Here is a 72,089-nt window from a genome sequence, read left to right as displayed (position 1 = left end):
GCATGTGTTACTTTGTGCTCGTGTGCCCATTCGTTGAATTTGAAATTAAAGAAGGGTCAATTTCCAGTAATTTCGGAGCATGGCTTTCACCATGAAAACTGCAAGCATGCCCATGCATAAGAGCTACACAACAGTTCATGACCTGTTTTTGCTAAAAGTAAAAAAAAAAAAAACGTTGTGTTTGGCTCATTATTCATATTATGCAATTGTGGAGCAAACTGAGAGAGCAAAAAGGTATGCGGGTATCTAGAGATCACCAAAAAGTTGTTGAAGGTGCTAAGATCATTGGCTTGCCAAGTGAAGACTTTGATAAACTATGAAAGCTAAGTATGTTGGCTTAGATAGATTCTATTCTATTTGAGCATGTATTAATGGTTTTCATGAATTTATTTTGTGTTTTGGGAATTATATGTGATTATGAGGTTTTAATAGCAGTCATTTGGTTACCTACTGCTAGATCCAACTATCTCCTAATTTTTGTAATGAAATTGATTGATTAGTAACTACATGTTGATTATCAGTTGTCAAAGAAGATTGCACAAGGGGATGCATAATTTTATAACCAATAAAAATTATTTCTATTAGAGTAGCAGTTACATCAAGGTGGTTAACAATTGTGTTTCATTTGTTTTAGGTGGGTGGATTGATCCTAGATGCATTACTAGTGCTAACCATGAGAAAATTCTTAGGCCACATAAAGTTTGAAGAAAACTTTGTTGAAATGCTTAAAAAAACTTTTTGAGGGCTCTCATTTTAATGCTAAAAACTATTGATGCAGAAATATTCACCAATGTAAATACGTAATTATTTAGATATATTACATGAGAGATGTTTTTGGAGTGTCATGGAGGTTGTCCTTTTAATTAGGAAAAGAATAAAATAATAAAGGGAAAAGATATAAAGAGTGGTTTGGTTGACAGAGCAAAACTTAGGTCATTATATACTTTTTTTACAACATGTTCACAAAGAACAATTAGAAAAAAGGACTGAGAGTTCTTTTGAGAGAACTTCAAGAGTTGTGCTTTGTGTGAGCTTAAGGAAAGGCTAATGAGACAATAAAAAAACTCTAAGAAAAGCTTAATGATATTGAAAGATTAGTAATGCTCCCAAAGATTAATCCATCTTTCTGTTTTGTTATTTAGTTTAAATACTTGGAATGGATGTTATCGCCACTTAGAGGCTTATGGTGCCTGGAGATGTCATTAGACATGTATGTTTATTCAATTGAAATAGTACATATATTATTGGGATCATTACATGTAACAAGAGGTTAAACGTAGCACCTCTACTTTTCATTAAATACAAAACATGTTTTTTGGTTAGCTCATTCACTTTGCATTTAATGTACTATTGAAACAATACTTCTCTTTTTCATTATATATGACACAACTAGTTTAGCCAATAAGATGATATTTATACTCTATTTACCTACTCCCACAATTTGGATACTTTGCTTGTAAGTGGATGTCAGGTCATACTCGATTAGTTTAAGCATTTTCTTACTTATAAAGTTTGTCCTTGCATTAAGCAAATACATTTATTTAGATGATGTGAGTAATCTACAAGTTCCTAGTATGGATTATCTACACTAAGTATTAAGTCATTAATACATTCGTTAAGCAAAGCATTAAGTCATCCATGCGCTATGCACACATTAAGAAGTTGTCATTTAGTCACCAGTGTTATCAGAGATAGGCCTAAAGACTTATTCCCACCCAAGATATAATGAAATCCCAAACTCTTATTCTCTAATTTTGAAAAACCTAAACACTCACCTATAAGCTAAAATTTGTTAAAATTTTCAGTTAAGATTAAATGTAAAATCATCATTTAACAATAATATTTAAAAAAATAAAAGTTTATATAATTTTCCCTTCTTAATTTGAAAAACAAATAATTTCCCTCTAAAATTAAGTTTTGAAAAGTGATATTTTTCCCGTACCTAGGGTTTCAAATTTTTCTTGTGAATTCCAACGAACAATGATTGATGTCTCTCCCTTCTAGTGTCGTCTATCTCTCTGGCATTTTCCCTTCGATCAATGATGTTTGGATATAACAGAATCCTAATAAAATCCTGATGAAGAGTTAAAACTCTTCGTCTAGATCATCATCATCCAAACGAGGATGGCTCCTTGTCTGGACCACCATCGTTGTCTAGACAAAGCTGATTTGTTTGGACGACAAAGATCTAGATGAAGAGTTTTAGCTTTTCATCTAAATTTTGTTTGAATCCTATTGAATCTAGACATCGTTGGTCAGAGGGAAAGCACTGGAGGGAGACACGATATCGAGAGGGAGAGAAATTGACCATCATTATTTGAAAATTCGCCGATGAAATCTGAAACCATAGTTAAGAAGAAAATGTCAATTTTCAAAACTTAATTTTCAGAAAAAAATTGTTAGTTTTTCAAATCAAGGGGGTAAAATGATATAAACTTTTATTTTTTTAAATATTATTGTTAAATGATGATTTTACCCTTTAACTAAAAATTTTAATAAATTTTAGTTTATAGATAGATGTTTGGGTTTTTGAAAATTGGAGGGTAGGAGCTTGGATTTTCACTATATCTTGGGTGGGAATAAGTGTTTTGGCCTTGGAGATACAATAATCAAAGGGAGTAAATTCTATCCACATAGCACCTCTCATATATTCTAATTTCATATCTTTTGTCCATTCCCTACATGTTTGTACATACATACTTACTTAAACCTATAAACGTTCAAATGATTTTTAAAATCTAGATCAAATTTCTTATTGTCAGAAAACAACTAAAAGATATAAAAAAAAATTATCATTTCTTTTTTGAAAAGGTCTATTGATCAAAAAATTATAAACATCAAGATCTCAGCAACTTTCCCATATATGTAAACACAGCATCATACCAAAGTGTAAAGTTGTTTCATTACCAGTGTCCTTATAACATGTTCTCTTTTTCTGCCCTTATCTCCCACAAAATGGCATCAATTTCTCTCTTAGCTTTCACTTACTCAAGCCTTATTATTCATTTCACGCCATATCAGGTCTCAGCTTGGGGACATTATGATCTGACACAAGGGTTTGTCTCCCTTCCATTAAATAGTTCAAATTTGGTTATACAGAAGCCCTATAATGTGCCAGTTGATCAACGATCCAGCTTCAAAAATGGCTACTACAAGCTGTGGGTGTTCTCCACAGACAAGCCGCTCTCTCTCACTAGCAGAACTAATCCACGAACTGAGATCCGAGTAACCGTGAGCAAGAAAAAATATTATCCTTCATAGCTAATCGGGATGCAATATTTAAATTAAATAATCTTCAAATATATTTTACCTGACGTTTACATTGTCCTTGAATTAGTTTTTGTACTCATTATTTATTTATTTTTTCGTTGGGTTTTTTTTTTTAATTTTTATAAATTAAAATAGGTTATATCAGTACTATCATCTGCACTAGAATTAATATTGGAATACAATTTTGAATGAAAAAGTTTGTCTTTTAGTATTTTATATTAATAATAAGTAATTTATTATTGTCAATAAATGAGGTTTGCATGCAGAAGCCACAAATTGATCATAAATATACATCTTAGAAGAGGGTTTCTATTAATTTTCAGGGGTACGATTATTCTTCTGGTGTATGGCAATTCGAAGCTTATGGCTACATCCCAAATGGAACATCAGGCGTTTGTATTATGCAAGTATTTGGAGCCAGCCAGCACGCCACTACCCTAATGCTTAGGGTTTATAATGGCTCGCTCTCATATTATAGAGGAGCAGTCATAGTCCGGAACATCTACAGCAGGTGGTTCAAGTTAAATGTAATTCATGATGTGGATAAATCCAAGGTCAAGGTTTTCATTAATGGAATTCTCACTAATGCTTAGGGTTTATAATGGCTCGCTCTCATATTATAGAGGAGCAGTCATAGTCCGGAACATCTACAGCAGGTGGTTCAAGTTAAATGTAATTCATGATGTGGATAAATCCAAGGTCAAGGTTTTCATTAATGGAATTCTCAAGTATGTGGCTCCTGGTCGTGGAGGAACCTCTCACTACTTCAAATGTGGAGTTTATGCTCAAGATGATGCTTCTTACCATATGGAATCCCGTTGGAAGAACATCAAGATTCTAAAAAAGTGTGATTGATTTGGCCTATTAATACATATTATGGTTGGTTTGTGAGAATAAACTGATGCAGTATATATTTATCTATCTAATGATATAATATGACCTGTGTCTTTCTTTCCCACAAGCTTTCATATATTTTTTAAAAAGTAAGTATCTTTAACATTGATAAATAATTTTATTGAGACCATCTAATTCAAAGAAATGAAAATTTTATAAAATTTTGTCCTTTAATTATTATAGACACCAACTAATGGGAATCCAAATTACAAAAACATGAGGCGGTCAGTACTTGAAAGTTCCCGATGATTTGGCTATTGATCGGTCTCCTTATTATTTTAGTGTATTTAGAGCTCTAATTTGCTCATATTCCAACTCTTTGAAATTCAGATTAATTATGTGTCGTTGACCTTTGTTTTTAAACTATTTATATACTCAATAAATTTCTCTAGTATATCATTGTCAATATATTTACTTAAAGAAAAGTCCAACTAAGTTGAAGGCTGAAGATTTTGGTTTCAAAAATAAAATTTTCACTGATTGAAAATCAATATTTATACAGATGATGGTTACAACAATATAACTAATCTTATCACTCACGTATTTGAATATACAACAAGATTTTGAATTAAAATAACAATCTTAATCTTTTTATTCTTATTACACACCCTCAAGTTAAGGGAATTTTGAAGAAATCCTCAACTTGTCCCGCAGCAAAACAAACCGTTGCTTTGGTAATGGCTTGGTGAGCACATTTGCAATTTGATCATTGGCTGATAAATGTGCAACATGAAGCTCTTTGTTAGCAACCTTATCCCAAACAAAATGAACATCCATCTCTAAATGTTTCATCCTAGTATGAAAAACTGATTTGCACTTAAGTATGTGGACCCCAAGTTATCACACCACAACAATGGACAGGAAATCGGATAGCCAATCTCAGTTAATAAATTTTGAACAGAACTTCAATTGTGGCAGCTGCCAAAGCCCGATATTTGGCCTCCATGGAAGACCGTGAAACTGCCCTTTGCTTGTTGCTTTTCCATGACACAAGATTATTACCGAGATAAAAAATATAGCCTGTAGTAGATTTCATGTCATCAAGACTCCCTGCCCAGTCTGAATCCAAATAAGTCGTGAGTTGCAAGGACATTGAATGGTAAACAACAAACCACGAGAAAGAGTGTCTTTAAGATAACATCAAATCGTTTTACTGCTACCCAATGAGTATTATGCTTTGCATGCATAAATTGACTAGCCTTATTCACTGTGAAGGAAATATCTGGTTGTGTAAGATACAAATATTGCAGCCCTCCAACAATACTACGATACAAAGTTGATTGTTCCACTGGTTTCCCACTTGAGAAAGATAACGAATCATTGGTAGTTGATGGTGTTGCAACGCTATTGGCTTCATGTAGTATTTACTTAAAAAGAAAAGTCCAAGTTTAAGGTGATTGTTAAATTAAGAACATGGATTGAATCAGTGACATGTAGAACCAAAATTTGCGAGTATCTGCTAATATTTTGCTTTAATAATAAGATCCCGATATTTTCACATTATTAGAATTTTCCCTTTTCACAATGAAACCTTCCCTTGTATGTAGTGATGGAACGTTTTTTTTTTAAAACAAAAAACCCTGACATGAGTTAGGTTATATTTTTAAGATTGAATTAATTATACTAAACAGCTAAAACTTTGAATCTAGTGATCAGACTCATAATAAGTCAAACTTAAACACTCATGTCAGGGTTGACACCAGATTGTTGGTGTATGGGTGTCAAACCTAAACACTTTTAACATTTGTCATTCAAACTATCTCATGAGGGTTGACACCAGAACGGGTTGTATATTCCAATGTCAACAGTGCATGGAGGGGTATCAAAGCTAATGACTATAAATTTTTTTGTAAGCATTACTTCTAAGCAGTTATTTATTTATTTCCGCAAGCTTTGAAGATACAAAGGAATCCATAGCCATAGCCGGAGAACAAGAATCCATAGCCATGACAGAGAACAAACACATACATGACAGAGAACAAGAATCCATAGCCAGAACACAGAAATATAAAATGGAGAAATGTATAGTGTGTTAATGAGACCAAAATCGATGATGACAAAATAACATCTAGGACATCTATGACTTTTACAAGTTAATTTTCTTCTTTCTTAATTTCTTAATATATCCTGAACGTCCCTCTCAATCATGATATATATCTTAGTACAGTCAAATGAATAATACAAAAAGAGTAGTTATGTATGAGTCTATTGCTTTTACAAGTTAATTTTCTTTTTTCAGCAAAATAAAACAAAGAACATTAATATAGCCAAATGAATCATACAAAAAGAGTAGTTATGTATGAGTCTAACAGTTAAGTTATAAACTTTTGAAAGCTATAATTTATCGCCGACCTTATAAAATATTTGTTTCAAGACTTTGGGTCCTTGTTTCTTATGTCATTCGAGTTTAATTAAACCGTATATATATATTTTCAAATAATCCTATAATGTATAATATTTTAATTTTAGTCATTTCTTTCGGCGTATTTTTTACCCATATATTTGAATCTTTTTACTCAAAATTCTTTGGATAAACAGGACAATATTACTATCGTTAAGAACCATTTTGTTGATGAATAGGCATATGAAGATGAAGGGATAGATGAAGAGTTTAACTAGCGTAAACAAAGAGTTGTGGAGTATTAGATACAATCCTCTACAACTTCAACACACAACCCTATTGGTACGATAAATGATAGGGCTTTTCATTTGGGGAAGAAAAACGTAATTGGGGTTGGGTGGCTCGTTGTTTTGATTGAAAATAAGACAACATTGTCTTAAAACTTTAATAAGGGTAAAATAATTACATTGAATGTAGGATTGCTCTTTATTTTAATTGAAAAAATAACATTTCTTCCTAAAAAAACGATAAGTGTAAAATAGCCACAATATTAAAATTAACTTGATAATCTTTTATACTTAATAATAAAATATCATTTAGATTATTTCTTATATTACTTATCAAATTACTTTTAAGAAAACGAAATTTAACATTCATATGTTTACACATGACACTAAGAAAGGAATATAACAAAAGTTTATATCATTTTGGCCAATGTTAATCCTCCATACAAAATTATAAATTTATTAATAAAATAAATAAGTAGCATATATCCATATGCATCTTTTCGCATATGCCACTGTTTCCATAATTAACCTCCCATCAGCAAAGAAATTAGAAGAGAGAACCCTTATGGGTGCGTTCGATCACATTGTTCTTGCAAACTTGGTTTTTCTTCTGATACAATGGGTGAGAGGTTGGGTAGTGGATCCAATAACTGGTCCTTTTCAACTTCCTCTAAATACCTCCAACTTTCACATCCAGAATCCTTATGACTTGCCCGTTTGGGAACGGTACAACTTTGTTGATGGAATTCACAAGCTATGGGTTTACTCCACAGACAATTTCTTGTCCAAAAATAGCCCCACCAAACCTCGTACTGAGGTTATGATAAAAGTAAATAATCTTCACATCTCAATTCTCCACCATTAATTTACTTTCTTGGAATACTTTCTTCATCGGTTGTTTTCCATGTTATATATTTATATATTTGCACAAAATCCTCTAGCCAGTATCATGTAAAATATTAGGATGTTTTGATTAGAGAATGACTCTTTATTTACATTACTATTTTGGTACTCTATCTGAAATTTTCTTCTCAGGGATACAATTATTCATCAAATGTGTGGCAATTTGAGGGATATGGGTATGTGCCTAGTGGAACATCTGGTGTGAGCATAATGCAAGTGTTTGGAGCAAGCCCTCCTCATGCCAGCACTCTGCAGCTTAGAATTTACAGTGGCTCACTCATCTGCTATACAAGTGCAGTTCTGGTTCCGAATATATATAACAAACGGTTCAGGGTAAATGTGATTCATGATGTTGAATTATCAAGAATCAAGATTTAAATCGATGGAAAGTTCAGGTACGAAGCACCTGGCCGTGGGGGAACCTTTCACTACTTCAAATTTGGGGTTTATGCCCAGACGAATGACTCATACTATATGGAATCTCGCTGGAAAGGCATCAAAGTTTTTAAAAAATGTAACTGATTTTATCCTATAGTTTCCGAAATTATGGTTTGTCAAATGAAAAGAATGAGTACTAATTTGTATATTAATAATGAATGTTATTATGTAATTAGCAATCAGCAAAAATTAAGACTTTGAAAGTAGTTATGACATGGAGTACACTGATTTGCAATTTGTGTTAAAATAAATTCTCGTTAGGATACATATATAAAATTAATAGGAAGAATGACTACAAACCAATCATAAAATTTCGAAAAAGAGAATAAGATTATAACCGTGAATCATCAATTCTTTACATTAGGAGGTGGTAAGTCATGCTCAAAAAAGGCTTAGCTTCTTCGTATGATGATTGTCTGGCAAATTTGGCTGGACCAGAAAAACTACCACCTGGTCCTTTGCACTTGTACTCCCCCTAAGACACAGCTTTACAAGATTTTAAATTAGCAAATCATTATGTAAATGTTAATAACTAGAATCACTGTCAATTTACTGTACATGGGAAAAGATTATTGCGTTTCATGTATACTTGTTTTCTTTTTCGCCATGCATGCTATCTGTCCATCCTTTATCATTGATAAGAGTGCCCATGTATGTAACATCCCATTCCAAAACAACCCCTTAACGGTAATTAATTAAATATTTTTTTTTTTTAATAATGATAACCATCAAATATAATTTGATATTTATGAGCAATCATCATATAATACTTATTGGAATACAAAAAGAAATTATGTCAAAATGTTTCAAAATAGAATTCAGTAAATATAAATAAATTGATAGTTCCGGAATGCATAGATTTCATAAAGTAAATTATTGTGAAAATGATCGAAATAGAATTAAAATAACTATAGTCAAAGCGCAGTTCAACGTGCTGATCGACTCGCCTCCCCGCCTGCCCCATTGTTTTTTCTATCTGCAACACCCCAAAACAAATATATAAATTGTAAAACTCAATAGACCTTTTTAAGGAATTTATTATTTCTTATCGATATTCTCAACGGAGTCTCACCGTCACATGCATCTATAACGCACTCCACTGGACACCCATCCCAAGTGCCCTTTTTATGCCATTGTTTTATAGGGAAATCCATCTCAGATGTATTATATGTCTATTTTCATAAAATTTGAACACATATCTCAGGTGTCGCTCTCATTATCATTACATATCAAAGTAATTTCTATATTCAGAATCGAGATATCTCATCAATCGATTCGATTATATATAAACCAGGATATCACATCAACTGGCTCACAATAAAAATGTATAACTATACAAGATTTTAATTCATTAAAGGAGACGTAATTAATAAATATATATATATATATATATATATATATATATATATAGCTGCCAAATTTGTTCATTAAAAAAAAAACGCCTTGCCTTTCTAGAATAAATATACCAGGATGCATGTGAGCTAATTAAATAATAAAAGAAATTAAATAGCCTGCAGCCTCACTTTTAAGAAACCAGTGCCTTGAATCCATCCATGTTAATCTGACAAATTACAGCCATAAACAGTAACTATGCCTAGCATTCTTTTAATAATATATATATATATATATATATATATATATATATATATATATATATATATTTTCTGTAATATAAACTTGGAAGGAAAACTGGAATTTAGGCTTTCAGAGAGGAGAAAGAAAGCGAAATATTGACGCATGGGTTTGAATTTGGAGGAAGCCGTGTGCGTTATACGGCTGGAAGTGCAGTGCAACATGGCAGACCTAACACCACTACCGACGGTAACCAAGTCAAGGCACTGCCAAGCTTATCCCGACTCTCAGATAACAAGCGACACAAATCATTTCCAACACAACATGTATCACCATCATTTATATTGATCACCCAGTGTAGAGAAAATATATAAACACAGCAGGTGAAAGATTTTAATTAAAAATCTAAGAGCAGAAAATGGCAGAAGGTGACCAACATTTTCGTCTTTCTGGAAACCCCTCATATTCTCTTTCGTTGCATGTTTAAGCACTGTTCCCACATCCTCACCACTTAACCAACTCCAACTTACATTTGTAATCATGTTTCTAATCTTATATATATCTGTATATACACATACACGCACCTCACGCATATACAATTACTGTAACTGAACCCCTGAAAATATTCATAAACATATGCAGCAAACACAAACCAGATTTACAGATACTGATGCAAAAGAAAGAAATAATGGAATCTAAAGCCTACCTCTCCTCCGGCGTTCACGTCCGTCTTTACGTGGCAACAGCCTACTCGGTGATTTCCTTCCCCAACCGGCGAACAGAAGATTCTTCTTTCTCTTTTACTGCGCAAGAATAGATGTTGGCAATATGACAAATTCTGTGGTGGAGAAAAAAATTTTTTTTTTTCTTATTGTGTAGAGAAAACCCACGAAAAAAAAAAGTCCAGTCCTCAGGCTTCAGAAACTGCTTCCTTTCTTTATGCCATTTCCCCTCCAAACGCCTTCCAGAAGAATCATGTTCAGCAAGCGTTACTCATCCAAACATAAATTGAATTGAATAAGGATGTTTTACACCACGCTTGGAGGAAACGCTTGCACAATTAGTGTAAACAGAATCTACGTTTCCCATATAAAATCACTTTACTTAAACAAAAAACATATAAATATATATATATTTATTCAAATAATTAATGAAATGACCGAACTGCCCTTTTATTACTTTAAGGATATTACAATGTAAGTGGAAGCAAAAATCACTATAGGACTCTCCTTCCATGCACGTCCATGGTAAATGTCACCAGTGCCAACTGTGGTACAATGAACAAATGTGAATCCACTTTACTCAGTCGCTTTTGCCCTACCATTTGCTGTGATCACTTGTAAGTCCTTAGCAACTAATTTTGTAATGGTATTCTACATCAATATTACACTAGTTAAGAAGCTTTACGTAACATTGTAGTTCTTGATAAATTAAGAAGCAATTAAATAATAATCAAGAAAGTGTTCGAAAGTACCAAGTAAAGGGATTGACCATTTCCAAATATGAAGTCAACTGTGCCTTGTATATAACAATCTCTGAAGAAATGTCTTCTTTTATCATCACACAATGTGCCTTGAAAACCCACAAACTTGCAATTATGAAGCGAATGGAGCAAAAACCAAAAACTGAAACGGGAGAAAAGACTGTAACAGATGGAGAGAACAGAAGGTGAAACATCAAAGAAATATTTAGAAAAATCATTCAAGGAGGCCATTGGCCTAGAGGAGGATTGGCTCCTTCTTATTCTCTTTTTCTATTCCTTCTACAATAAATCAAAACGTTGGTGTATTGAGTGATTCAAATATAAATAAAGCAGTTTGTTTCATGTTTAATTTCTAAATTGCATGAAATTGAGGCTTGGAAACATGATAATATGATTGGTTGATGTCTTTTACATGTCTCCAATTGAAAACTGCATCAAAAGTAGCCCAAAATCGACGTAAACCAAGCCAAAAACTAAGACCCAAGCCATGTTCTTCTTGTCACCATATCACCGGATTCTGACAATATTGGCGGCTATCGTTGGTTCTAGTAAAACGGTTGGCATGAGAGCTGCAAAAGCCCTAAGGTTTCATCGTTGGAATATGATCAATTGAACCGATCGAAAATTAGGGTTCTTTGTGCGAATTTGGGCTACATTTTGGTTAGGAAAACCTGATTGCCCCACTCGTTTGGTCAATGGGTTATCCAAACTCACTGGTCAACGGGTCAACTTGTGGTTAACCTAGTCAAACTTGACTCGGTTAACACCAACCTAGGTCAATTGACTGATCAACTATCAAAGTTTGACTGGTTATTAGTTGATTGATCGTTGACGATCGATCAACATAGGTTAACGTCAACAGTAGGTCTACTAACATGTGGAGGCACGTGAGAGACCTCTCTCGGCATGTGTGGCTCATCCCCGATGCATGAACACATGTGCATTTACTATTTCAGTTCATGGAGGCATGCGTGACATTGTCTTGGGGTGTGAAGGCACATAGGCCATGTTTTAGCATGTGATAGAATGTGAGCTACTATTTTTGGCACATTTGAGAGCGTGAAACCTATTTTCTAGCAAGTGGAAACTGTGTGATGCTCGGATCTACACGTAGAATATATTCTCTGGGTCTTATAATGCATAAAGGCACTTAATACCTCATTTCGACTCTTAAAAACACATATCGGTGTTCCAAAAAACATGTTTCTAATTCATGCAAGTTTGTTAACTAGGGACCATCACATTAAGTATAGGATGTGACCATATGATAATCTAATGGTGCATGTTGAGACTATATATATACAATAAAGATTTAGACTTAAAGATAAGTCGTACTCTTTTAATTGGAAAAAAGGTAATGTATAGTCTAATCATATTCATGTATGACCATTAATCCCGTAATAAATGATCTTGTTTGGGACAAGAATACAAAAAATTTTTAGATTTAGTGGATATATTATAACTTGCTAAAAAGCAACGCTTAGTAATGTACGTGAGAAAATACACCGATTTGATGTTATTCCCAAAATTAATGAAATGTGAGGTATTTGATCTACTGCAAATTTTCATAGAAACTTTATCATGGATAAAGTGACTCTAAGAATGATACGGATTGATAAAATGGTCATAGTCATTATAAGTGATAAATGATGTATTTGTTGTATCACATATTATATATGTTATATGTGAGAATTTTGATATTGGTAGAATTTAGTGAAATTCTAATCTAGAATTAATATTGCCGTAATTGGATTATCATAAGAGTCACTGAGGCAGTTAGACTAGGTATTCATACATACATTGCAGAGTCGAGTTCCATTAGGATTTCATTAAATCTCTTGAGGCAGTTAGACCAGGTTGGTTGAGGTTTTTCTTTTTTTCTTGTCAGATTCATTTATTGGTTTGAATCCTCCTGACAGTGAATTTCATTGAATCCATCTAATATGTTGATTTCGAGAATAGGGAGAATTCCAAAACAAATTGATGAAAAACTTTGGTAGTTTGAAGACTGCTTGAGTAAAAATATCAGGGTAGTATGTGATGATGCCTGGAAATAATTTGATGTTTATGAATTGTGCCAAATCTTCATCCCTGTATGTTTGTTTTGCTTCTTTCTAGTAGGAGGAATTTGAAACAAAATTTTAGACCTTATTGCCACCATCATCTTTTAACTATCAGCCATTTTATTTTTAATTTGATCACGAATGACTTATTTCAGTGCTATCATAACTTCCATTGAGTCCACTTGAATAATATATGCCAGTCAATGCTATGAAATATTAATTTTGAGGATACTTACATGAACATATGGCGGTGAATTATTCGGTTTTATTAGAATAAAAAGGGAGTAGAAGCACTAGACAAAATTTGATGTGATCTATTAATCTAATACAAAATGACACGAAAAAAATAAAGTTAGAGTTATAATTTTCAATACAAAAAGTAGTTTAGGTTGGATTCAGGTTAACACAAAGCTAATTTGAATTGACTCAAATTAACTCAGAAATTTTAAACATAACCTTGCAGAACATCATTATAGTAAAAACTCTTCAATATCTTTTATTTTCTTCATTTGACATAAATAGTTTAAATCCACAAAATCTCTATTTCCTAATTCAAATTAACAAATAAATCAACATTGCATCACTAAACATCAAATCTATATCATCCAAAGACATTCATTTTAATTTAATAACTCTTCTTGACATACTTGTACAAAATTATTTGTATTTTATTTTTTTTATGTGTGTTATAAGTACTACTATTTTGAATTTGTTATGTTTGGTGTGTTATATTCATATACTTATAATGATTTTAATATTTATGATAGTCATATTCATAATATGGATTAAAAATTGAATTTCTTAAATATTTGACAAGTAATTGTTAATTTCGTCGTTATCAATTATATTATTTTAAAGATGAAGTTGCAAAGTTATTTGAGTTTTTATTATGATATTCTATTTTTTATCCTTACAATTGATCATATAAAGAGATAATAAATTAACTATTAATATTAATTTGAAATAAAATAATTTTGTTTTAATAAAATGTTGTTCGTGTCAAAATATTTTTTTTATTATTTTATAACAAATCTTGTTATGCCTCAATATTTGGCAAAGTGTGTTGCTTCGTAATAAATCATATCGTTAGATGTTATATTTTAAGATGGCATTACCTATTACATAGTTTGGGCTAATTTAGATTGAGTTAGGTCAACCCAAAAATATTTTGGTTTTATTTAGAGTAAAAAAATTTTGACATAATTTTATTTCAAATTGGATTAGCATTTTTGATATGAAACTCAAATTGACACAATATGAAAACAATTTGTTGACACGAACTGCTGAGTCTAAGAAGCACCAACTATGAGTACTAGGTGGACATGGATTGCACTAGATTTTCAGTGCCAATGTCTATAACAATTAAACCAAAAGCATGATGTTTCCTGTGTGAATTTTAATGGAAACAGAACGGTAAAAAAGTGATTTTGGCTTTTTAAGAAGAGCACTATATGCATCGTGCGAAAACTAATTTTACTACTTCGGCCAAAGCATGAAATCAACGAGAGCACAGTGACCGAATATGGTTTCCACCAGTTGCTTTCATAGCGAAAAAGAATTTCCAGTCCCATCCAAGTCCACTTTCTCAACACACGCACAAATTATAGCAGTCCAACAAATATGGGTTAATTCCATGCATACCATAAGGAAAAAGAAAAAAATCTAGCGGAACTTAAATTCATCAACCATCATCCATTTATACAATCGATATTGTAGAATCAGTGGTCTCAGCAGCTGCAAGCATATATAGAACCTGGAATACTCCCAATATTGGTAGCTGCAATTATATATAGTTCAGATAGTTGTAGCATGCATCTCCATCGAACGGAATAAAGTTAAAAAGCAAATATTAAACAAATACTAATAAATTGTTGTTTCATCTTGAAATCAACACAAGAATTCTAACCATTCTCCTTCAGCAAAAACAGGTTTATCTTCTGATATTTCCTTAGCTATTGTTCTCTCAAAAATGTTTTGTTTTTTATCTTTCTATTCTCACATTATTTTTCATCACTTGCCATCTCTTCCAAATTCATCCATTTTAGTCTCTCAGGCTTCACCTTCTCAAGTCTGGATTGTTTGGTTCCTTTATGTTGAAACATAATTGATTTGTACTTGAGTTTTTTAGCCCCATTGTACTGTCCTATCTTCTTAAACATCTCAGTTTCAATTGACACAACACCACCAATTGGATCACAAGCCTTTACTCGCTCTTTAGTTTCTCCATCAACTTCACCAACAACTTTCTGTAACACCTCAAGAAAAATTTCACGAACCTTGTCATGTGAAGCGTCATTGCCCTTGAACAATGCCTTCTGATCTTCCAATTTACAAGATTCCCTGGATGGTTTGATCTTGATCTTCAAGATGAATTTCAGAGGATTTTTCCTCCCCTCTTCAAGTTTTCTTGAACCATTCTCACTCTCACAAGCACTTTTCTTAGCGTCTTCAAGTTTTGTAGAATCAATCGCAAACATTAAATCTATGACATTATTTCTTGAAGAGTATTGATGGGGAATGGTTGATTTAATTGATTCAACTGATGACTTTGTTTTCTTGGAAGATTTAATGTATAAAAATTTACCTTTGGTTCTTGAAGAATATTCCTTGATCCTGTTGCTCCATATCTCCAAAAACCACTAAGCCATTGAACAAATCTTTTCTCTTTTATGTTGTCTGAGATGTTGGAGATGCTAATCAATTGCTGTTGACACAAGAAGTTGCCAGTAACAGGAAAATCCTTGAGGCGCTTCAAAGAATCAACACAACGGGAAACCTCTGGTCCATTTTAATGTAGAGTATAACTGTATTCTTACGGTATTTTAGTTTTTTTTTTTTTAATTTCTAGCAAAAATTCATTTTTTAAATATAGAGTGTCTGTGCATTATTTATGTGGACAACAGTCAGTTACATCAGGACATTTATAGACACTCTAGCTTCTTCTGTGCATTACACATTTCCTCTCTCTACGATCATCAAGAACTACAGACGGTGAAGAGAAAAGATGGCGAAATCTCCTGGAAGAAAAGCACCCACAAAAGGCCCTGGAGTCCTCTCTACTTCCCATTTCTCCATAAGGTACTTCTTTTCTTTTTTCTTCTATTAATTATTTTTGGTTCATATTTTTGTTTCCTTTTGGCAGGCGTTTGTGTATTTGTTGTGCATTTGAGATGCGTTAGTATGCATATGCTCTTTAGTTCTTCAATAATTGGAAAGATCAATTTTTTAATGTTTAAAGGTTTCTGCTTTATGAGCTTATAATATTGTTTGGATAAATAAATATCATTTCCCTACCGAACTGCATCTTCAATAACTGAGGCTTCTGCTCTGTGGAGGTGACCACCTTTTGCTAACTGTATATTTTTTGCAGGTTATTTTCGAATCTTTGGTTGTTTCCTGGTGGATTTCTGGTGCGGGTTGCTTGGTCTATCTTATTTTATTCTGCTCCCTCTTTCTAGTGTTTTCTCCCTCTCTGTGATGGCTCCTCTACCGCTACCATGCTTCTTCCCTGGTTTTCTAGGCTCCTGTGGCATCATTCTTCTGCTTCTAGTTTGCTTTGATGGTGGCTGGCTCTCCCTGGCGCTTCTGCTTTCTTCTGCCGCCTTCCTCTCTGGGTTCCTCCATGTAGTGTTTGCTGCATTGGCTGTTCTTGTGGTCTTGCTCCTGTTCTGGGTTGCAGCTCCTGTTTCCTTTCTGTCTCAGCTTTGTACCTCTAATGCGTCTGCTGTTTGTGCTGGATGAGTTTTTTCTTTTGTCTTCCTACTGGATAAGAGTTGTTTGCTTCTCATCTTTCCTGCCAGTGCCTATGCTTATGGTTCTGCTCTGCAATGCTTTCTTGTTGGTGGGCTTTGTTGTGGTCCAGCAAATCACGCTCCCTGAAATGGTTGCTTTCTCTCTCCTGTGTTCTGGTTGCTGTTTTTTTGTTGGGCCGTTGTTGCTTTTATTGTTTTTGCAGGGTGAGAATTTTCTTCACGGTGTAATTATTAATTTTGAGTTGCAAAGTGTGGGTTGATATGAAGTTACTGCACTTTTGATTAGAGAGCCTAATTGACCCTTTTACCCTTTTAGTAATAAAAGGGAACAAACGAGGTCTCCTCTCTATGAAATATATTAACGCATAATTTTAATTGGCACCTCTTCTCCAACGTGTTTTGCAAAGCCTGAGAAGGAAGATTTTACTCTGGGATTGACAATCAATCCTTTCTGCATCAAATCTCTACAACAAAATGGCGTATATTGGTTTGTTTTTGTCCCTAGTCTTCCAATTGCAGTGTTTTATAGCCCAATGTGTTTAAATTTCGTAAATTGGGCAGAAGTTCAGTGTCCTATGATTTTAGTATTGAGTGTTAAATTTTGTTTTTCTGCCTATAAGTGAGTGAATATTTTTTGCGTGAGTGTGGAGAAGTATTTTAGGTGTGGTTTTGTAATTCTTGAACATTAATAAAACTATTATTTTTTAATTACCATTTTTTCTTAACAATAAGCACCAAACTAATTCATAACTTTTCATACCCCAAAATCTTAGGTTAAAATATATTTTATAACTCATATCACATAATGTTATTTGTACTCTTGATACTCCTTGTAACTTGGCTAAATTTTATAATTATATGTTACTTATACTCTTGATAACCCAATTAGAATTCAAAAGTTTGCACAACCAATAAATAATCCAGTTGGACTAAATTTGGTTTTCTAACTAATTTTAGGATTACAAGATAGAAATAAATTAATATAAAGAATAGAAAATTCAGCTAAAAAATTTCTGTACTTTATCTTACGTCCATCTTTACAAAAATTAAGAAGGCAATCTCCATAATCTTGGTCCAGTTAGCTCTTGGAACCTTTTTAGCATCAGCCACGATTACCTCATTGTCTACCATAATGAAATTAATTACAATAAAATAGAAATGAATTCATAGCAATAACCTTTTAAATGAATATATGTAAAAGATTTATTTATAAAACGCAATATCATTTCCATAATTTATAAACAAGACTTTGTATTTCTTGTAATTATTATGTTAACATTTATTTAATATTCAATTAAGTATTCTGAAACAATAATAAAATTGACGGTAGGGTCATATAAAATTACAAATATTATTTAAAATCATTACAGTTTAAAGGCAAGATTAGATTGATCAGTTCCTTTGTATTTGGACTTCTGTATTCATAATCAATTCAAAAAAATTAGCATAAAGAATAGAAAAATAGATAACTGATTACTAAAACTTATTCATCTTTTATCTAATTTTCATTATGCACCACAAGAATTAATGCAAGATGATTTGTAATTTCATTCAATAATATTACTATAATTTACAAGTAAAAATTAATTAAAAAGAAATGGCAGCGACCAGAGAAACTAATGGTTACTTCTTCACTAATCTTTGAAGTGGAACATGGAGAGCTCAGAACAATAAAGATTTGTACACGGAAGGTCATAGAAGACAACTCATCGGATCCAAACGGAGTTTTATGTTTGTCGATAAGAAAAATATTGAAGAAAAGGGAAAGTGGGTGATGTATGAATATCAACTTCATGAGAGCCTATTGATGAAGCAAAAGGGTGATTTGGTGGTCTGTCGAATCTACAAGAAAGTCACCAAAGGAGAAAAGAGTAGAATTACTTCTGGATATTGAAAAAAATAAAAAGTTCTTATACCATTATAATTAGAGTTAACAATTAGAAAAATTGAATACATGTTTTAGGGCAAGGATTTGAGTCTAGTCGAGTTTGAATAAGAACCAATTTGACTTTGAATTTGGCTCAATCAATTGATAAGCAGTGATGTTCAAGATAATAAGTCATCGAAGGAAAAGAAGAATCGACATAAAGAAAAGAGATATTATTGAAGAAGAAAAATTGTCATATTAAAAGGAGCTCTAGTACAACAATGCCATCAAACCTTCGAACTCAATCCTAGTCGTTAAATTGAATCTTCCACTTGGATATAACTCATTCAAGCCAAATATAGATTCGAATTCGAATCAGCATAGCTCAGATTAGCCCTATTTCAAGCTATGAAAATATGAGTGTAGGGTTTTAATGACAACTGACGTTATGTAATAGGAAGGTTTTAGGGTATAAATTTTTAAATAATGTATAATTACCATATTTAAGAAATTCAAAAGCTTGAGTAACTGTTCCATTCTTTGTTTAACATTCTACTAGCTTCATTTTCTTCCTAGTTTGCAACTTTTACGTTATATGTGAGAAATAAAACTATATTTATAAACATATCTATGTAAGTTGATGTGACAATATATAATTATATTATTTAATTATTTACTTTTTCTATCATTTCAAAATCACTCAATTATATATTACTGTATAAGGTTATATAGATAAGTTTATAAAATTTATTTGTGCATATGATAATACTCATGTATTGAGACTTTTAATATAAAAATTGGTTGTTCTTGTGGCATTCATATATATGCCAACATGTTGATTGATCATTAATCCACTAATATTGGAGTAGTTTAATTAGAGATGACAATTTTGGCTCAAGTTTAGAGACCTCGACCCTCCCTCACTCTAACGGGGAGAAGATTCTCTAATAGAAATGAAAAAGAGAAAGGGAAAGGAGATGAGGATAGAGATGAAAAAAATTTTCGTAATCGGGTACAGAGATACATGTATCCCCTCCCTACCTTGGCATGTCCTGTCCCCGCCTCGCCCCCATCCGCATTCTCATTCTCGTCTCCTTATATTAATATATTTACTTAAAATATTAATATATTTTTATAGTTTTAGATTATTTATGTTTTTCAAATTTATTTAGGTATTTATTATGTATATTAAAGTAGTTAATATATGATATTTGTAACATTTAAAATAGTAGGTTAGTTTTGATTTTAGTTAATTTTGTTATTTAATATATTTATATTGTGTTTAGAGAAAATGGAGAACAGATTTTTCTTCACGGAAAAGGAACGAGAATCTTTATCATCCCTATAACAGGAACGAAGATAGGGATTGAGATCTCCTCTCCGCCTCTTCCCATTGCCATCCCTAAGTTTAATTGAGATTTGTCTTCTCATCTCAATAATAGAGTAATGTTATGCGTACACATTTTAAATATACAAAATAAATATACAAATGATATATAATCATGGGAATACAAAATATTTATAATCATATTTAAAATAATTGTGTTTATTTAATTATTAAATATTAAATTTAGATTAAATTCAACCAAAATTGAATTTGACTTGTCGTCTAGTGTCCATCTTCAATTGTCTAAATATTTGATTTGATTGGGTTTGACCTTAGATTGACTAGTTGCTAAGTCGGATTTTAAAACTATTAGGTAGAAGTGGATTTTAATATTTTTATATTCCTACTTCATTTCTTTCTCCTAAAATATTTTGGGAATATTTATGTTCTTAATTTTAAGAGGTATTCAAATTACTCTTAACTTGTTTACGGTGGTGGAGGAAATTAAATATTAACCTTGAAAGAAGAAAAAGTAACACAATCGAACGGCCAAAATACCCCATCTGAAACCTCTTGATTTGACCCAAATACCCAGCCAAATCATCTGGCCATGGGCCCTTCTTCCGTCTGTACAAAACTCTCTCTAGGTTTTTATTTCCCATCGGAAGAAGTGCTCAAATAAAAATCCTCTTTTTTTTTTTTCTTGCCCAAATAAAAATCCGGTCAGGCTTTTTGGCCATGAACTGCTCAAATATTTTTCTGTCTACACGTCTCTTCCGTCGGGTTCGCTCCGCCTCCCTCCAGTTTCCTTTCGTCACAATGCAGAGCCTCTGCTTGCCGTCGTTTTGAGATTGTTTTAACTTGATTTACGTCGTTTTTTCGAAATTTCTCATTTAGTTATTATAGCTTATGTTAACAGCCGTTTGGAGATGACACAAATATATGGGAATAAATGTTAATAATTTATTATAAAGATAAATTAAAATCAATGATTTGTTGATATCTTTATAAAACCTCTTTCTGGTCCTCAATTCAGTTTTTTCATGTCCAAATTGGGTTTGTTTGACATCCACCAAACTCCAACTTGAAGGGGGATATAGAGATTGTTATTTTTTTTATTTCTTTATTCTTTTTTTTATTTTATTATTGAATTGACATTATTCTGTTAGCATAGTTTTGTCGTGTAATTAGTTTTGGCAGCAGGTTGGTTAGATTTTTTTTTGTATATAAACACAACTCTGTTTTTTTTTCTTCTAAGGAAAATATACTGAAATTCTCTCCATTTTTTTCTTCTTTATTTTCTACTGTATTTGCTCAGTTATTATAGCTTATGTTTACAGCCGTTTTGAGCTAGTTTAAAATGACTTTGCGTGTAGTTTTTATCAAATTTTCATGTTTTTATTAACTAACATTTTCCCACCCAAATTGTAACTCTGTTAACAGAAATAGTTTAATAAAATGCATAATTATTATAATACCCTTTTGCATTGACCTTTTATTATTTTATATTTTGATTGATATAAAATTAATTAAATTCCTACCCAATTTATCTTTATATAATATATATTTTTTATATAGTTAATTTAATAAAATATCCTTCATTAATGAAATTAAAAGTAATATAATCTGTATTTTCATATTTTAATTTCCTGTATATTCATGTTGATATAATGACTTAAATATTTGAATTACTAACTACTAATTTAGAAGAATTTCAGGGAAAAAAAAAAACTCAACTTCCTTTGAAACTAATATATTATGTTAATTCTCAATTGCATTGAAAATCCAGAAAAAATAAAAACAAAATTTGTATTAAATCAGAGACTGAAATCTTGTATTGATTATTGATGTTATAATATTTACACAATAATTCTAACAAGAATCTATGAATTCTACAGTAATAGTTTAAGCTATACAATAATTCACAAGCGCTTAACAAAAGCCTTTAAACAATGGTTTCATCTTTACAAAAATTTGCATCCCCTTGTTAGTAAAGCTTTAGCAAAAATTTGCAACCCATATATCCAAAATCTGCAACATACAATATGTCGATAGAAGCTCCTCTTACTACACAATCATAGTCTATTAAACTTGAAAACAAGATCCACCACCAAGAAAAAAGTAAACTTAGCATTCCTAATTGTTCTTATATTTGGATATGTAAGTAGGCAAATGGTGAAGGACAATAAATTTGCAGGAAGTATCGTCTACGATTAGGATTCAAATAATGGTGAGCAAGTTAACTCACTTCCCTAGAAAAATAAAATAGAAAACTGAATCAATTCCAGAGTTAGAACAAATGCACAAACCTGCAAAGCCAGATTCTTATACTTGGAATAAAAAATTCATAAGTCAAACATTAAGAAATTATACTTATACTTGGAATGCAAAATTCATAAGTGAAACATTAAGAAATTCAACAGCAGCTCTTGTCTTACTAGCTCCATGACCTTTGTTTACCATGATAATTTATATAAAAAGGAAATAATGATTAGGAGACTACTTTTGGACTATCATCATTGAAATTTTGATGCATGAAAATTCTTCGGGAATACATATTCACTCAAACTATATCAGTCAATCACAAAAAAATAACAATACCAGCTATGACATTTGCGGGAATATAATATGGCAATGGCAGAAGATTTCCTTCTTCAACATCATACTTCAATAAAGATACCAACCCATACTCATCTACAAGATATCTGAACGTAAATCAGAAGATGCCAACGTTAAAAGCCAAATACAAAGATTTGATCATCATTGTCAAACAAAATTATACAAGAGAAAAACAAAATAAACTATTATAGACGTAACTGGTGGCATAAATAACGAAGAAAGCAGTTATGTTGGACTCCTATTGTAATTTAGATGTCATTTACCTGTGCTCCAAATCCCAAACCTGTCAACACCAAAAAGTTGTTAATGATCCAATCAGATATGTCCACAAGAATGTATATAGAAAGAATATATAAGTGCATTAGGCCAGCTAGAAAATAAAGGCAATAGATTAAGATGCAAATAAGACCTCATATTAGAGTACCTTATAACAAGGAACTTGCAACTTCGAGTATGAAGAATCAGTACCTGGATTTCGTTTTCATTTTATATGCTGACTAAAAAGCCTTGATTTTGTAGGAATTGTTAGAGAAACCAACATAAGCACAAATGCTTATTCCCAAAGGCAACTAGCAACAACAAACATCTTTTAAGACTTTTTTCATTTATACCAATATCAAACATATTAAAAATTTCCTGCTATACCGAATTAAATTAGACGTTCCTTTAATTTGAAAATTTCAGTAACTATTACTCGAAAAAATGGTTTTATTAACCGTGTTTCTACTGCCAATAGACTTTGAACAAGATCAAAAGCTACAATAGGTGTAGCACATAGTATTAGTTGAAATTCAAAATCATATCCGCGGTAATTGAGAAACCCAAACTCTTACCCATTACCTAACTGCCACTAGTGTGATTTTGAATTTTAGCTAAAACTTAGGTGGGAAATATTCCTTTGGCCTTTCTTTTATATAGGATGGATTCTGTGATCAAACAGTGAAAGTCATGGCACAAACAGGTTCAAGAGGACAGGTGACCTATGTCAGAGTAAAGTTTTTGGATGATCAGAACCAGTTTATCGTGAGGAATTAGAAGGGACCTGTTAGAGAAGACGATATCCTCACTCTTCTCGAGTCCGAGAGAGAAGCTAGGAGATTGGGTTGATTTGTCATACCGACTGGCTCTGGTCAAGTTATCTTCCTCGGCAGAGTTTTGGCAACTAAGGTGAAAGTTTTGTTATGCCTATCAAATTTAGAAATGGTTCACTGGAGGGGGCTGCTTCAAGTTGATTCTCGCTCTAAGCTTTAGGCACATTCAAAATTTTAATAGTAGTTTTTTCTTAATGAGGGTTTACAGTTGATTTAATTTTTGCCATTGGACGTTGATGTGTGTGATATTTTCGTGCTTTTAAAATATTTAATTAAATTAGAAGTTTACATTGGCATTTACAGCTTAAACTTGTCCTTGAATGGATATGATAGGCCAATGGACTATTTTCCACCCAAGTTTTAATGTAAAGACAAATACATATTTGTGAAATTTTAAAAATCTAAATATCCACTTATGACAAAATTTTTGTTAAAAATTTCAATTATGATTAAGGGTAAAATCATTATTTACTAAAAAAAATTAAAAAATTGAAGTTTTATCATATTTTACTCCTCAGGTTTAAAAAATAACAATTTTCTCCCACTTAAAGCTTTCAAGTTTTAAAAAGTGGCCATTTTACCCCTCAAATTCCTAGGTTTTCTTTCTCCCCTCATCGGCAACAATGACCTCTGAAAACGCTACGAGAGAGTTAGAGCCATCTCCTGTAGAGTTTTTTCATCTCTGTCAATAAAGAGACGAAGATGTGTCATCTCTTTGTCTCCGTCAACGAAAACTTCTCTTCATTGTCTCCATCAATGCTAAAGACTTCTCCTTGATTCATGTGATAAGTCAATACCATCAATCTTTTGTTGATTCATATGACAAGTTAACACCATCAATCACTATAATCAAACCATAATTCTATCTTTAATCTTTGGCTGAAATCTTGCAAATATTGTATAATATTTTTCATTCAATTATGTATATTTAGTTTATCTTATAAAATTACTTTTCCCTTTCTAGTTTTGGCAATACACATGTATAAATATTTGTACTTTTCAGAAATAAAGCTAAGAATCCATTACATTCATTTTAAGTTTCTTTATCATGAGACATTACCTTACTTGGCATAAGGCGTAGCTGAACCCTGAAGAAATTGGTAGTTTTGTATTGAGTGAGTGAAGGAATAGAGAGAGAGAAACCATAGAACTAAGAGAAATTAAAGGGCAGAGGAATTGAGAGAACGACCATCTGATTTTCATAGATAAACGCAAGGTAGCGCAGTTGAATCAGTAATCTAACGGTAATTCACTATAACTGTGTTTTAATATGGCGCTCTTTCTCTCAACAAACTATGTTTGGATTTGATTTATCTTCTACTTTAATAATACCAGCGGTAACTATAACTATATTTTTAATAATAACATAATTATTAAAAATAAGTCATTTTTAAAAAAATAAAATATATTTGTAAGTTATTTTTTAAAACAATAAAACTATATATGCCTTTTTTCAATATATAAATGGATACATACTTGATGTATATTATTAAGTAATTAAGTGATTTTGAATTAATGATAAAATAATATTCAATCACATGATGATTCATCTGTTAGGTGCCACCATTTGTGGTAACTTACCACTTACTCAGCTGGTAACATGGATTGACTCAGTCTACTTTAGTTGTTTGCTAGTTCCGCATCATAAGCCACACTCAACTGCACTAGCTGGAAGAAAAATGTGGATAGTTGTTGTTTCCGTATAATAAGCCATGAAAGCCATAAAGTGTTAGTGGATAGCTTTGTTTTCCTAATTCTTAGCATTATTTTATTCTCTACAGCAATTGTAAGACTATTATATATAGTCAACAAAATCTGCAATAAAGGATAGTTTTTAAAAGCCAATAACTTCCTCTCTTATTTTCTTCCATCTCCCTTATTAACAATTCTCATATCAGTGGTATCAGAGCCCGGTTTCCACAGGTCTCAGGTTTCTACCATGGATACTCGTGGTAAAACAAATGCAGAATTTCGCAATGAGGTCAACGAAATATTGGCCCGACATGAATCAAGCTTTGATCAGGTTAATACTACCCTGCAAACAGTGTTAACGGAGCTTCAAGCTTTACGAGCCTTGAGAAACTCACACACTAGCCATCCTGAAATCAACCCATTTTTCCAGGGAGAATCTTCACATTCCCCGAATGCTACTCACACTAACACCAGTAATGGCCACCATCACCAAAACCTCAAATTATCCTTTCCAAAGTTTAATGGCGAGGACCCAACTGGATGGGTCTACAAGGCAGAACAATATTTTGATTTCCAAAATATTGTACCTAACCAACAAGTTCAGCTAGCATCTTTCCATCTTGAAGGCATTGCCCTACAATGGCACAGGTGGTTAACGAAATTTCGTGGGCCGCTTACATGGGATGAATTCACCAAGGCGATCATTCACCGTTTTGGTCCAACTGATTATGAAGACCCATCGGAAGCTCTCACTAGACTTAAACAGACCTCAACTGTAGCAGCCTACCAAGAAGTTTTTGAAAAACTTTCCCACCAAGTTGATGACCTTCCTGAAAATGTTCTTATCGGTTGTTTTATTGCGGGGCTTCGAGATGACATTCGTCTCGATGTAAAAATTAAACAGCCTCGCTCCTTGACAGATGCAATTGGAGTTGCTAGGCTGATTGAGGAACGCCATCAATTACAAAAGAAACCAAGCCAACCATTTCGCTCCCAACCAACTTTACTGACTCCAAAGGTCAATCCCAACTCAACAGCTGGCTTACTAGGCCCCCTACCAAATCAGCGTGTGAATTCAAATTCAAATAATCCTCCAACAACATTCCGTCGAATCACCAATCAAGAGGCACGAGAGCGATGAGAAAAGGGGTTATGTTACTATTGTGACGAAAAGTTCATTCCAGGCCATCGTTGCGAACGCCCGCAATTATTCATGATCGAAGACTCACTGTCTCTTGGTTCCGAGGATAATAATACTGCTCGACAAGAGCCAGAGTGTCTAGATGCAATTCCTGAAATTTCCTTTCATGCGATTGTAGGAACCAGTCATCCACAAACAATACACATCTTAGGCAAGCTGAAAAACAAAAATATAACTGTGCTCATAGATGGCGGCAGTACCCATAATTTCATTGATCAAGCCTTAGTCAGCAAATATGGGTTACCTGTGATTCGAGACAAGAAATTCCAAGTTATAGTGGCTAATCGAGAGAAAATAGAATGTGTTGGGCAGTGTCAAGCACTCACCATCACTATCCAAGGTCATTCCCTCACTGCTGACTATTATGTTCTTCCCGTTGCAGCATGTCAATTGGTCTTAGGCGTACAATGGCTTGAGACTCTTGGCCCTATCGAGACAGATTACAAGCAACTGACCATGACCTTCAAAGTTGGAGAGGTTCCCTGCACTTTCCAAGGATTGAAGCATGCCGACATGGAACCTTTAACTGACAAAGAACTCAATAGCCTAGAAGGTATTGGACTTTTCTTCCAAATCATTCCATCTGTTAATGGCCCCCAACATAACTCATACCCACCTGACCTGGATCGTCTTCTCACTGAGTTTCCCCAAGTATTTGAACCATCCACGAGCTTACCTCCAAAGCGACTGCATGACCATCGCATTCCATTACAGCCAAATGTAGAACCTGTGAGTGTGCGACCATACCGATACCCTTATTACCAGAAGACTGAAATAGAAAAAATGATGAAGGAGCTTTTGCAGTCTAGCTTGATAAGGCCTAGTAATAGCCCATTTTCATCACCAGTCTTATTAGTGAAAAAGGCGGACAGTGATTGGCGATTTTGCGTAGACTACCGAGCATTGAACAACATAACAATCAAAGATAAATATCCAATTCCTGTGATCGATGAGCTTTTAGATGAGCTTCATGGGGCTAAGTTCTTCTCTAAATTGGATTTACGAGCTGGCTATCATCAAATTCGAGTGCATGAGGACGACATTCTGAAAACAGCTTTTCGAACACACGAAGGACATTATGAGTTCATTGTCATGCCATTTGGTCTCACCAATGCACCTGCAACCTTCCAAAGTCTCATGAATGACCTCTTTCGTCCTTATCTTCGAAAATTTATTTTGGTTTTCTTTGATGACATTTTGGTGTACTCTAAATCCTGGGAAGATCATCTTTCACAATTGCGAACGGTTTTAACAATCTTATCAACTAACAAATTGTTTGCAAAGGAATCAAAATGCAGGTTTGGAGTTAAGCAGGTCGACTACTTAGGCCACATTATTTCAGAGCAAGGAGTGGCAGTTGATCCAACCAAAATACAAGCAGTCCTTGAATGGCCAACACCGACCACAGCAAAAGGAGTACGGGGATTCCTTGGCTTAGCAAGTTACTATCGAAAGTTTATCTGTAATTTTGGATCTATGGCTGCTCCTCTAACTCAACTCTTGACCAAGTATGGGTTTCAATGGAATACGGATGCTGAGATAGCCTTCAAACAATTGAAGCAGGTATTAACTTCACCACCAGTTCTGTGTCTTCCAGATTTTTCTCAAAAATTTGTGATTGAGAGTGATGCAAGTGGAATTGGAATCGGTGCAATCCTTTCTCAGAACAATCGACCAATAGCTTATTTCAACGAAGCTTTAAAAGGATTGGCCTTGGCACTCTCTACCTATGAGAAAGAAATGTTGGCTATTGTTAAATCAATCCGAAAATGGCGTCCGTATTTACTCGAAAAACCATTTATAGTCCGTACCGATCAAAAAAGTCTGAAATACCTTCTCGAGCAACGAATCACTACCCCGACACAGACTCGATGGCTCCCAAAAATACTTGGTTATGATTATGAAATTGAATACAGAAAGGGATCTGAAAATCAAGGTGCAGATTCCTTATCACGTGCAGCTGAATTTCAATTTTTATCCATTTCAATGCCACGAGCAGATTGGTGGCAGATTCTCCAAAAAGAAGTTCAACAAGATCCTTTCTATAAGGAATTGATTACAGCCAACAAACACCACCAACTAGTCTTCCGAGATGGAGTGTGGTTTAAAAATAACAAAGTCTACTTGAGCCTCACTTCAACTTTGATCCAAGAAATAATTACAGACTGTCACTCATCACCTACTGGTGGGCATTTTGGGTTCCATAAGACTCTCTCTCGTATTAAACACAGCTTCCTCTGGTCTAATATGTGTTCAACGGTGAAGATATTTTTGCAACAATGTGATATATGTCAACGATACAAAAACGATTGTATGAAGCCTGCTGGATTGCTTCAGCCATTGCCAATCCCTACTCGAATATGGACTGATGTTTCAATGGACTTTATTGAGGGGTTACCACCCTCTAATGGACATACTGTTATCATGGTCATCGTTGATCGACTCACGAAGTATGCCCACTTTGTTGCCTTGAAACACCCATTTACTGCCATCATCGTCGCCAAGGCATTTGTTGCCAATGTTGTTCGTCTCCATGGCATCCCAACATCCATTGTTAGCGACCGAGACAAGGTGTTTATCAGCTCTTTTTGGCGAGCACTGTTCCAGTTGCAAGGAACCAAGCTTTGCATGAGTTCAAGTTACCACCCACAGTCCGATGGTCAAACTGAGGTCGTAAATCGCACCTTGGAGCAATATTTGAGATGTTTTGTCAGTGACCAACCACGAAAATGGCTGGAATGGATTCCCTGGGCTGAATTTAGTTATAACACATCAGTTCATTCTGCCACCAAGATAACACCTTTCGAAGCAGTTTATGGCATACCACCTCCAAGTGTTTTGGCTTATGTTCCAGGTACTTCTCTTATCCAAGCTGTTGATGAGTACCTTCGTGATCGTGACGTCATTTTACGAGAGTTACGCCACAATCTTTCACTGGCACGAGATCGAATGAAATGTCAAGCGGATCAAAATCGACGCGAGGTTTCTTTTGCCGTCGGAGACTATGTGTATTTGAAGCTTCAACCATATCAACAGACTTCCATTGCTTTTCGAGGTTCAATGAAGCTTGCCCCTCGTTTTTTTGGTCCATATCAAATCATTGAGAAGGTAGGTTTGGTGGCATATAGATTGGCCCTTCCTCCTAATTCTCAAATTCATAATGTGTTTCATGTTAGTTTGTTACGGAAGTATTTGGGATCAGCCACTCCGACCTCTATTGAACTTCCACCAATCACAGAGGATTCTACCATTCTACCCCAACCTGAAACTATCCTAGATCGTCATGTCGTTCATAAAGGCAAATATCGTCTAAGGTCTGAGATCTTAGTCAAATGGAAAGGAGCACCGGTAGAAGATGCGACCTGGGAAAATGCATAGCGCTTTGCTAAATCCTATCCTGATTTTATCCTTGCGGACAAGGATCTTTAAAGGGGGGAGGAATGTTAGGTGCCACCATTTGTGGTAACTTACCACTTACTCAGCTGGTAACATGGATTGACTCAGTCTACTTTAGTTGTTTGCTAGTTCCACATCATAAGCCACACTCAACTGCACTAGCTAGAAAAAGAATGTGGATAGTTGTTGTTTCCGTATAATAAGCCATGAAAGCCATAAAGTGTTAGTGGATAGCTTTGTTTTCCTAATTCTTAGCATTATTTTATTCTCTACAGCAATTGTAAGACTATTATATATAGTCAACAAAATCTGCAATAAAGGATAGTTTTTAAAAGCCAATAACTTCCTCTCTTATTTTCTTCCATCTCCCTTATTAAAAATTCTCATATCATCATCATGTGTATAATTATTTGTGTACTCAAAAGTAGGCACATATAATACTACTTTTTTGAAAATAATCCGTCGCATTGACCACTTAGAATTTATTTGTAAGTCTCATTGTTTCAATCTAGGGAGGGGTAGGACTGGTTTGAAGTGACTGAAAAGGCTTGATTGTTGTTCCCTTGATGCCGGTTGTAGTTTGGTGGAATTAGGTGTGAGCAAAAAAGCCCTACCTGGAACCGGAACCGTTGGGTATCTAATTTTTTATTCCAATTCTTATCAGGAATTGGTCTATTTCAGGTAGATTCCTATTTCAATTTTGTGAAACCTATAGGTTTCGGTTTTGATTCCAATTTCACCTCCCCAAGAACCGGAGTTGGAACTAAAACTGAAATCTATAAATAAAAAGATTGTGCTGATTTGAATGGTGTGATTTGTTGGGGTGACAAAAGATTCTAAGTTTTTCTAACCAGCCAAAAAAAAATCATCTAAAAAATTTTAACATTATCAAACTGCAATATATAAAAAAATCTAAAAAAAACACTTTAAATGAAGAGATAAATGAAAAAACATTATCAAGTTGATAAAAAGACATAAATATATATTCCTTTCTTTGTAAATTGAAGAAGTAATAACATTTGGAATTCTCTCCTCTCAAGAACAGTAAACATACAGCTTAGTTGGCACTGTGTTGCGGCGGTGCTCCCACTCAAAGAGCATGCAGGAGGCTTTATTGTTTATGAAGATCAGATTTAAATTTTATACAATCTTTCCATTATACAATTGCGTTTAAACTATGCATTAGGATGGGGTTAAAGAAACGAGAGTATTAGTATAATTAAATTTTATACAATCTTTAATTTCTATTAATTAAAGACTACGCTCTTAGGCCTCCTCATATTCAACTAGAGTTTAAAAAATTCTATTTACACATATGTTACACATTAACATAAAAGTCATAAAATTTAGAAAAATAGATTCCGGGTAGGTTCCTACTCGGAATTGACTTTATAGGTTCCAAGTTTTGGGTTTCGGTTTCTATTTTTAGGAACCGATCGGTTCCGGTTTTTAAAATTTTTACAAGATACCCAAACCCGCTCACTTCTCGGTGGAATAGAGTTATTATCAAACTTGAGATAACATGTGTTAGCAACCCATTATCATGTCACGGGCTCGTGCGTTGGGTGACACCAGCCAAGGCAAAACCATGCTTGAGGCTGGGCATGACAACATGTATTATCAATTGTGTAAATATTCTTAGGTGTAGCTAGGATGATGTTTCGACGTGCAATTGAGTAGATGGGCATGATGGACAACATATGTCGACACATGCGCATAGGCAAGCATAGACACATAGACAAACTCGGATGTAGGCTTGGCGTGCACAATCAAAGATGTTATATACTCGAAATGTATAACGACACTTTCGGATGGCATCAAGAGACTTGAGAAACATTAAAATTACCTATTAGAGAATTTTTTTTTCTTGCCTACGCAGATCAAAGATAAAAAAAGTCAAATTTTACCTTGGTCTTTAATTCATCACTGGGTATTATCAAAATCATCAGGTTTTATTTCAAGAATTATTTGAATTGTTATTGCTCTTCTCTTGTAGAATAAAACTATATGTACACACTTTTGACACATAAATGTATACATATATGGATGTGTCATGATATGATTGAGTGATTATTAATTAATGATAAAGTAACACCTAATTACATGATGACACATCTATATGTGTACATATTTGTATACCAAAAGTATGTATACATAACATTGTTTTCTCTTGTATTGATCTATAATCACAAAGTATTTTGGAGTTTTGGCTAGGGAAATAATTTGGGTGTAGTTATTGACTATTGATCTCAAGTTCATAAATAGCTTGAGAGTGATTGTACTTGACTTTTCTTGGTAGTAGATTATATTCATAATTTGGCCTATGGGTTTTCTCTTTACACAAGAGGATTTTTCATATAAATCGTGTGTTATTATTTGTGGTTAGTTGTTTTTATTTGCTGCACTCAATTAATATTTCTTATTAGTGATTGGCTTAATTAATTTGCATAATTAAATTAGGGTTTGTGGCCCCAACATATTTTGTGTTCAAACTTGGTAAATGAAAACTCTTTCAGTGGGGCAGGAGCTGTCTGGTTTCGGTAGGTGCTGGTAGCTATTGAATAAAATTCTGTGATGTTTTAGCAAGAGACAAAAAGAGGTTAGTTAACTTTGTATTATCAATTGTGTGACACCAGCCAAGGCAAAACCATGCTTGAGGCTGGGCATGACAACATGTATTATCAATTGTGTAAATATTCTTAGGTGTAGCTAGGATGATGTTTCGACGTGCAATTGAGTAGATGGGCATGATGGACAACGTATGTCGACACATGCGCATAGGCAAGCACATACACATAGACAAACCCGGATGTAGGCTTGGCATGCACAATCAAAGATGCTATATACTCGAAATGTATAATGACACTTTCGGATGGCATCAAGAGACTTGAGAAACATTAAAATTACCTATTAGAGAATTTGTTTTTCTTGCCTACGCAGATCGAAGATAACAAAATTCAAATTTTACCTTGGTCTTTAATTCATCACTGGGTATTATCAAAATCATCAGGTTTTATTTCAAGAATTATTTGAATTGTTATTGCTCTTCTCTTGTAGAATAAAACTATATGTACACACTTTTGACACATAAATGTATACATATATGGATGTGTCATGATATGATTGAGTGATTATTAATTAATGATAAAGTAACACCTAATTAAATGATGACACATTTATATGTGTACATATTTGTATACCAAAACTGTGTACACATAGCATTATTTTCTCTTATATTGATCTATAATCACAAAGTATTTTGGAGTTTTGGCTAGGGAAATAATTTGGGTGTAGTTATTGACTATTGATCTCAAGTTCATAAATAGCTTGAGAGTGATTGTTCTTGACTTTTCTTGGTAGTAGACTATATTCATAATTTGGCCTATGGGTTTTCTCTTTACACGAGAGGATTTCTCTTATAAATCTTGTGTTATTATTTGTGGTTAGTTGTTTTTATTTGCTGCACTCAATTAATATTTCTTATTAGTGATTGGCTTAATTAATTTGCATAATTAAATTAGGGTTTGTGGCCCCAACATATTTTGTGTTCAAACTTGGTAAATGAAAACTCTTTCAGTGGGGCAGGAGCTGTCTGGTTTCGGTAGGTGCTGGTAGCTATTGAATAAAATTCTGTGATGTTTTAGCAAGAGACAAAAAGAGGTTGGTTAACTTTGTATTATCAATTGTGTGACACCAGCCAAGGCAAAACCATGCTTGAGGCTGGGCATGACAACATGTATTATCAATTGTGTAAACATTCTTAGGTGTAGCTAGGATGATGTTTCGACGTGCAATTGAGTAGATGGGCATGATGGACAACGTATGTCGACACATGCGCATAGGCAAGCACATACACATAGACAAACTCGGATGTAGGCTTGGCGTGCACAATCAAAGATGTTATATACTCGAAATGTATAATGACACTTTCGGATGGCATCAGGAGACTTGAGAAACATTAAAATTACCTATTAGAGAATTTGTTTTTCTTGCCTACGCAGATCGAAGGTAAAAAAAGTCAAATTTTACCTTGGTCTTTAATTCATCACTGGGTATTATCAAAATCATCAGGTTTTATTTCAAGAATTATTTGAATTGTTATTGCTCTTCTCTTGTAGAATAAAACTATATGTACACACTTTTGGCACATAAATGTATACATATATGGATGTGTCATGATATGATTGAGTGATTATTAATTAATGATAAAGTAACACCTAATTACATGATGACACATCTATATGTGTACCTATTTGTATACCAAAAGTGTGTACATATAACATTGTTTTCTCTTGTGTTGATCTATAATCACAAAGTATTTTGGAGTTTTGGCTAGGGAAATAATTTGGGTGTAGTTATTGACTATTGATCTCAAGTTCATAAATAGCTTGAGAGTGATTGTACTTGACTTTTCTTGGTAGTAGATTTTATTCATAATTTTGCCTATGGGTTTTCTCTTTACACGAGAGGATTTTTCATATAAATCTTGTGTTATTATTTGTGGTTAGTTGTTTTTATTTGCTGCACTCAATTAATATTTCTTATTAGTGATTGGCTTAATTAATTTGCATAATTAAATTAGGGTTTGTGGCCCCAACATACTTTGTGTTCAAACTCGGTAAATGAAAACTCTTTCAATGGGGCAGGAGCTGTCTGGTTTCGGTAGGTGCTGGTAGCTATTGAATAAAATTCTGTGATGTTTTAGCCAGAGACAAAAAGAGGTTAGTTAACTTTGTATTATCAAAATCTTGACCTGATTGCGTTTGTTGTCAACATGACAATTTTCTTTAAGAGTCTGTAAATATGTGGGATCCATGTTCGGTCCGGGTTGTTTGCATTTATACTTTGATTGAATGAGACACAACGAGCTCTTCGAATGGTTTGTGCACCTGAGCCATAGCCATTTCCACAGAGAATTAAAAGAAATAATAACTTAATTCATTAATATTTATGCACAAAAATTTGTATGTTTATATGAAAAATTCTCAGATTACAAACATTCGAAAGTTCTGAAGTCTTACTGTTTTTAATATAAGAAAGTTCGACTGACGCCAACTATAAATATAAAATTGGAAATTTTTAACATGTTATGAAAACTATAATTTTCGATGCTTTCGTATCATTACTATTTAATATTTTTTATATAAAAATATTCGGATTTAGACATTTGTATTTTTTTAAAAGATTTTAACTTCAATATATTAACCATAGTGTAAGTAAACAGTATTTCATAATTTTCAATATGAGAGAACTTGTTTAATTTTTTTCTTTTACTGTTAGATAACACCAGTAAAAACTATTTACCTACGTCAACTAATCATTAACCAAGTTTTAACAGTAGATAAAAATGTACAATTGGTGTTAATTTTCTTTGTCAACGATTATATTTTAACTTTCCTTTTGTTTATATTTAGAATAGGTCAAATTTTAACTTTACTAGGTCAGAGGTGTCAAGTCCTTGATCTGAGAACTTCTGTATAATAGTAGGTAGATCTTCGAAGGGACTTGGAATGGCAGTGGTTCCATCTCTGTCTGCAGTTGTGCTATCCCTTATTTCTAGTTGCACTTAATTCCCTAAATTAACCCCAAACTTACTTTTCATTTTAACATTCACTCATGATACCTAAACCGTTTTTGTCTGTTTTGAAATAATGAGCAGCAGTTTTTTTAATATATAAAGCATGCAAAGTGAGCATGTCTTCACAGCGGAGTTGAGAGCTAAGAACCAAAAAAAAAAAAAAAATGAAAGTCATGTCTGACTGGAAGGAGCTAAGCGGGGAAAATAACTGGTCAGGTCTCCTGCAACCTCTCGACAGAAGTCTTTGCGACAATTTGATTCATTATAAAAAAAGAATTGGGGCTGTTTATGATACAACTGAGCAGAATATAACAAGTCCTCTCTACGGGCAACCCATATATGATGAAAAAGACTTCTTTTCTAAGGTTGGCTTGGAGCATTACACCATGAACAACTATGTTTATGGTGAATCCAAATTTGATTTCAGTGATAAAGCTCTCCCATCTAGATGGTTTGGCTTCGTGGCCGTGGCCACAGATGAAGGGAAGAAACACTTAGGAAGGAGAGAGATTTTAATTTGCTGGAGAGGAACAGTGACAATCATGGATTGGATAAACGATCTCCATTTTAATCAAATCTCAGCTTCACCAATTTTAGGCAAGCATACCGGAAATGCTTGCATACATGCGGGGTTTTTCTCTATCTATAAATCAGCTAGAGATCAGGTAAATAATTTATATTTAATAATAACATCCCACAAGTTATTTTGTTTTCCATATCTTTAATGCAAAATCAACACTTGTTTTATTATATATAGGTTCTTACGGCGGTTGAGAAATTGGTGAAGCAATACCAACACGAGGAAATTAGCATCACAGTAACAGGCCATTCCTTGGGAAGTGCTCTTGCTATATTGACCGCATTTGACATAGTTGCCAAACGCGATAATTCCAATTCTGGTTCTTCTTCAATGACCGATGCCATGGTAACAGTCTTTGCCTTTTCAAGTCCTAAGGTTGGAAACTCAGACTTTGTGAATGTGTTCAACAAGTTCAAAAATCTTCATCTCCTGCACATTAGACATATTCTTGACATTGTTCCTAGACTTCCACCTACTCCTAATTACTCGACAATGGGAACTGTGCTAGATATCACCTACACCACCTACACAATAAATGATTTTTTACGCCCTACTATCAACTCTATCTCTGAAATGGTGACCAGGTTTCATATTTTGAAGAATTTACATGAGGCAATTGAAAAACAACCGGAGGAAATATCTCGATTGTTGTTGCTAATGCTTGTACGACAATTCGAGTTTTTCCCTACAAAGCCAATCCTAAAGAAATTTTTACCGCAGCAGATCACGGTGCTCCCGATAGGGAACACATTGCTGTTGGCGATACTGTTGGCGATACTGATGGCGATACTGTCATTCTTGATGGTAAAGTTGATGAATTATCTAATGTGATAATTGAAAACTTGGAAATGGCTATTACAATCTGTATGTTTGAGCTTCTCAACTTCAAATTCAGACTGTCTGGGAAAACAATAACTATATACTACTAAATAAGGTCTGTGTCAACATTTTGCTGAAACAAATTATATTTTTGAGAATAAGTTCCTCCGCTCATGGAGGATTCACTTTGTGTTTTCATGTCTGTCGTATGGTTGGTTTGCTTTGGGCTCAGCACTTTGTGTAATTCATGTCTTTCAATACTTTGTGTAATTTTGTATCAATAAAAGATCTACTGTTAAAAGTTATAGGTAAGCCTTTTTCTTTTTTCTTTAAAATGAAAATTACCCATAATACTTCTACACTAACAATTGATACAAATTAGGATGTGATTCATTTGAACTGAGCCATGTTAGGCTCAAATTCAACTTGACAAAATTAAACGTGAGTTCAAACTTCTTAAATTAGAAATTTTACAGTTTGAGCTCAAGTTTGCTAAAGGAATAACTTAATTCAAAATATTAAATTAAACTCTTTATTTTTTTTTTTAAGATTATATTAATTTAAACCTCATCATTTATATATTTATTAATTATCTCAAATTAAAAATTAAAATTAAGATTTTAAAGATATAAATACTTTAAATTTTTGAGAATTAAATGATACTTTATTTAAGTCAAACTGTGAGCTTGTGAACTCACATATGATAATAAAGAACACAAGAAGGATTTTTGTGTGGACCAGATATTAACAAACTCTATTATGAAGATTGTATAACCACTCCTGAATATAGCACAAACCCTCACAAATACATTCAATAGAGAGTCAAAACCAAGAAATAACCCCTCACGAGTGAAAACATAGAAGATCTCCTTTAAAATCAAACAATTCCATGGAATTAAGTATGACAGTATATGTAATAGCATCTACTATACCAGGACTATTAATTAAGTCAATTATTGCAATTGTTCAGGAACTACGCAAAGCATTATACGGGACAAGCAAGTCAACGCAAGTCTTTATATATACGTATATGCGAAAGTCAAGCCACCGCAATAATCCCTGTGAAAACAATTCAAGTTCATGCCTGGTGGAATGTCGTCCTTCAGTTTTCTAGCTTTATATACATTTCTCTGCAACATCCTGAAAGATCGGTTCTTTAATGGTGGAATTTCCGAAAAGTTGTGCAATACATTACACATCCATGTCTCAGGATTGATTCGTTCGACCAATAATTATTAACTTTTTTATATGCATGACTTACATATAGAACATGGATAATATTCTCACTGATTCCACTTTTAATTTTTGAATATTTGTTTAAGATGAAAATTTTTATGAAGCCGCCCCAACTTCATGCTAGAAAGAGAGATTCTAAGAATGTCCTTATTACGTGTATTCATTTATAGAAATCCAGAGAAGTCCACCTCTGTTCAAAAGAATTTAGAAGATAGTGATGAGAATTTAGTACAGCATCCATGTAATGTTAATTTGTTTTTGTTATGTTATGCTAAATTTATATTTGTATGCTTCCCAGCTGTTTTTTTATGTTTCTTAATGAATTGAATTATCTGTACTTTAATCTAGATCTTAGTTTTACTCAGTTTGGAAGAATCTTTTGATATATCTGCATTTTAATCTATTTATAGTTTAAATATATGTTTGTTGTTTAATATATCTCTCAAATTTTTAAGAAGTTTGAGTAAAGTCATCTTGTCTTATGGTGAGAGAAACCTAATAATACTTTATTGGCGACATAACAGGTCCGAAAGACCCAATTCCCAGTTGAGTAGCAATTTTGGGTCTTACTCTTGATTGGTTCAAATTAAAAAAATTGAGCTAAGTTTTGGAATGAGAAAGACCCAATATCACTTTTGTGGTTGTCCAAAAATATATTTATGTCCAATAACTTTTGTAACTTGCCCTCTTCAACCTCAAAAACTAAAAACCATTCCTTTAGTGTTATTGGAAATGCCATACAAATAAATAACCCTCCTTAGAAGTTGTGGAAGCCTTCCTGGCATTTGCTTTCAAAGAGTGTGATTAGTTATTGATCATAATTTTCTTCCACTTATTTATATTAAACCTATTTCCCTTTGACTAGAAATTACTATTTATACACAAATCCGAAATACGCAGTAGAAATTAGAGAGACCAGTTTTCAGAAGTTCTCTTTTCTCTCTCTGTGGTGATAAAACGTTAACTCTTTTCAGGTTAATGTTCAGAACTTCATGATTTTAGTCTGCTTAGATGATATATATCTATTTCTGTCACCAAGATATATATACATATATATATTTCCTTATTCAATTATTTTTCCCTTTATGCATACATCTATATAAAGGTTATAAAGGAGTACCACCATCATAAATTATGATGCAAGATGCAGAAATACAAGATGCAGTAACAATCAAAATTGATTTATCAGTCAATGCTCCCACAGCTCCAAATGAGATCCCAAATGGTGCCTCAAGTCAAACTATGTGGCCTTCACTGCTTCTACTATCTAGTGAACTATGGTCTTTGAAATGAATTTTCTTTTGCATATATTTTTCATTAAACAATATTGTTGTGAAATAAAATTTATTTCTCAATTCGGTCTGATTATAATTTGATCCGCTTTAGAATGATTTGATTTAATCTAATTCTAATGTGATTTAATTCTGATTCAATATGATTATGATTTATTATATATTATTTTTTTCCATTTCATAGGATTAGAATTTCTTTTCATTATTGAAGTCGGCCATAGAAATAAACTCTCCTGTACTCTAGTTCATGAAGCCCGTTCGCACTAGGAGCTTTATTTCTTAACCTCTACATACATATATCGTTGTTTCATACATTGAAACTCATTGTCTCTGCCTCTCCTCTTTCTCCCTCTCCCTCTCCCTCTCACTACGACCTTGACTCTAGACTAAAAATTGTAATCTGAGGCCTATTCTCCTTCAATCTCTATGCATCTTCCCTAGATATATCAAATGACTTTGCTATAATATCCAATGGCAACCCTCTAACCACCGAGACACGTCTAGCCAACTCACTTATCTAAGCTCGTTCATTGGTCTTGAATGCTACCCTAAGAAGCACGGAAATGCACAGCAATGTGCGTTTCCATGAATCCGAAACGTTTTGATTTTCGAAACAGCCTGAAACTGGTACAAAATGTTTTGGGGCCATTTTGGTATTTTTTAAATAAAAGGGAAACACGTTTCTTTAATATAAACAATTTCTTTTACATAAACGAGGAATGAATTTGTTCCTCTTTTATTTTGAAAGTGAATAACCCTAACCTATTATCTTCTCTTCTTCCCTGTTAATCTATTAGGCATCCTCTTCTTCTCCAAACAGTGGTTGATTAAGTTTGTATTAACTCTTCTTTCTCTCTCTTGCTAATTCACAAAAACTGAAAGAAAGAAAGCTCATATAAACTGTGAAAAAAGTGTTGTTTTTCTTGTCTTTTGTGATGCAAATTATTTTATATGGATTCCAATGCATCTCTATGCATCTCTAATCTCAAGATTAATTTCTTTTTGTAAAATATATAATAAATTATTATATATACTCTATTCCCAAGACTTTAATTAATCAATAATTCTGCCAATGCATGCTTGTTACAGGTGGATCAGTATTCCAAGATTTCCCAAGATTTTTAATTTATTATAAAAATATATATTAAATTATTATATATATACTCTCATATGCATACTCTATTCCCAAAGATTTTAATTTATTATAAAATATATTTTAAATTATTAAATCATTCTGCCAATGCATGCTTTCTTCCATATGTGTCTACATTCGATTTCTAATTATATTAAATTATTATATATACTCTCATCTAAGATTTTAATTTATTGTAAAATATATATTAAATTATTAAATTATTCTGTCAATGCATACTCTATTCCCCCTAGAAAATAAATAAATATATATATATATATATACACACACACATAAGTTATTTATGAACATAATTTGTAATTATAATCTATAATTTATTTTATTAATAATTATTGAATATTTGATTTTACATAATTTAATCGAATAATTTTATAGTTTGTAATTTAGTTATTCTTGTTTGATTTGAATATTATTTATAGATTAAAGTTTCCCTATAATTAAATTAATTTATTTATGTTTTCAATTTGTGATTTTATTTCAGTTGTGTAGTAAGCTACTGAGAAGAATAATCTGTAATTAGTGGGATTTGGTTGATTTTTTATGAATTTTAGCAAATTATTGGTGATACTAAATTTGGGTTAATCATTAATGGATTATGCTATTAGTAAGGAAAGTTCTAATTCTAAAAGTAGTAGTAGTAGTAGTAGTAGTGTGGGTTCCACAAAAAAGAATAATGAGGAAAACCAAAATCTATTATGAAAATATGTCACAAAAATTGAGAAACTTGGGGAATTAGGGAGTACATGCAAATGGATTTGTAATTTTTGTCATCAAAAAAGGCAAGGGACTTATACTAGAGTTAAAGCTCACCTATTAAAAATTACGGGAAAAGAAATCGATGCTTTTTCTAAAGCGAAATTTAAAGATTTAATAGAAATGAAAAAATTAGATAATGAAGCTATCAATAAAATTTATAATTCTCAACCTAAGCAAGTGTCATTCCCTAGCAAACCTGTTAATGTAAATCAATCATTGCCTTTATCCTTATCGTCACTGAATGGGTCAAATCCTTTTTCAAAAAAGATAAAAATTGATGATTCACCTATTGCTAAATCTTTTTACATACAAACTAGAGCTCAATTAGATGAGAAAATTGCTAGAATATTTTACATAGGTGGTTATCCTTTTAATTTTGCTAAGAATCCAAACTATATTAGTGTCCTTTCATTTACAAATAATCATTCATTGGGTGGTTATATGCCTCTTGGATACAATAAATTAAGAACTGCACTACTTCAGCAAGAGAAAGCAAATGTGGAGAGGTTATTGGAACTTATTAAAAGCACTTGGAGGAAAAAAGGGGTTAGTATTGTTAGTGATGGATGGAGTGACACACAAAGGAGACCTTTAATTAACTTCATGGTTGTTTGTGAATCTAGCCCGATGTTTATTAAAGTCGTTAATTGTGTAGGTGAAGTTAAAGATAAATATTTCATTGCTAATTTATTGAAGGAGATAATTAATGAGGTTGGTCATCAAAAAATAGTTCAAGTAATAACTGATAATGCTAAAAATTGTAAAGGTGCTAGGGAAATCATTGAATGTATATTTCCACATATTTATTAAACTCCATGTGTTGTGCATACTCTAAATCCAACTTTGAAAATTATTTATGCAGCTAAAAATGTGGAATCCAATCAAGAGACATATGATGAATGTCATTGGATAACTGACGTTCATGGTGATGTCATGGTAATTAAAAACTTCATAATAAACCATTCAATGCAATTGTCTATGTTTAACTAATTTAGTCTTTTGAAATTACTTTCAGTCGTGGACACTTGTTTTGCTTCCTGTTGTTGTTATGCTGAAAAGATTTAAATTAATTAAAGGTGCTCCAGAATCAATGATTATAAGTGAACAATGAGGACAATATAGAGAAGACGATCAAGGCAAAGCAAGATTTGTTTGTGATAAGGTGTTAGATAAGAATTGGTGGGCGAAGGTCAATTACATTCTTGCTTTTACTGCACCAATTTATGATATGATTCGAATGTACGATGCAAATAAGTTATGTTTTCATTTGGTTTATGAGTATTAGGTTTCTATGATTGAAAAGATTAAATCAGTTATTTATGAACATGAAGGAAAGTTTCTAACCCATGATTCTCCTTTTTATTCGACGGTCTATAGTATTCTTTATAATTGTTGGGTAAAGAGTAATACTCCACTCCATTGTCTAGCTCATTCATTGAATCCAAGGTAAATATCTAATCAAATTATATATTTCTTTCATACTTATTTTATATCTTTATCTATTAAATTCGGTTTTAGTTTGTTAACTATTTGATATATCTATTATTTGTGAAGGTTTTATAGTGAACAATGGCTTAAAGAAGGTGAAGGTAGAGTGTCTGCTCATATAGATGGGAAAGTATCATTCAGAGGAACAAATGTTTTAGAAGAATCTTTTCTAAAGATGAGCGTGTTAAAGCATTGGATGAGTATGCTAACTTTTCCCTCAAAAGTGGGATGTTTGAAGATCCTAACTCAATTGGTGCTAAATTTAATACAGAATCGATGAAGTGGTAGGCATGTTTTGGTTCAAATGCTCCATTACTTCAAAAGTTGGCATTCAGAGTACTCAGACAACCTAGTTCCTCCTCTTGTTGTGAAAGAAATTAGAGTACTTATTCTTCCATTCATTCAATCAGAAAGAATAAATCAATTTCAAAAAGTGTAGAAAATTTGGTTTTTGTTTATAACAATCTTCGTTTGTTGTCAAGAGTTAACTCTAAGTATTATAATGGTAAGGTGAAGATGTGGGATGTTGGTGGAGATGACTTTGGGAGTATGGAAGATGTGGGATGTTCATTTATCTTTCATTCTTCTAATCTCACATTGTCTTTCATCACTTGCCATCTCTTTTGAACCCATCTTGATTAGTACCTCCCTAAGAAAAATCTTCCTCCTAAAGTCTAGATTATTTAGATCCTTTATGTTGAACATCATTGATTATACTTGAATTTTTTAGCCCATTGTATAGTCTCATCTTCTTAAACATCTCAGTTTTGATTGCCAATTCATATTGTGCTAATATTGTGCTCACATTGTGCTTGATCAGTGGAGAATATTGGCATGAAATTATATTGTGCTTGAATTTTTCAGCCACATTGTTGGCAAGAAATCATGAAATGTGATAACTCATATTGTGCTAATATTGTGGTGGGACCTATCTCAAGATTTACATTTTACTAGTTTGGTGGATCTGTTCTTTAATCAAGTACATAGAAAGTTTATTAAACATATATAAAAGGAAAACATGATGCCGACGGCTCTATGAATTAAGCAGGTTCAGGAATTAAAGAAGAATTAAGAGTAAGAAAGGTTGAAAACTACAGAGAAAGAACTGAGAAATTACAGAGAATGAAGAAACAGAATCTTTGATGATAATTCGTCTAACTACTTTTCCCGCCTACACTCTCCTTATTAATCACGCATAGTAATGCATTTTTACAAAACGACGTCACACTGTTCAGTGTTCCAATTATACAAAACGACATGACACTGTTTATACATGCATCGCACTATTCATACTTGCATTACGTAAATCCAACGGCGTTGTTCAGCTCCCATCTTCATCTCCATCTTCCACGCCAACTCTCCCTTCTCTTCCTGTTCAGTTTGCATCAACTGCCCCCTCCTCAACTTCCTTGTCCTCAACGGAGAAAGAAGGAAATTGCTGTCGAATTGTGTCTGCAAACTCCCATGAAGCAGCTGTTGGAGGTTCATTTTGCCACTAAATGAGGAGCTTTACTGCTGGAGCGTTACCACAATGAACTAATTTACGATCAAGGACGGCATGAGGCCACCTCTGACACTGATAATTTGGTGGCAGGGTGGGAGAAGCTATCAGCGGCCTGTAAGCTGGCCGTAGTAAGGAAACATGGAAAACATTATGGATCATAGCATTAGCTGGTAACAGAAGTTGGTAAGCAGCCTTGCCAATGATATCTGTGACTGGAAAGGGGCTAAAATATTTGGGCTATAATTTTTGGTTTCTAGTATGTATGGTGTGTTGCTTGTAAGGTTGTAATTTAACATATACAAGGTCACCGATTTGAAATTGACGATCCAAACGTCGTCGATCAGCAAGCTGCTTCATTCTATGTTGAGCCTTCTGCAAGTTCCGTTGGAGAATTTGAATAGTGGCTTCTCTAACTTTTAACATAGTATCAACCTCAGTTGCAACAGAGTCATGAGGAAAATATGGGATGTGAAGAGGTGGAGGATACCCATAAAGAGCCTCAAAAGGATACATCTGAATACTGGAATAATGACTTGTGTTGTACCAAAATTCTGCTAGAGGAAGCCATTAACACCAAGTATGAGGAAGCTCTCCGGCCATGCACCGCAGGTACCCTTCCAGGCAACGATTAACCACTTCAGATTGACCATCCGTTTGCGGATGGTAGGCAGTGGAGTATTTCAGATCAACGCCTTGAAGCTTGGAAAACTCCTGCCAAAATCTACTGAGAAAGGTGGCACTCCTGTCACTCATAATGCTGTGAGGATTACCGTGTAACTTATATATGTTTGCTAAAAACAACTGTGCGACAACCTGGACGAAAAATGGATGAGACAGTGCCATAAAGTGTGCATACTTGGTAAGGCGATCTACAACCACCAAAATGACAGATTTTCCTTGGGATTTCGGAAGACCTTCAATGAAATCCATTGTCACTTCTGTAAAAACTCCAGAGGGTATCGGTAATGGCTGCAAAAGGCCTGGAGACGCTACATTCTCAGACTTGTATTTTTGACATGTAGTGCGGCCTCTAATATAATTCCTAACAGCTTTCCACATTCCCTTCCAGTAGACTACCATTGCTAATCTCTTCATGGTGGCAGTAACCGCTGAATGCCCACCTACTGCTGAGTTATGGAAAAAGTGCAATAATTGCTTCTGTAATTGAAAATCCTTAGCCACCACTAATTTACCCTTCCGCCGTAATTGCTCATTAGACCATTCATACTGGCTATAAGTATTAGGGTCTCTCTTCTTAGCCTCAATAATAGTCTGCAAATGAGAATCTTGTTGCCATCCTCTCTGTATTTGCTGCATCAACTCTTCTGTCATTACTACAGCTGCTAATTGGAGAAGTTCTTGGGTCACCACTCTCGATAAAGCATCAGCAGCGACATTATCCTTTCTCTTCTTATAGCTAATAGTATAGTCATATTGCATAAGCTTTGCAACCCAAGCTTGTTGTGCAAGTGTTGTAGCTTTTTGATCCAACAAATATTTCAGACTTTGGTGATCCGTTTGGATCACAAAATGTTGATTCCTTATGTAATGGTCCCACTTCCGAAGAGCAAACAGGATTGCTAACATTTCCCTCTCATAAACCGATAAGAGTTGGTTCTTCAGTGAAAGTGTTTTGCTAATATAGGCAATTGGATGGCCTTTTTGCAGAAGCACTGCTCCAATACCCTCCCCAAAAGCATCCGTCTCAATGGTAAATGACTCATTTGGATCAGGCAGGGCAAGAACAGGGGTGGAACACAGCTTCTGTTTAAGCACATCAAAGGCTTCTTGAGCTTCAATCGACCACCCAAAAGAGTCCTTTTTTAACAAGTCTGTCAGTGATCGTGCTAGTTGCCCATAATTCTTAATAAATCATCGATAGTATCCTGACAAACCCAAGAATCCTCGCAACTGCTTCAAGGTTTTTGGTTGGGGCCATGTTTGGACAGCTTGTATTTTTGAGGGTCTGTCATCACACCTTCTTTGCTGATAATGTACCCAAGGTATTCTACCTTCGTTGTTCCAAAATTGCACTTGGTTCGTTTGGCATACAACTAATGAGAGAGGAGTAGTTGCAAAACAACTTCTAGGTGTTACAAGTGAGCTGCCTTATCCTTGCTATATACAAGGATATCATCAAAGAAAACCAGCACGAATCTCCGAAGATATGGCTTGAATATACAATTCATGATGTTTTGAAAGGTTGAAGGAGCATTTGTGAGTCCGAAAGGCATTACCAAAAATTCGTAGTGCCCTTCATGCGTCTTGAAAGTCGTCTTCTCAATGGATGAAGGATGCATACGGATTTGCCAATAACCGGAGCGAAGATCAATTTTAGAAAAAATCGTTGCTCCTCCTAACTCATCCAGCAACTCTTCAATCAATGGAATGGGGTATCGATCCTTCACCGTAATTTGATTTAACGTCCGATAATCTATACACATCCTCTACGAACCATCCTTTTTCTTTACCAACACTACAGGACTGGAATAAGGGCTAAAACTATTTCTGATACCTCCTTCCTCTAACATTTCCTTGATCATCTTTTCTATCACATCCTTCTGCAGCCCCCTGTATTGGTATGGTCTCAAGTTTACTGGTTGTGCACCTTTCTTTAGAATGATTTTATGATCTTGGAGTCTAGCCGACGGCAATCCTTTAGGTACCTCAAATATTTTAGCAAATTTATCTAACAATTCATTCATCTGTGGCCATTGCTTTTGTACCTCTGTATCTAAGACTTGTAATTCATATAATTGTGTTGATGCTTCAGTTACCTCAGGCCAAAGTAGTTGAATGGAAGCTAATTGTCATTGTTTGCTGAGAAGCCTGCCCAATTGCTCTTCTTGAATGACACTTACCCTCTCTGTTCCTTCACCCTGTAGGAAGTATGACTGCCCATGTATGCAAAACTTCATTGTCAAATCTTCAAAGTTCCAAGTAATATCCCCCAAACCAGCCAGCCATTGAGCACCTAGAATTAAGTCATAACTGTCCAAAGGTAACGTATATGCATCCATCGAAAGAAGTTGGCCTTGCACTCGAATTTCCAAGGCTTGACAAATACCCTGACAATGTAATTCCTCTCTATTAGCTACTGTAACTCTAACTCCAGCCACTTTTTTTATTTGGCAACCCAGCTTGTAAGTAGTATGCTCACTCAGGAAGTTATGGGTGCTTCCCGAATCAACCAAAATATATAGCTTCTTCCGCCCATGCATACCTTCAAGTCTCATAGTTCTAACACCTAGTGATCCTTGCAAGGCTTGGAGAGAAAGCTGCATTAACCCATGCTCTTCCAATATTGAATTTGATTCTATTACTTCACCATACCCTTCTACACCTTCATTCCCCTCCGTTTCTACCTGTAATTGAATGACATAGGCCTGTTTCCTCCTACACCTATGGCCTGCTGTGAACTTTTCATCACACCAAAAACAGATACCCTTAGCCCTCTTCTCATCAAAAGTTTCGCTAGTTACTGTTTTAGAGGGCAATGCTGATGGTAACTTAGGAATGCTAGGAGTAGGTAATAAGCCTAAATAGTTATTAAGCTTTGGTGGTGTATTACCCGTCGTCGTCGTCGCCATTGTAGGTTTTGGATTCCATGGCACTTAAGGAGTTCTTGCGACTGGTTTTGGCTATTCTTTGATGGCTGCTACTGTAATCTCCTGTAGCTTAGCTAATGCATATGCTTCCGCCAACGTTTTAGGTCGAAACATTCTTACAGGCATTTATAAGGAGTCCACTAACCCCGATAGGAAAAAACTCAAGCCTTGGTCTTCCCTAATACCTGCCCTCGGATATAATTCTTCAAACGCATTCATGTACTGCTGAAGGGAACTTGTCTGCTTCAAATTCTGTAAATCTGCAAGGGGGTCGTCATAGCCGTAGCTACCAAATCGTGCCCTCATAGCCATAGCATACTCTTCCCATGTTAGTCCTGTACCAGCCCTAGATTTTGTGAAACTTTGATGCCATTGAATAGCTCTTCCTTCCAAATGAAGTGCTGATATCTTGATGCGATCCATATCCGGCGTAGCATCCACCTCGAAGTAGTATTCTGCCTTAAGCATCCAATTATCAAAATCTTCGCCGTAAAACCGAGGGAAATCAAGGCGTGTCTGTCGCTCCCATTGTTGTCTCGGCTCATGGCCAGATCACAAATTTCCTCCCTCTCGTCGATTTACTGTTTGTGTCACCACCTCCGCTTGTTGAAGACTGAGACCACTAATTAACCTTTTGAGATCTTCCATCGATTGTTGCATTTGTTCTTGTGTCTCTTGAAGACGACTCTGCTGTCTATTTTCCGACTCAGAGATCATCTGTACAATCTCTCGTCGTAATTCCTGATTCCGTGTTCCATCCGCCATGGCCAGGAACTGCTCTGATACCACTGATGCCGACGGCTCTATGAATTAAGCAGGTTCAGGAATTAAAGAAGAATTAAGAGTAAGAAAGGTTGAGAACTACAGAGAAAGAATTGAGAAATTGCAGAGAATGAAGAAACAGAATCTTTGATGATAATTCGTCTAACTACTTTTCCCGCCTATACTCTCCTTATTAATCACGCATAGTAATCCATTTTTACAAAACGATGTCACACTGTTCAGTGTTCCAATTATACAAAACGACATGACACTGTTTATACATGCATCGCACTGTTCATACTTGCATTACGTAAATCCAACGGCGTCGTTCAGCTCCCATCTTCATCTCCATCTTCCACGCCAACTCTCCCTTCTCTTCCTGTTCAGTTTGCATCAAAACACCCTTCAGATTTTGTAATAGTTGCAATTTCCTTTTTAAATACTACATGGTAACGAGTTAATCTTGGCCAAGGTTTTGTTTTTGAACATCGTCTAAGAAAATTTAAACCATACTACTGGTTTTTCATTGGTCTTTCTCATTCAGCTGATTATTTGTCTTTGCATTTGTAAATTTGTTGCCCATCCATTTTTTGGAGTTTGATGGTTCTAGTTAAGTTTGACTATGTTGCCCTTCATTTACATCATGAAATAATCATTTTGATTACATCCAAGTTGATATTTGGTTAAATTTTATGTAATTATGTTAAAACTAATATGTTTTAAAGTGCTACTTAGGAAGAGTCAGGTTGGTTGAGGTTTTGCATTGATTATTATCAGATTCATTAACGGCTTTGAATCCTTCAGACGGTGAATTCCATTGAATCAATTTGATATGTTGATTTCGGAAACAGGGAGAATTCTGGAACAGATTGATGAAAAACTTTGGTAGTTTAAAGACTACCTGAGTAAGGATATCAGGGTAGTATGTGATAATGCGTGTAAATAATTTGTTGTTTATGTAATGTGCCAAATCCTCATCCTTGTATGTTTGGCTAGCTTCTTTCTAGCAGGAGGAATTTTGAAACAAATTCTAGACCTTTTATTGATAAAGTTGAGAAAGGCCGTGACTATTGTCACCTTCATCTTTTAACTATCCACTAACAAAGATTGCAAAGATTATGCTATCAAGGACAATAATTTAAGACAAAAAATCATGCAATTCACTCCCTAATTTATGTAATCTGTTTCCTAATTTCATGCCAATATTCTCCACTGATTAAGCACAATATTAGCACAATAAGAGTTGTCAATCGAAACTGAGATGTTTAAGAAGATGTGACAGTACAATGTGGCTAAAAAAGGTACAGATCAATTATATTTAACATAAAGGATCCAAACAATCTAGACTTGATGAGGAAGATACCTTTTGGGGAGATGAAGCCTTCAGAAGAGCTAGCAAGTGATGAAAGACAATGTGAGATTAGAAAGAAAAAAAAACAAAGCATTTTTGAGAGAACAAATGGCTAAGGAAACATCAAAAGAGAAAGCTGGTTTTGGTGAAGTAAAATGGTTGGAATCTTTGGATTGATTTCAAGATGAAATAACAATTTATTAGTATTTGTTCAATATTTGTTTTTTACTTTATTCCATTTGATATATATGGCTGCTACAACTATCTGAACTATACATAATTGTAGGTACCAATATTGGGCGTATTCCAGGTTCTATATATGCGTGCAGCTGCTGAGGCCTCTGTTTCTCAACAGGGGACCTCTGATTCTGCAATACTGGCTGTATAAATGGTGATGGTTGATGAATTTAAGTTCTGCTAGATTTTTTTTCTTTTTTCTTATGGTATGCATGAAAGAACCCATCATTCTTGACCTGCTATAATTTGCGGGTATGCTGAAAAAGTGAACATGGATGGACCTGGAAATTCTTTTTCGCTATGAAAGCGGTGAAAACCATATTCGGCCGAAGGTAAACTTGGTTTTGGAAATTGATTTGGGCCAAATCTAACTTGTTAAAAGTTTATGGCATTGATAACTAGCATCAAAATCTAAAGCTCTCTCCAAGTTTGAAATTAGAAATTATCACCGAATTGTTGTTATTTTGCATGATGTGTAATATATTGTTATTCTTAAAAAGCCAAAATATAGTCAATTTTTTACCATTTTGTTTCGATAAAAATTCATATAGGAAACTTCATGCTGTTGGTTTAATTGTTGTACAAATTGACACTGAAAAATCTCGTGCAAACCATGTCAACGTAGTACTCACTGTTGGTGCTTCTACTCCCTTATTATTCCAACAAAACTGGACAATTCACCACCATATTTTCATGTAATTGTCCGCAAAATTAATATTTCTTAGCATGGGCTGCCATATTTTATTCAAGTGGACTCAATGGAGGCTGTGATTGCAGTGACATAAATGATTAATGATCAAACTGAAAATAAAATGGTTGATAATTAAAAGATGATCAAACTTCGGTGCTTTCTACAAGGTCAGCTTTTATTGCTCTAGATACTGACAGTTTTCTTGAAAATTTCTTTGGCATTTTATTTTTCTGACCAAGATGATCCTCTTTGGACTTAGTGGTGGTGTAAGATGACTTGCAAACTAAGGAATTACATGTTTGTGTTCTGAAGTTTGTAGCAGTTGATCTACAATCATATTAACTGTTTTTTTACCAATGAGTCTAATATACACTTGAAGTAATTAATGGTACCTATTAATGTCTTGAATGTTTGTAATTATAGCACTCAGGTGTCCAACGAATTGGGAGCAGGGAATACAGAAGCCGCGCATTTAGCAGTAGAGACTTTGAGGTTCTTATTGCCTCTCAGCTTTTACTCAATATGAAAACGTTAATCTATATATTCTAGTAGTATAAAACCACCATGATTATGATGGATCAGGCAATGCTAAAGGCTGTGGATGGCAGAAGATTGGTGCATATGTTAATCTTGGATCGTATTACTTGGTGGGGATTCTTTCTGCTGTTTTGCTAACCTGAGTTGTACACATTGGTGCACAACCTGGACCAACCAGACTCTTTCTTGGTAGCACTTCAAAACCTAGTTGTTTTAACATGATTACATAATCAAATTTAACTCAATATGAAATCAGATGTAATCAAAATGATTATTTCATGATGTAAATGGAGGCCAACATGGTCAAACTGAACAACATCCACCAAACTCAAAAAAATGTTAAGGGCAAAAGATGCAAAGACAAATAATCAGCTGAATGAGAAATACCAATTAGAAAAACCAGTTATGTGGTCTAAATTTTCTTAGACAATGTTCATAAAAAACATTGGCCAAGATCAACTCAGATACCATGTAGTATCTAAAATGCACATTGCAATTTTTACATAAACTGAAAGGCCTTTCCCCTTATATATGTTTAATAAACTTTTTATATAACTGATTAGAGAAAAGATCCAACAAACAAGTAAAATGAAAATCTTGAGACATGACATAAAACGAAGGACAAGATCGACCCACCTAGTCTTTTTTTTGGCCAAGTAGACACAAGTCCTAACTACAATCTCACACCCAAGTTTGGTCTAAGACAGATTGATTCCTAAACCTCTTGCTGTACAAGAGATCTAACTAGTTATCTTATCCTTTCAAGGACAAGTCTAAGCTGTGAATGCCAACATAAACTTTGTTTAAGTAAATATTTTAAGAGGGGTAATATCATACACATCATTGCCCAACGGCAAAAATTAAATCAACTGTAAATTCTCATTAAGAAAAAACTACTATTAAAATTTTGAATGTGTCTAAAGCAAAGCTTAGAACAAGAATCATATTACTTTGAGCAACGTCTTTCTGCAATAAACTTGGCAAACACTGCCTTCCAAAATCCAGAACTCACCATACTAAAATTTGATAGGCAAACAAAACCCGCTCTACTCTTTTCGAACAAAGTAAAGCTTACCCATTACATGAAGAATAGCAACAAAAGCAATGAAACCAATACTCATGACAAGCACAACATTTGGTGAGATCTTAAGTCCCGGTGCATCATCTGTGTAGAACTGGAGCATGGTACCAGCAGCACCACCTGATGCAGCAGCACCACTTGAAGTCCTTCTCCTACGCATGCTGGCAGCCGCCGCTGCACTTCCTCTTGGCGCTCCAGTCAAAGCCATTCCTAAGCCATCCAACAATCAAATTTCAAATCCCCAATTCAACATTTCAATAATAACAACTTTACCCAAATCAAGCACAATCAAAATCTCCTCCAATGCAATGTCAATAATCAAACAATTTACAAATCAACCCACAAACCCAATTGGCAAATACAATTTCCAAATAAAAACCCAAATTCGATAAATCAATATGCTTATTAACCAAACCTAAATTTTATAATCAAAACAAGCACAAACCAGGCTTCTTAACAATGGAATTTACAAATCAGTCCCTATAAAAATAAGGACATTATAGATTAACCAACCTATCTAAGAAATCATAAATCTTAAAAAAAAATCTAACCCTAACGGTGATTTTATATTCGAAATTCTATATAATAAAATCGATTCAAAATCAAATAGCGATAACGGTTCGAAATCTAAACTTTAAACGCGCAGACCGCATAATTTTGAATCCTTGAATCCTTGAATCAGATCTAGGCATTAAAACGGAGAAAAATCAACAAATGAATACATAAGAAAAAGAGAGAAGAAGGTTGTGAACTCACTGAGTCGACTCGAGATTCTGATCGTCCAAGAATTGCTTTGAATGTACTATTTGTGAAAACGCTGAAACGTCTCGTTTTATTTTATACCTCCTACGGTTTGGCGATGGTCAACCAGAACACAGCTTAGACACGGCAATTGGGCCGGGTCAAATGGAGGCCCAGCTGGAAGTAAGATAAAAAGCTCGCGCACGATAAAACCCCATCTGATAGTAGAGTGTTAGTTAAACCCATGGGTTTATCAAGCTGAATTTAAGGTTTTAATATTAAATCTATGTGATGGTCCAGCCCAACCCAATACTGTTTAAAAAAATTTTTTTTCTACTTCTGCCATTTGGCAGAAGCAGATTGGCCTTTACTTAATTTTCTTATTTATTTATCTTTTTAAATACATATATTTTATTTTCCTTCATTTTCACTTTTATTTACAAATTTTTTAATCTCTCAATCTCAATTATTTCATTATATTTTCAATCTTATTTTTTCTCATTAACTCTCTTTCGAAAAATATCTAAATTCGTAAATAATAATTATTTATATTTATAATTTCATTTTTATTTTAATTTTATCATTACAAAATATTATAAAATATCTAAATTCACAAATAATAATTTTTTATCTTTGAAGAATTCAGAGATTCAGATATAAAAGATGAGTAGATAAATGTCATATAATAGATATATTTTATTTATGTTTTTGTAATTTATACCATATATAAATTAATTTATTTGTATTATGTTATCAATTTATAATATTTTTCATCATATAACTACGGTATTCCTCTGCTACAAGTGAGGGATTATAAATAAAATATTTGGGATACTGTCATCGATTTTAATAACTGAAAAATCATTTGTGTTTAAAAATTTTAATTAAAATTTTTTTTAAAATATTGATTAAATGGGTTTTAATATTGATTAAAAATTTTAAAATATTGATTAAATATTGAAAAATATTTGTGTTTAAATGGCCCAATTAAAGCCCAACCCAGTTCGACTCAATTAAAGCCCGGCCTGACCCAATTAAGGTCGGGCTTAAGCCTTTTATATTTTAATGGGTCGGCCCGGCCCAAAGGCCTATTACTGTTTGGGTCTTAGGCCTAACTCGGCCTATTAACTCAATGGGCCGAGCCGAAGCCAACCCGGCCCATTGACATCTCTGACACAGCTCCACTAATGACACGACATCGTATCCTTGTTTTATACCTAACATATTTTAGAGGGCTTAAATTTGCTTATAATTTAAAAAAAAAAAAAAGAGTTGAAAGTTAATTATTTTATTTACAAGCTATTCAATAAAATATTTAAAAAATTTATTTTTTTAAATAATTGATAAATGTTGCAATCCTCATGATATCGGCATCCCATAATTCATTTTTATTTTCTTTTTCTTTTCATCCACTAAAAATTCATTAATTAATTACAAAGATTATTAAAAAATATCTATAATTTCTAATGATCTTACTTACCTTGAATAAAAAACTATATACAAGTATAACTTATTAAGTTAAATAACATGATACTTTCTAAGCATATGATTGAGTTATTACTTGATAATCAATTATTATATGTTTGATAAATTTATGATTTTCAATTATTATTTTTTAGTAAATAATATTGGTCTAAGACAGATTGATTCATGGTCTTTCACTAGTCTTTTTCTTGGCCAAATATATAATATCTAGTTGGCCAAGAAAAATTTAAGAGGTGTTCTAGAATCAATGATTATAAGTGGTGGGCATGTTTTGGTTCAAATGTTCCATTGCTTTTAAAAGTTGACATTCAGAGTACTCGAACAACCTAGTTTCTTCTCTTATCGTAAAAGAAATTAAAATACTTATTCCTTCATTCATTTAATTAGAAGGAATAAATTAATTTCAAAAAGTGTAGAAATTTTGATTTTTGTTCATAATAATTTTCATTTATTGTCAATGGCTAACTCTAAGTATTATGATGGTAAGGAGAAGATGTGTGATGTTGGTGGAGATGACTTTGAGAGTATAGAAGATGTGGGATGTTAATTTATCTTTCATTCTTCTAATCTTATATTGTCTTTCATCACTTGCTACCTCTTTTGAACTCATCTTAATTAGTACCTCCCTAAGAAGAATCTTCCTCCTAAAGTCTGGATTATTTGGGTCCGTTATGTTGAACATCAATGATTATACTTGAATTTTTTAGCCCATTGTACGGTCTCATCTTCTTAAACATCTCAGTTTTGATTGTCAATTCGTATTGTGCTAATATTGTGCTCACATTGCGCTTGATCAGTGGAGAATATTGGCATGAAATTATATTATGCTTGAATTTTTCAGCCACATTGTTGGCAAGAAATCATGAAATGTGATAACTCATATTGTGCTAATATTGTGGTGGGACTTGTCTCAAGATTTACATTTTACTAGTTTTGTGGATCTGTTCTTTAATCAATTACATAAAAAGTTTATTAAACATATGTAAGGGGAAAACACCCTTCAGATTTTGTACTAGTTGCAATTTCCGTTTTAAATACTACATGATAACGAGTTAATCTTGGCTAAGGTTTTGTTATTGAACATCATCTAAAAAAATTTAAACTGATTATTGGTCTTTGCATTTGTAAATTTGTTGCCCATCCATTTTTCGGTGTTTGGTGGTTCTAGTTAAGTTTGACCATGTTGCCCTTCATTTACATCATGAAATAATTATTTTGATTACATCCAAGTTGATATTTGGTTAAATTGATTATTCACATGATATTTGGTTAAAATAATATAAAATTTTAACTATTATTTATGGAAAAGTTCAAATTATAATATTAAAGAAGTTTGTATTTTTCTCTCAAACTACGAATATAATCTATTATTTACTCTTTTTTAATTCTTATTGGAATCGGATACATACACCTCAATTATAGAAAAAATAATTTAAAGAATTATTAGTGATGCAAATTTAAGAAAAATATAATATAAAATATGCAGGGCAAACGAGATGAGATCATGTGAATAATCAATAGCACTAATACAACCCTTAAAACATTTAAGTCAATTAAACAATAATGTGTATATAAATATAGTTAAAATCGTATTGGAATATAAAATTTCATTATTTAATTCAATTAATTTATATTTTTATTAAATCTTAATTTATTTAGTTTAATCTCATTAAATAATTTATTAGTATTTGAGTAAATTAGGATAAAATATGAATTTTTTTAATTTATAAAGAAATATCATATTTAAAATTTAATTAAGTTCAATGACTAAAATTTTTAAATATACCATAATTAATTATTTAATTAAATGATTTAAATTAAATAAACTATGAAAAATCATTCATATATACTATTATAAGAGAAATTACATAAAGTGCTCAAAATTCATGTGCCCAGAGCAAAAATGCCCTCTTTCGAAGGATTTGAATGAAAATACCCATAATTCAACTACTTAAACAAAAATGTCTTACTATTTTTAAAAATATCAAAAATATCATTTATGTCTTTTACATAGGGAAAATTAATTAAAATACGGATATAGTATGTCATTTATATTTTTCTAGGCCAATTTTTTTGTCTTTTACTTTTATAAGTAAATGACTAATATATACTCATTTTGCCTCTAATATAAAAAACAAAAAACTCTAAATCAAAACAAAATATATATAAAACCAAATGCAAGGTAGTCGAAAATGGAAATCTCAAACCAACTGATAACCATCCTTGCAGTTGGAACATCCAGCAAGCAACAACATTTTGAAAAAAGATTTAGAAATAAATTAGAGTTTTGATTATTTATGTTTGATCGTTGTTTACACAATTTAGGTTTGTCAAATAGACAATAAAACATAGTTGTTAATAATTGTGGTTTATTTATCTAAAAGTATAATCATCAACAAAGAAAAAATCTAGATACAAAACACACAAATTTACAGATAAATTATACAAACTACGTAGTTTGTACTGTTTGTGTCCTATTAATTTCAAACTACAATAAAAAGCGTATAAAATTATGACAAGCATGGTAACCTTTTGTAATACTCCTCAGATGCTGAACAAAGATTTGTTTACAGTGGAAGGAAACATGATAGCAGCAGAGTTAAAATCCAAACCGGACGCCCTCATCTCATATTGCACATGATCATCATGACTGTTTGCCTCTCTTTAGACTCAAAAATCATGTGACAAAATCAAAACATGGGCGGGTTTCAGCGAGAAGGAGCGTACATGATAAACGCATGGGATGCTGACTTTATAAATTTTTGCGGAGTGTAGAAGCTATTTTATTCATTCAAAAAGATAATTTGGGCAGTTTGCGTAGTTTGTACGATTTATGTTGCTTTGCATATTCTTGAGTCTAGATTTCCTCTCCGTCGATGATTACACTTTCAAACAAATAAACCACAATTATTAATGATCGAGTTTTACCATTTGTTTAGAAAATATAATCATAAACTCAATTCGTGTAAACGATAACCAAATATAAATAACCAAAATTCTAACTTATCTTTGAATCCATTTCTGAAGTATTGTTACTTATCGGAAGTATTACTACTTGCAAGAGGTTTCAACTCCAAGGATAGTCGTTGGTTGGTTTGACATTTCCATTTTTGATTACTTTGTGTTTTCTGCATTTAGTTTTATGTATGTTTCGTTTTGATTTTAGTTTAAAGTTTTTTTTTTTTTTACATTAGAGGCAAAATGGGTACAAATTATGTCATTTGCTTATAAAAATAAAAGGCAAAAATGTTAGCCTAAAAAGTACAAACGACAACTCATATGTCTATTTTAATTAATTTCTCTCTATATAAACCCCCGTGTTTCATGCTTTCTTTACACCATTAAGATTTATCATTCACATTTTTAGTTTCACTAAACATCTATTACTGTGAGTTTGATCAGAAGAAAATTCAAATTTTTTAGTTTGATTTGAAGAAAATCAGTTCATGGTGTTAAAGTATTTATATGAATTTTAATTCAAAACTTTATTTATCCATTAATTCAATTCGTGTTTTAAATACTTCGTAAAATTTTTCTTGAAATTAGGAGGCTTAATTGATATTTGCAAAAATTGGGTGTTATGAAAGAAGTAGGGGGTAAATTGATATTTGTATAAAATTATTGTAAATTAGTATATTCAATTATGATTTCAAATAGAATTTTGGAATACATATAAACATAATAGGTGTAATAGATAGATATTTTATCACAAAACTCAAAATCTTTAAGCCCATATAAATTATGTAAATTTTTTGCCCAAGAAATAAAATTTATCATATTTATATAGCTTAATATAGATTTTTTGGAAATTTTTTTTTATTAATATTGATTATTATAAGATCAATTAAAATGGTTGAATATGTTTTGGTTCATCAACGGAGGAGAGTGGATTGAGAGTGATCTTGGATATTTAATTTAATATCTCATATTATAATTACAAATTTTATACTAATGATGAGCATATGGACCAAAAAACCTTATTTCATTACGTGGCGAGAGATGATTGGAAGTACAACTTCAACCAATAGACGCCCTTGCTATGTCACAATCCTAATTTCCCTGTAAATGTTCTTAATTCAATTCACTTTCTAAAACCCTAGATCCTAAAATGATGAGAAGAATCTCTTCACTCCTCACCGCTACTAACAGACTATACTCGAACCCACAACCCCCACTACAATTCCACTCCATACAGTCCCTACGATGCCCCAATTCGATCCCAAGAAATATTTTTTCAAGCAAAATTTTGATGGGGATTAGGGCTTACAGTCTTTTGAGCTTGAATGACTTGAGAGATAATATACCTAGAAAAAAGAAGACCAGAAAGGGGCGAGGGATTGGTTCAGGGAAGGGAAAAACTGCTGGGAGAGGACATAAGGGCCAGAAGGCTAGAGGCTCTGGGAAGTTAGGGTTTGAGGGGGGGCAGACTCCAATGCGACGTCGATTGCCGAAAAGAGGATTCAAAAACCCTTTTAGCCTTACCTTTCAGGTACCCTTTTTTATGTATATGATGAGTTTGTTGAGTTTAAGATTGGAGTTTTATATATATATATTTTTTTTGTGGGTTGTGTCAAGTGTTTGATTGATTGGTTTTGTGTTTGGCTGCTGAGAAAATTGTGGAGTATTAGAAAAGAAATATTTAGCTTAAAGTAATCGGTAAATTACTTATGCTAGCTCAACCCACTCTGATTATTTTAAATACTAATATGGGTTTTGATTATACTTGTATTGAGATGCAAAATGACAAATTTTGGCCTTCATGTTTGTGCCATCATTTTTAATGTTTATTTAGTCTAATTGATATCAGCTGTATCTATGTTGTGGAAATAACGGGGGATTCTGTGTAGAATTATAGCATTTTTGTGTTTGTATTGAGTTTGGTTGTTAATTTAGATGTCCATGTTGGGGGATCTTTTGAAGTTGAAATACGAGGATGAATCTTCACCACAATTTTTTGTTGTCCTCCCTTGCATCCTTGCCTCAAGAATCCAGTTCTGTTCAGATCACATGTTCTACAATGAAAGATAAAACATGTCGCTAAAAGAAACCTGTCAATGTTTACTCTTTGTTGAACTAAGAGATAAAACTTCACTGTTTTTATCCTAAGTTTTTTATGCTTTTGTTTTTCTTCGGTATCTCATATGTTATATCAACCACCTTTATTGTACAAATGCCATATATGATTCTCAAATTTTCCATTCAATCCACTTGTTGTGTAATTTTTCTTCTGGTGGGAAAATGCCATTTGCAGTCTTCTAAAGTGCTTCATTGTCAAGTTCTAGTAGTTATTCACTGTCTACACACTGGCACAAAGCCAATGGTGATGGTGTTTGAAACCAATTGTGATTCCTTTGTTGTAACACCTTGGACAGATGTTTTAGACCTGGCAATGTTGGGTCTGTCTGTGGAAGTTTTTCTAGTATCTTTGGCCCTTTATTCTTATTAATACTATTCTCTTCCATTTCCTATCCAAAATACATGGATCAATAAAAACATGTTCCTCTATATTCTTTAAATGTATTATCAATAAAATTTTCCTTTTCTTTTATTGAAGTACTCAAGGTTGTTTTTCCACATTTAAACCTCACTTGATTATGGAGCCTTTCTTTCAAGTATATACCTTAATGACTTGCTCATATTTTCTGTCAGCCAGTAGGGTTGGGAAAGATTGCATATCTAATAAATGCAGGGAAGATTGATTCTCATGAATTGATCACAATGAAAACTCTCAAGGTATGTAACTTCTTGGATATTTTATATGAATTATTTCATTCATGTTGCTTTGGTTCATACTGACTGTCATCGTTTCGGTAGGATGCTGGAGCCATAGGGAAGCAGATACAAGACGGTGTACGATTGATGGGACGTGGAGCTGAAAAGATCGAGTGGCCTATTCATCTGGAGGTAAATGTATATGTGTTTTCATATTGCCTTTCGTCCGCAAATTCTAATCATAATCTGCAGGGTTTCATACGATTAATATATATTATCCTATTGCTTCATAATGTTCAGAATTTATGCTGTTTTTGGCTTAAAAATAGGAGTGTTGTCACTCAAGGGTCAAATTTTATGAATGAGAGTCATCTTTTATTTAATTATCTGTGTATTTATGTTCCATAGTTTTCTGCTAAACTGATATTAGGTTTATAGTTGTGTTACTTTTTATAGACTGGTTACTGGAAAACATTCAGCATTCATGATATATTGACTGAAATCCAATTTTTCGTTGATGATTTTACGATCATAATCCATATTTGCGTTTACTGCATTCAACTAATATGCACTCATGTAAATGGGATTTACAGGTGTCAAGGGTGACCGTTAGAGCGAAAGAAGCGGTTGAAGCAGCAGGCGGTTCTGTCCGAAAAGTTCATTACAACAAATTGGGTTTGCGGGCATTACTTAAGCCAGAGTGGTTTGACAAGAAGGGGAGGTTGTTGCCAAGACCAGCCAGGCCTCCTCCGAAACTGAAAGATAAAGTCGATAGCATTGGCCGCCTCCCAGCGCCAACCAAACCTATTCCATTCTTCACTGAAGAGGGGGCGGCAACCTCGCTGTCTGCCTAGTTTGCCTAATTTTTGAGCTGTTTGTAAGCTTCAACTTCAAGATTTGTATTGCCAGGATAGTAATATCATGCAGGCAAATTTTGATTTGCAAAAGAGACTTTTTGTTCTTGTTCTGCTTCAGTGCAGCTTGACATAAATTATCAAAACATGAGAAGGGTGTTCATGTATTAGAATCAATATAATTTTTGTTTTTAAAAGCAATCTAATAAATTTTAGGAATCTCCTATATTTCTAACAGTATGTTGAAACTAAGTTTTGATAATATGATGTTCAAACACCAATTAAATATATATAGTCACATGCTAGTTTCATTGAAGCATACTCTCTAAAGACTGAGTAACTTGTATAACCTTGATTAGTCGGCTGTATATTAAACTTATAATAATGAAACATTTTAATCATATTACCAGTTTTATGTTCGAAAACGTATCTTTGATGTAAGTAAAAAGAGGTCAAATGACTCTTTCCTATGAAGGTGTGATGAAATAATATATCCTTATTTTTTAAGTTTGAAAAACTATTTGATCGTATGCATCAATGAACTATAATTTTTTTTTATAATGTTAAGGTTGTTAATTATATTTTTTGGGGTTCTAAGAAATTCAAAAAGAATTTGAAATTTGAAATTTCAATATGTTTTTTAATAGTTTAAAAAACAACAGTTATATCCTCAAAGAACTGAACATTTACCCCTTATATTATTATTCACAATTCAATCTAATAAGAGTATTATTATAATATTTTATACTCTAAGGACAAAATGCAGTTAATTATACTCTCTACTATAATATATGAGCAAAATGACATAAATATTTTTTGAATGTTAAAATTAAAATTGACTTTGACAGACAAGTAGTACAATAATATTTTTAAAGACCAAAGGACTTATTCCCATCCAAAATTTACTTTTTTTTTTAAGTTCTTACCTATTAACTTTTAAAAACCAAAATACTCACACATTTGTTAAAATAAATTGTTAGGTTAAGGGTAAAATAATTATTTAATTAAAAATATTTAAAAGCTAAAAATTTATCATATTCCCCTCAACCCTTAGTTCAAAAATCTAATAATATCCCCCACCCAAGATATGAAAAGTGACTATTTCTCCCCTAGGGTTGTAATTTTTTTTTTTCTAGATTTTCTAAAGAGTTTCTTCATCACTTTCTTCCTCCATGTACTCTCTCTCCCCCTCTAACGCTCCCTCTCCCTTTAGATATCACCGATTGGCACTTCTCATTTCTTTCCTCATCTAGTTGCATCTCGTCAATCAATACTTCTCTATTGTGTAGGCATCTAGATGACAATTCAATTTCGTTCATTTGGCAAATGAAGACAAACGATTTGTCAGATCTTCGTTGGCCCATCTCCATGAATTAGCTCTTTATGGTTGGAGAGAGAGAGCATTGATAGAGGGATGTTGACGTCAATAGAGAAGATAGGTCGTCAGTCAGACTTTGATTGTCAAAGAAGGGAGGAAAGAAATGAAACCGTAAGGAAAAAATATAACATTTCAAAGTTTAATTTTATGAAAAAATTATTAGTTTTCTAAACATAAGAGGAAATTGATTTTTTTAATTATTTTTAATATATTAATAATCAAATGATTATTTTATCCTTAAAACTTAACTAGTTTTATTAATTTTAACAACTTACAGATGGGTATTTTAGTTTTTAATAGTTAACGGATACCAATTTAAGATTGCAACAAACTTTGGGTGAGAATAAGTCTTTTAACCTTTTTTAAAATTAAAAAGAAGGGAATCTATCGTTTTCTCCTACCTTGGATAGGAAATACTCATTTGGCCAATAAAATAGCATATAGCATGGAATTAAACCCATCATCATATAAGTTATAAGTTGAAAAGCTATTAATTCCCTAATTCTATTCAGTGATCATATTTAGAACAATCTGAGGTGCATATATTTTTAATACATAATTAAATACGTAAATAATACATTATTACTTTGATATTATCTTTATTAAAAAATAAAAAGGGTCAAAGGACCATTTCTGACCCAAGTTTTATCCTAGTCTCAAAAGTATATTTACGATAGATAAAAAACTCAAATACTCATTCATAAGTTAACTTCTATTTGAATTTTTTGTTAGAGATAAGAGTATAACTATTTTTTTTTTTAATTCTAAAACCTAAAAATTATATCATTTTTCTTCTTTAATTTAGAAAACTAACAATTTTTTCCCATGATTAAATTTAAAAAAACTACATAGAGTTTTTTCCTTCCATCTCTAGCGATTGGTTGCATTCTCGCCATTGGCCAATTTTCCCACCATCTTTTTCTCCTTCGGTTGAAGTTCCCATTGAATCGATTTCATCATATTAAGGCAATTCATCTTGGTCTCTTCATCAAACCAAGACAAATCTGACGAAATTGGTCTGGTGGGAATGTTAGCTAAGGGGGAAGAAGATGGTGGGAATGTCAACCAATAGTGAGAACAACAACTAGTCATCGAAGACGGAAGAAAAAACCCTAAAGTGGAAATGTAGTTTTTTAAAATTTAATTATAAAGAAAAATTGTTAGTTTTCTAAGTTAAAGAGAGAAATAGTATAAATTTTAAAGTTTTAGCGTTTATAGGTAAAATGACAATTTTACTCTTATCTTTGATAAAAAATTCTAACTAAAGTTATTTTATAAGCAAATGTTTGAATTTTTTATTTGTCGTATATATACTTTTTAGATAACACAAACGAGGGTGAGAAATAGCCCTTTGGCCAATAAGAAAACCTAACACTTTGAACAAAGTCATTGCTTGCCCATTGAAAACCCAACTCAAGATCACACTCTCACGTGCTGTACCAAATCCCACGTGTGTGCAAAGTTGTGTTGTGTTCTATAACAATTTTCTCACGGAGCGAAGCCACTGGAACTCGAAACAAGGAAAAAGCTAAAGCTATACTGGGCATGGCTGCCACTAAAGCCTTCAGCCTTACCATCCAAAACCCCTCCACTTGCTTCCCCGCCAAAAGGGCACGCAGCCATCCTAATCTTCACCAACGTTTCACTGTCAAGTGCTTAGTTCGTCCTGCTTCCGACAGCGCCGCCACGGGTATTACCGCCCTTTCTTTTTTTTTGTTCATTGCATTGAGTTAGAATCTAACTCACAAGTTAGATGATAGGGTTTTATTATTATTATTGTGAAGAATTGTGTTGGAGTAAATTACAGATGAGATTGTGTTGGTTTGGTTGGGTTTATTGAGATTTTTACTGTACGAATTTATGAATTATTGGGAAAATTTGTGTATATGCTTGTATTAGTATTTAATTGTATGTAAATGGCAATGTTATGTGCGTCAACAGTTTTTGAATTGACAATTCATGTTTAAAATTTCCTTTTTTATGTGTCTATGCGCGTGTCCAGTTAATATTGATGCCCGCTTGTTTTTGGAGATTAGGTTTGGCAGAAAGGCCGTGGAGTGTTTCAAATGCTAGACTTGTTCTTGAAGATGGTTCAATATGGAGGGCTAAGTCATTCGGTGCTTCGGGAACACAAGTTGGTGAAGTGGTTTTCAATACATCTTTGACTGGGTGAGATGATTTAATGTTTTAGTTTAATTTATTCTAATTGATCCTAGAAGGGTTTCTGTGTTGTAGAAAATTTGAAGAGCATGTTTGCTAAGTTGTGTAATCTTCCTTTTCAGCCTTTGAACATCATGTTTAGAGTGAAGAGTATGTTGTTTTTCTTATAAATCTTTATTTGTTAAAAATTAGAAAAAAAAATGTTAATTCTTCTCTGTAAAGAAGCTAAGTATGATAAATCATAGTATAATTGGCACTAGTTTTAGCCAAATGAAAATAAAAAATGGACAAATATATGGCATAATATTTTGCAATAGCTTTTTGAGATTTTACAGTGGTGTGTGGCTGTACCATGCCAACAAATTACAAGTTGACAGGGTTACCAAATTTGCTGTTAAGTCAGCGGTTCAGTGGCATGAGAACTTATTGGTCAATCATAAATTGAAAAAAATGACATTTCTTTGTTTTGCACATGATCTATTTTGGAGTGAAAATATTTGGGTTTTGGCTGAACATGAGGCATATATAGAGTCTGATTCATGGTTATAAGACACTTTGCAGGTATCAGGAAATTATAACAGACCCTAGTTATACTGGTCAGTTTGTCCTGATGACCAACCCACATATCGGCAATACTGGTGTCAATTTTGGTTAGTTGTGTTCATGTTTTCTAACATTTGCACCCTTCTCTTAGTTCTCTACATGAAGTTAATTTTATTGCCATCCTTTTTAGATGACGAAGAATCTAGGCAATGCTTTCTCGCTGGTTTGGTAATAAGAAGTTTAAGTATTAGGTAAGCTGTTCTCTACTGTTGCTTCCAGAAACTGCATAGTCACAACTTTCACTGATATGCATTGGCCATATGTTAATCTAAATTTTTCAATAAATGTTTTGCAGTACTTCAAACTGGAGATGTGCAGAAACACTTGGTGATTATTTGGCAGAAAGGAATATCATGGGGATTTGTAAGATATATTCTATGGCTTAAATTATCTCACCAATGTCAAAAGAACAGCTATATTTGTTTGAAAGCTTTACTCTTTGTTTACAACTGCTAACATGTCTTTGCTTTTGGTGCTTTCATTATGCAACAGATGATGTTGACACACGTGCAATCACCCGCCGTCTAAGGAATGATGGAAGCCTTATTGGTGTGTTAAGCACAGAGGAATCTAAAACAGATGAAGAACTTCTGGAGATGTCTCGTTCATGGAACATCGTAGGTAAGAATATGTTGCAATTAATGGAAGGAACCTGTGGAGGTTATAGAAAATAAGTAGTTCTGAATATTCTTGGTTTTGTTCTGCAGGTGTTGATTTAATAAGTCCTGTTTCATGCAAAGAACCTTATGAGTGGGTTGATACAACACAGTCAGAGTGGGAGTTTAAGACTTACGGGAGACTTGGAGAAACTTACCATGTTAGTGTTATTTCTCTAAATTTCTGTTTGGAATTACTAGATTGCAAACAATTCACACTCACAAGTTTTGTTTCTTCTTGAATTTGAAGGTTATTGCTTATGATTTTGGAATCAAGCACAATATATTAAGACGTTTAGCATCCTATGGCTGTAAAATCACTGTAGTCCCTTCAACATGGCCGGCATCAGAAACTCTAAAAATGAAGCCGGATGGAGTTCTTTTCAGCAATGGCCCGGGTGACCCATCTGCAGTTCCATATGCTGTTGAAACAGTCAAAGAACTACTGGGAAAGGTTCCTGTTTTTGGAATCTGTATGGGCCACCAGTTGCTTGGGCAGGCTTTGGGTGGTAAAACTTTTAAAATGAAGTTTGGTCACCATGGAGGAAATCATCCAGTTCGTAACTTGCGAAATGGCCGTGTAGAGATTAGTGCGCAGGTGTGATCAAGTAACCAATATATGATACATGATATCCTGAATTCTGAATTTTCATTTATAACACAATTCTGCCACATAAAAATTTGGCTGGGATTAGGGCTGGATTCGAGCCGAGCCGAGCTCGGGCTCGGCTCGGTTTTTTTATGGCCGTCTCGAGTTCAGCTCGAGCTCGACTCGAGCTGAACTCGGCTCGGCTCGAGTTCGGCTCGTTTTCGGTTCGGCTCGTTTTTCATATCAAAACGACACCGTTTTGTATATATATATGGATCAAAACGACGACGTTTTGTGTAAAAAATTTAAAAAAAAAATTGTCGAGCCAACCCGAGCCAGCTCGAGCTCGATCGAGCCGAGCAGAGCCCGGCTCGTTTCGGGCTCGAACCGAGCCGAGCTGAGCTCGAGCTCGAGCTGGCTCGGCTCGAATCCAGCCCTAGCTGGGATCAGACAATAACTTGTACCATAATTATCCAAAAAAAAAAAAAGATAATAACTTGTACCTTTTTCCTAAGGCTTCGACAATGATAGATTGACTTCACGTTTCTTGTAAATCCATTTGCCTGCATGTTTTCTTTACTCTTCTATGTTTTGTTTTTGTGCTGATCTCACCTTAAAATTATTATTGTGGCAGAATCATAACTATGCAGTTGACCCTGCTACACTTCCGAAAGGTGTAGAAGTAACTCATGTCAATCTTAATGATGGAACCTGTGCTGGGCTCGCATACCCATCCTTAAATATCATGTCTCTACAATACCATCCTGAAGCATCCCCTGGTCCTCATGATTCAGACTCTGGTAATGCATATTTTGAATGAAATCTTGACAAAAATAAGTTTTCTAAAATTTTGCTCTGTACACCCGTAAAATTTCATATGCCAGCATTACTGACACAAGGCAAATATTGCTGCAGTTTTTAACGATTTCACAGAGCTGATGAAGTCTGTCAAACAGCATACTTGAGCTCCCCAAGTTATATATGGCAGTTGAATTGGGGCCCTTCACAGAGTAATATTAATGGTGGTGGTGGTGGCCCTTCACAGAGTTTGGCACTCTTTGTTCTTGAATTGGGTTAGGCAAATTTTGTTAGTGCTTGTAAAATCACTCTAGATTAAGTTTGTTGCGACATTGTCCTTAAATATTGTTTGTTCACCTTTGATTTTAAGATATTAACTCTCAAAAATTTCATGTTGTACGAATCATTTAGACTATAATACCAGGAACTTTCGTTTTCTTGACACAAGTTATATAGACCTGTAGAATTTTACCTGTTTAAAATCATAAAGAGGTTTCATAGAAGAATTAAGCATTTAAGGCATACAAATGAAACTATGTGCACTTATTTTTTAATATCTAATTAGGTATTTCGATGATATATCATTATTTGATTAACTGATTTTAAATTAAGAATAAAACAACATATAATCATATAATGACACATTATCTGGTCATTTAGTTGGGTATACAAAATTTGGTGCATATAGTATTGTTTGTATACAATAAAATAATGTATACCTAATTGTGAATGTTCAATTAGATATTCAAATGATATGTCATCATTTGATTGGTATATTATTTAAGCATATCATTTGATTTGTGTATTCGTCTTAGAAAGGCAACAAAATGAAGGAGTCGTTATATGATTAGAAGGCATGGATCTTTACGGGCAGAGTTTATGTATATTCTTCAATCTTTGGAAGATCAACAACATTAGGCGGAGTTTATAATTGCTTTTCTTGCTACTTGTTCATCTATACGGCAGAAGATAAAAGCATGTTTGCTCCTGATGTGATTCATCTGGATGAGACTTCACTATTTACATATGCAATGAGTTTTGATACTGTGGTTGAATTTTTATGATCAGTCAAATCAGTTACAATGTTTAACCCCATGAGACGAGGAATTTTAGTACTTGGGATTTTTCACATTTATCCGTTTAAATTGTCTTCTGTGTGTTTTGCCGGAGAAAGTATGGAAGCTGCAAAGGTGAGAAAGAGAGAAAATTGAGCAATGGTTGGAGAAGTTTAGATTGTTTCTGAGAAGAATGTTTGTCTTTCAAGCCAGAAAAAATGAGCTTACTCGTGGCGATCACTGGCGAAAACGAAGATGGAGAGATCTTCATTGATCTCTTGGAATGTTGCCTGAGTGGAAATGAAGCTACTGGAGCTACACCGACTGAGAAAGTCATGAGAGACAATGTGATAATATAAATCTCTCCTGGTTCTTCTGGCTTCTCTCCAAGAATAATCCATTGGTTTAAGCTTAAATAAGAGGAGATAACAGAAAATTTGCCATGTCAAATAATGGAAATCAGCCTGGAAGCTGGTTATTGTTCATGTAGCTTTATGTGGAATTGGTTTCAGCCTGATGAAGATCGTTGCAGCTACTGTTATTCAGAATTTTGAAGTTCAGATATGAGATTTTGATATAATATTATAACCGCATTAATCAAGTAAGGACATTTTGCCAAAAAATTCCCGATCGGTTCACTTAACAATAAGTATATACATATCTATTTTAAATATATTTTATATATGTCTTATGAGATTAAATAATTATAAATTACGAATAAAGTATCAATTAATTCATCTGATGAAACATATAAATGTATACTCAATATAGGTATACATAGTATTGCTCTTTTCATTTAAAACAATGCTATTGGTACATAAATACATACACTCATAATATGTCATCGTATAATTGAGTATTATTTTATCTTTAATTTAAAATCACCTAATCACTTGATGATACACATCAAATATAAATCTATTTGTATATACAAAACAGATGCACATAATTTTATTATTTAGTTTATTTATAATTTTACATGTTTTAATTCCATATAAACTAATGCACAATTTTTTTTTTTTTTTTTGGCTCCTCTGTGACATTACAAACATGAAGTGTTATGCAGCTACCCCTTCAAAATCAAACGTAACCGGCATGATTTTACTTCCCTCTTATACACCCATGTTCAACTTAATTTCTTTAAGGTGAGATTCTTCACTCACATCCAACATTATTCCTCCCAAGTGTTATTAGGTATATGTTCTCCTCTTACCCCAAAAGTACTAAACCTAGTTTCTTTTACAGCTGATTGATATGAGATAACCCATTAACATCTTTCTTACATATTAGATTATCAGTTTGATATATCTCACAATCAATCACCTAAAAGAGTAATAATTTATTGATGGGACATTTACTTCAACCAATCACTCTCGAGAACTTTTAAGATGGTTATTAAATTTTTTTTACCCAAAAAATTAATACAAGAGATGAGATTACATTTTATCCACTAACACCTAACCCTTCTTTCAACTAACAAAGAATGACCCGACAATTCTTAACCAATATAAGGTACTCAACATGAATTCAATAAGGAACATATAATCCATTGGCTTATTGTTTCATATAAGCAGGTCGAGGTCACAAAATTAGAAATGCTAAAATTAAAGCACAAACTTCCTAGGTCTATAAGCATTTATGCAAGAATCTCATATAACAATTTGCTCAAATTTGCTCCTCTACCAAATAATGCAAAATTAGTTTTTTTTTTCAAAGTCACCACAAAAACCATCCTAAAACAATAAGAATCCCAATTCAAGAAACAATTGTCAACAATGAAAATTAAAATCCTCCTAATTGCAGATTGTGAAATTAAACTTATTTTGTAAAACTACCCCAAAACAAAACAAGTTGCCACCTAGATCTACAAGAAGCAAAAGCCAAGACCATTAAACTTGCAAAATTCATCATTTCTATACCTCAACTTGATTCCACATAAACAATCATCACTCATCAACAAAAACAAACACTAAAAACTCACATTTTTTAAAAACAAAAAAAGGGAAAGTCAGAAAAGAAAACCCAGATAAGGAGTTCATCTATTGGTCTCAATAACCAAAGTTTCTCAAATTTTTTTGAGCTTTGAGAGTAAGCCAAGGTTTACCCTCAGATAGGTTGACTCTGCCCTTGAACAAATATATGGATACTGTTAAGTTATCATTTGATCTAAAAATTTAAACTTGTCAGTAAAGACACAATATTAATATTTTTTTTCAACTAGGGCTTTATTCCCGATTATATAGTACATTTTGGATTATTTATGAAAAAAAAATTGTGGAAACAATATTAATATTTCATGGTTTAATTAGCATAGAGTTTATGTTGGTTTCATCAATCTTTTGGATTGCAACTTGACATGAAGTCACTAGGCAGAAGAACTGAAAAGAAATCTGCCACAAAAAGAAGTCAAAAAGGGCTGCAAATGCCATTAATTCAACTTTGAAGAGTTGAAGTTGAGTGAGCTGGTTTGTGTTGATCAGGAACATGTGCAAACCTGACAATCTCCCTCCCAGTGTGCATCATTGAAATCAGACGACAAAATTTCTCATCTCTAATTGTATGCAGTTCGAAAATGAGATGAGTGTGGAAGCGCATCCAATGTGGCTACAATTATTCAAAACTACTATGTTCAAACCCTGGCGAAACAATCCCTGCTCATCCTGCTCATCTTGGATCAAGATTCTCTCGTGCTCAGGTATTTATCTAAATAAACTATAAAATTTTGATGGATGATTAATAGAAATTGTCAGTGACAAGCCTAACACTCTTTAGTGTTTGAAAAATAGTAGTTACTTCTTTTAGGTTTAAAAAATTAGTAGTTTAATATTTATTTGAATTTGAAAAATTAATAGTTTAGAATATTAAAAATATCAAAACCCTTCTTTAAACTCATTATTTTTTAGTTGACTCTATATATTTTTACTTTTATTTAATTTTAGTCTCCTCTATTATATCTCTCAGTCTGACACTATAAATTGTACATATAAAAAATAAACTAGATCGTGCATGAGTATCTAGTATCAAGATCCTCTTTTAGTATGATTTTTACTTGAATAAAACACCGTATTTTCATTAGTGGTAAATTAAAATAACAAAAACAAGAATAATTTTGGACCATAAATTGATCAAGAGTGTAAATGTGTTATAAGAGCTACAAAAGTTTGAGTGAGTCTAAACTAGAAAAGAATC

The 72,089-nt window shown here is 33.3% G+C and overlaps 6 protein-coding genes, 1 long non-coding RNA gene and 1 pseudogene across 8 annotated transcripts; 6 read left to right on the top strand and 2 right to left on the bottom strand.

The window, feature by feature from the left end:
* The first annotated feature begins 2,955 nt into the window (after positions 1-2,955).
* Positions 2,956-4,125, top strand: LOC123198926 (citrate-binding protein-like). The gene is made up of 3 exons (XM_044613731.1): positions 2,956-3,231; positions 3,594-3,781; positions 3,927-4,125. Exons 1-3 carry the CDS (start codon positions 2,956-2,958, stop codon positions 4,123-4,125), a joined length of 663 nt encoding a protein of 220 aa, XP_044469666.1.
* A 3,232-nt stretch (positions 4,126-7,357) lies between these two features.
* Positions 7,358-8,217, top strand: LOC123198925 (annotated as a pseudogene).
* Positions 8,218-15,251: 7,034 nt separating this feature from the next.
* On the bottom strand, positions 15,252-15,728 carry LOC123198924 (transcription elongation factor TFIIS-like). Its single transcript, XM_044613730.1, has one exon. The coding sequence runs from the start codon at positions 15,726-15,728 to the stop codon at positions 15,252-15,254; it is 477 nt and encodes a 158-aa protein (XP_044469665.1).
* Positions 15,729-16,164: 436 nt separating this feature from the next.
* LOC123198478 lies at positions 16,165-17,384 on the top strand. The gene is made up of 2 exons (XR_006498037.1): positions 16,165-16,329; positions 16,622-17,384. It is a non-coding gene; the product is annotated as an uncharacterized LOC123198478 (long non-coding RNA).
* Positions 17,385-35,885: 18,501 nt separating this feature from the next.
* LOC123198877 (phospholipase A1-IIgamma-like) lies at positions 35,886-37,478 on the top strand. Its single transcript, XM_044613675.1, has 2 exons — positions 35,886-36,439; positions 36,532-37,478. The coding sequence occupies exons 1-2, from the start codon at positions 35,939-35,941 to the stop codon at positions 37,183-37,185; spliced, it is 1,155 nt and encodes a 384-aa protein (XP_044469610.1). The 5' UTR covers positions 35,886-35,938; the 3' UTR covers positions 37,186-37,478.
* Positions 37,479-52,648: 15,170 nt separating this feature from the next.
* On the bottom strand, positions 52,649-53,079 carry LOC123198732 (protein transport protein Sec61 subunit beta-like). The gene has a single exon (XM_044613490.1). It carries the CDS (start codon positions 53,075-53,077, stop codon positions 52,835-52,837), a length of 243 nt encoding a protein of 80 aa, XP_044469425.1. The 5' UTR covers positions 53,078-53,079; the 3' UTR covers positions 52,649-52,834.
* A 6,062-nt stretch (positions 53,080-59,141) lies between these two features.
* On the top strand, positions 59,142-61,898 carry LOC123198637 (50S ribosomal protein L15). Its single transcript, XM_044613367.1, has 4 exons — positions 59,142-59,584; positions 60,745-60,828; positions 60,910-60,999; positions 61,401-61,898. The coding sequence occupies exons 1-4, from the start codon at positions 59,204-59,206 to the stop codon at positions 61,659-61,661; spliced, it is 816 nt and encodes a 271-aa protein (XP_044469302.1). The 5' UTR covers positions 59,142-59,203; the 3' UTR covers positions 61,662-61,898.
* Positions 61,899-64,518: 2,620 nt separating this feature from the next.
* On the top strand, positions 64,519-68,287 carry LOC123199783 (carbamoyl-phosphate synthase small chain, chloroplastic). 2 transcript variants are annotated; one of them, XM_044614838.1, is made up of 10 exons: positions 64,522-64,729; positions 65,076-65,208; positions 65,761-65,849; positions 65,933-65,993; positions 66,098-66,165; positions 66,295-66,423; positions 66,510-66,619; positions 66,709-67,056; positions 67,682-67,847; positions 67,963-68,287. In XM_044614838.1, exons 1-10 carry the CDS (start codon positions 64,585-64,587, stop codon positions 68,010-68,012), a joined length of 1,299 nt encoding a protein of 432 aa, XP_044470773.1. In that variant the 5' UTR covers positions 64,522-64,584; the 3' UTR covers positions 68,013-68,287. The 2 variants fall into 2 exon arrangements, 1 of the variants encoding a protein (XP_044470773.1); XR_006498419.1 differs by lacking the exons at positions 67,682-67,847; positions 67,963-68,287 and adding an exon at positions 67,487-67,626 and having other exon boundaries at positions 64,519-64,729; positions 66,709-67,142.
* The last annotated feature ends 3,802 nt before the right edge of the window (positions 68,288-72,089 follow it).

The sequence above is a fragment of the Mangifera indica genome, chromosome 16 (assembly GCF_011075055.1).
Source record: "Mangifera indica cultivar Alphonso chromosome 16, CATAS_Mindica_2.1, whole genome shotgun sequence".
In the NCBI taxonomy this organism is placed as follows: domain Eukaryota; kingdom Viridiplantae; phylum Streptophyta; class Magnoliopsida; order Sapindales; family Anacardiaceae; genus Mangifera; species Mangifera indica.
Note: the sequence above shows the minus strand (reverse complement) of the source record. Positions and strands in the feature narration are given on the sequence as shown.

What these genes read in the sequence shown, in the direction of transcription:
- LOC123198926 (XM_044613731.1), top strand. Translation starts at nt 2,956, where the DNA reads ATGGCATCAATTTCTCTCTTAGCTTTCACTTACTCAAGCCTTATTATT. An exon ending in GAACTGAGATCCGAGTAACC is followed by an intron (nt 3,232 to 3,593) that starts GTGAGCAAGAAA and finishes ATTAATTTTCAG; the next exon opens with GGGTACGATTATTCTTCTGG. An exon ending in GTCCGGAACATCTACAGCAG is followed by an intron (nt 3,782 to 3,926) that starts GTGGTTCAAGTT and finishes CATCTACAGCAG; the next exon opens with GTGGTTCAAGTTAAATGTAA.
- LOC123198924 (XM_044613730.1), bottom strand. Translation starts at nt 15,728, where the DNA reads ATGTTTGCGATTGATTCTACAAAACTTGAAGACGCTAAGAAAAGTGCT.
- LOC123198877 (XM_044613675.1), top strand. Translation starts at nt 35,939, where the DNA reads ATGAAAGTCATGTCTGACTGGAAGGAGCTAAGCGGGGAAAATAACTGG. An exon ending in ATAAATCAGCTAGAGATCAG is followed by an intron (nt 36,440 to 36,531) that starts GTAAATAATTTA and finishes TATTATATATAG; the next exon opens with GTTCTTACGGCGGTTGAGAA.
- LOC123198732 (XM_044613490.1), bottom strand. Translation starts at nt 53,077, where the DNA reads ATGGCTTTGACTGGAGCGCCAAGAGGAAGTGCAGCGGCGGCTGCCAGC.
- LOC123198637 (XM_044613367.1), top strand. Translation starts at nt 59,204, where the DNA reads ATGATGAGAAGAATCTCTTCACTCCTCACCGCTACTAACAGACTATAC. An exon ending in CTTTTAGCCTTACCTTTCAG is followed by an intron (nt 59,585 to 60,744) that starts GTACCCTTTTTT and finishes ATTTTCTGTCAG; the next exon opens with CCAGTAGGGTTGGGAAAGAT. An exon ending in TCACAATGAAAACTCTCAAG is followed by an intron (nt 60,829 to 60,909) that starts GTATGTAACTTC and finishes TCGTTTCGGTAG; the next exon opens with GATGCTGGAGCCATAGGGAA.
- LOC123199783 (XM_044614838.1), top strand. Translation starts at nt 64,585, where the DNA reads ATGGCTGCCACTAAAGCCTTCAGCCTTACCATCCAAAACCCCTCCACT. An exon ending in GACTTGGAGAAACTTACCAT is followed by an intron (nt 66,620 to 66,708) that starts GTTAGTGTTATT and finishes TTGAATTTGAAG; the next exon opens with GTTATTGCTTATGATTTTGG. An exon ending in TCCTCATGATTCAGACTCTG is followed by an intron (nt 67,848 to 67,962) that starts GTAATGCATATT and finishes ATATTGCTGCAG; the next exon opens with TTTTTAACGATTTCACAGAG.